We start from the raw sequence: 72,089 nt of genomic DNA on the forward strand, positions 1-72,089 counted from the left end.
GCATACCAAGTACATATTATCATATCTATGATCAATAAATAATAATGCCATGGATAAAAACTCTCAATCAAGCATATAGAGAATTCATAGAATTATTCTTAATAAATTAATCATTTTGCAACTTATCCAATAGTGAGTAAAGTATACTATAAAATGAAGTGATTTGATTATATTTCCAAAAGTATTCTCTATATCACAAAATTGATCAATACATGCAATTCATATTTTAATCAAATACTAAAGTAATTTCAATATGAGAGGATGCAATAATAACTTATATCATTATTTCTTTCATTTAACTCATTCTTCTTAATTACATTTTAAATTCAATTCCTTAGCACATGTCTAGAGCATCCATTGTTTAGATAACATCTTTTATTAGAACCTTGGATAGCTAGACATATTTGCTGAAGAATAATCATATTTTCAACTTAGGAACCCAAGCTCTTTTGGGTCCTTGTAGGTTAGCTATAATTGTTCCTTTTGTAACCCATATTTTCTTAATAGCTATTTTGTCCATGAATTTACAGATTTTAGGATTACAAGGGATGTATTTCTGTATCCTCTTGTTGAATTTAACAAACTTAGATCGAACATGAGTAGTAGAAAAACTTTCAGTTTTCTGTTTTTCTCTTTTAGGTTCATCAAATTTGTAATGTATAGATTTAGGAACAACAGAAGAGATTTTACTTAGTTTTTGTTTATCAGTATTATAAGAATCTGTTTTAGAATAATTAAAAACTGTTTTAACAAACATATTCTTAAAAGATTTTTGGGTGTACCAAGGTTGATATCCTAATGTAGCTTTATCAAATTCAGCTCTTTGATTATTTATCATTAGGTTCAATTTTTCAGAGCTGAGGCTAAATCTTTCAACAACAGGTTTTAATTTGTCAACTTCTTTAGTTAATCTTCTGTTATCTTCTGAAAGTAATTCATTGTTTTTCTTAAGTTTATCATGACTTTTAGTGAGAGATTGATCTCTTTGATTTAGTTCTTGATTTTCTTTCATTAAGATTTCAGTTTTACTAGTTAGTTTCAGTTTTTCATCTATTAGAATTTGATTTTCATTCTTCAAGTTCTTGTTCTTACAAATAAGTTTCTTATATTCTAAATACAAATCAGAAAAGGCATCATGGAGTTCATCAAATGTAAAATTGCTTTCAGTTTCAGCATGTACCTCTTGTGCCACCAAGCATGGATTTTCAATATGATACTGCTCTCCTTCTACACATGATGTTTCAGATTTGTTAGTGCATTCATATTTGTCTTCAAGCATATTCCATATTTCTTTAGCAGTCATGCAAGAAGATATGCAATTAAACTCATTCCTATCTAATGCACAATATAAAAGGTTCATGGCATCAGCATTCAATTGTGCTAAGTCCTTTTCATTAAAAGTTTGAGAGAGTGTGTGAAGATCATTTATTATGATTTTCCATAAATAATAGTTTTGTGATTGAATAAAGATGCGCATGCGTATTTTCCAATGTGTATAGTTTATGCCATTAAATAGTGGTGGTGTATCAATTGATTGTCCTTCTCCTAGAAAACTATCTATTTGAGTTGTCATGATCTTTGGCTCTAGTCGGTTAAGACTACAAATAATATTTGAGCACCTGCTCTGATACCACTTGTTGCCCAGTAGATACAACCCAAGAGGGGGGGTGAATTGGGTCTTTTAAAACTTTTAAGCTACTTCTAGCACTTTTTGATTAATTATGCTAAGTTGTATATATGCGCAGTGAAAGTTAAACTTAGCGACAGTTTGATGTATAGAATGTGACTTGATTGAGTATGCTTGCAACTAAAGAATTCGCGGATAATAGTTAAGCAAGCAATTTATCTAAGTGAGTAAGTGTGTGAGTTAGATAATGACAAAAAACATTACAAACACAGCAAACATATAGTGGTTCGGTGCACCCCAGCACCTACATCCACTCCCCAAGACTTCTTGGGAATTTCACTATAATCCTACAGATTACAGTCGGTTGTTTTACAAGCTCACAACCCAACTTGTTGTTTTACGAGCGCACAACGAACTCGGTCGGTTTTCCCAGGCTCACCGACTAGAACCAACCCCGATTGTTTTCCCGAGCTCACAATCAAACCTTTACACGTTGGTTTTACCCTCGGCTCACCAACAAACCTTAATCCCGTTGATTTTCCCTTTGGCTCACCAACAAACCTTACACCGTTGGTTTTTCCTTTGGCTCACCAACAAACCTTTAACCCCTCGATTCAATCCCTTGATTGAATCAAGTTACAAGATATTAAAATAAAGAATAAAAACAAATCAAAGCTTCTTAAGCAAGCAGATATGACAATATAAACAAATAGAATAAAGAGAAGCCCTCAAACGAGTTTTGAAGATGGAGGAGCTCGGCTTCTTCTTTACTTGATCCTCCTCTGATTTGGCATGAAGTAGAAGATCCCCGAGGCAGCACACGGATGGAGAGGAAGCTTTCGGATTCACTTGGATGCTCTTCTTCTCTCTATTTCGTTTTGGATGGCCCTTTTGTGCTTATGGGAGATTTCCTTTGTAATCTCTTTGAGATCTCTTTCCTAGATGATCTCTCCCACTTCCATAACTTCTCCCCTAGCTCTCTTCTTGTTTTTATAGCTTTAGATAACGTGGAAACAAGAATATAGCCGTTAGAGACAAAAATAGAGCCGTTGGACACAGTCTGCACTTCCTGACAATATTACCGTTGGGATCGGAGTCGACTCGCGCGATCAGGAGTCGACTCGCTTGTTGCAGGAGTCGGCTCGTGCTTTACTGGAGACGACTCGGCTACTGTTCCAAATTTGAATTAAAGTGCTTGCCTTGACTGGGAGTCGACTCGTCTTAACCTGGAGTCGACTCGCCAACTTCTGGAGCTGACTTGGCAATTTCGGAGTCGGCTCATCCACTGAAGTCCGTGGATCCAATTTTGAATTTGATCCACTCGAGTCGACTCGACTGTCCTGGGAGTCGACTCGAATCTCAGAGCCCGAACTCCCGATCCTCTGTCTTTTGGCTCATCCAGTCTTGGAGTCGACTCGAACTTCCTCGGAGTCGACTCGGCTCTCAGTTTCTGAAAGTTGGTCTTCTCCTTTTTGACGTGAAGCTATCGTGGAGTCGACTCGAGCTGTCTGGGAGTCGACTCGAATCTCAGAGGCAGTAACTTGATCTTCTGTCTGTTGATGGTCGTGCAGTCTCGGAGTCGACTCGTGTATTGCGGGAGTCGACTCGAATCTCAGAGTCCATGAAATGCTCTCTGACTTTTTCTTTATGTACCGCTGAGAGTCGACTCTTGCTTTCTTTGGAGTCGACCTGCCAACCATCGGAGTCGACTCGCGTTCCACTGGAGTCGACTCGAATTTCAGACCCGAAAACTGCTCTCTGACTTTTCTGCCTGTGACTCCTAGGAGTCGACTCATACTTCCCCGGAGTCGACTCGGTAAACATTGGAGTCGACTCGAATTCCTCAGGAGTCGACTCGAAGACTATTCTTTCGAATTTTTCCTTTGATTTTACTCCTCCAATTTGAACCTTTTGAACTTTAAACTTGGGCCAATGAATTGTAGCTTTCTTCTAACTTTTCTTGAGAGCTTTTGGAGGCCTTCTTGTGTTCTTCCAACTTGCTATGTTCCTTGCAAAATAAATATCTTTCTCCTTGCAACATAAACATTAGTATCTATACTTCAAGGTTTTGTGATCATCAAAATCAATCTATGAATCAATCTTTGGGTCATCATAAACCTTTGGATCATTCGGGTCGGGTCGGGTTTGTCACGCCCCGGACCCGGATCCGTGACACGGCCGTGCTATTGCCGACTATCGCCCACAGTAGCACGCAGCCTCATACAGGGGTAACAGGTAGCCAATAGGATTCAAACTTTCATATATTAAAATATTTGCAGTACAACCTCGAAGTTCGATACCAAAAATACAGAGACTTCTATGTTGTTCAAATGTACAAAAGTATATAAGCTTCTCCAAAAATAACGAAGCTCTGTAACAAAATAAAAATATATCTGATGGCGATCACTGGTGAGGATCTGAAAGAAAATGAAAAATAAACAGACGTGAGCTACACGGCTTAATAAGTAATCCTGCATAATCCTACCGGATCAACTAGTAGGCTAAACATGTTATTCAGGTTTTGAGAAGCTGACATGCATGTTTATCTAACAATTACCATGGCATAACATGTGCGCAAATTGAGCAAAGCAGTGTTGCAAGTCACAAAAATTTTCACAAAATATGCATATCTAACCGTGCCCCCGGCATGCCGTGGTCCATTCTCTCGGATGCTACTGCGAAGTCCATTCGGCCACTGGCGGGGCCAGCTAGTCATTCTCGGCCACTAGCAAGGCCAGCTAAGTCATTCTCGGCCACTAGCAAGGCCAGCTCAGTTGCATTCGATCAGTAGCATCTTTGAGTCCATTATAGTGCCTCTTGGCTAGCTAAGACTATACAAACTTACATGCATGATTAAAATATCAGCATAATCATGTTGCTTACATGGCTATAGCTTATGAGATCAGGCAAGTTACTTATGCATCGTAACATATCGTGTATGAAACATATATACTTAAAAAGAATGCTTAGGAAATATTAATAACATGACATGATCCATAACAGGATTAGAACAGGTTACTTACAATAAGTTGTTATCAATCCTTTGAGTCCGGACGACGAGTCTTTAATTCCTAGGACCATATTATAAGACTCACATTATCCTCTATTTATCATAAATTTTAGCCCAATTAAAGTAAATTTGAGTCTACCAGGCCTAATTGGGCCTCTGAGACAAAAGGTTAGGCCTGATTTGTGGTTAAGTCCACTTTTTTCTAGCCAATTTGGCCTTCTGCCAATTTAATTAGGGCCTGGTCTGGGCCTGATTTAGGGCTAATTGGGCCTGCTAGGGCCCACCTGTTATGAACATGGTTCGGACCCAGTTTAATTGGGTTCAAATTTGGCCCAATTTGCTTAATTTGGGTTCATTCAGGCTTGGTCGGGTTCAGACCCAACATCAATTAGGCTTAGTTGATCCGTTTAATTCAATTGGGCTTGGATCAACCCTACATTGGGCTCACCCAAACTGATTGAATCATTTGGGCCTAACGGGTTTCGGATCTGGACTAGGATCCGACCCGCTAGCCCGTTAAGTTCCCTCCTCTCTTTCTTTTTTTTTTCTTTCTCTTTTTTTTTCCTTCTTCCGGGAGCTTCCAGAGGCTTCGGCCTCTCTCTCCCGTTCACCCCTCTCCCTCTTCGTCTCCTCGCTTTCCTACGAAAACCTTCCCCAGCCTTCCCCCACTCCGGTCCCCATCCTCCCTTCTCGCCATCTTCTGGCTTCTCCCCTTCCTCTTGCCGGTGACCGGGGAGGCGGGGCTCCCCCGATCTACCGGCCGAGACGGGATTTCTCTCTTCGGGGCGGTGGCGGGAGGCCGGCCCCCTTTTCCTTCTCCGAAGTGATGCCGGAGAAGAGGAGAGGAGCCGGGAGGTGGGATCGAGGCCGGGTCTCCTCCGGGAGGTCCTCTCCGGCTCCGACCACGGCTAGGTAAGGCCGTGGTTCGAGGTAAGCACCGATCCTCTCCTTTTTTTTTTTTGTTCTTCTTCCTCTTCCATTTTCTTCTTCTCCCTTTTTCCCCTTTTTTCTTGTGGAAGTCACGCCACCACCTCTCGGCCGACGGAGAGGTGAGGCTCGGCGGAGGCTGGCGGCCTTGAGGCCGCGTCGGTCGCCGGCACGGCAGACCCGGCGGCCCTTGGCTGCCCCTCAGCCGTAGGGCAGCCATGGCCGGGGCCTGTCACCCGCAGGCCGAGTCCGGCTGGGCTCGGCCTGGGTGGCGTTGGGCTCGGCTTGGGCCGTTCTCAGGCCGGCCCGCGGCCTGTGGGTCCGGCCCGCAGCGGCCCTCCTCCTGTCTCTCCCATGCCGATTTCCTCCCCTCTGTGCCGGTCTCCTCCCCTCTGTTCCATCAATGAAGCAGAGCGGAGAATACCCCATAGAGGGGTGTCTCCACCCTTTCCTTGCCTAAAAAACCTACTTACAGGGCCCTTACCTTGTTGTGGCCGGTCGAACTGGTGCAGTAACACTTTGGTGTGCTCCCTCCTTCCTCTCCTAGGGTTGCGGGGTACCTTCTCCCTCCAGCTCCAGGGCCTAGCTCCCTGGTATAGAAATTTCAGGGGGTTAGAGGTTTATGAGGGTATAGTAAAAAAAAACCAGCAGGCTTTAGGGGTTTAAAAACTTGGCTTAGGATTTGACCCTGAAGGAGAGGTGGCATCCTCTCCTTCCTCAGTGCCCCAGGAGCTACCAGCTGCCCCTCCCCTTCAGGCCAGCTCAGGGCTCAGCTGCCGAGGGAGGAGGAGGTGGCGGGCTCTGGTTGTGCATGCTTGTGGGGGTCTCTCCGTTAGCCATCTGGTGGTCCTGTCCTTTCAGCCCTCGGGGAAGATGGCGTACTGCTCTTCTTGGGCCTGCAAGGCTTGCTAACCTGTTGCCCAGTGGATACAACCCAAGAGGGGGGGTGAATTGGGTCTTTTAAAACTTTTAGGCTACTTCTAACACTTTTCAATTAATTATGCTAAGTTGTATAGATGCACAGTGGAATTTAAACTTAGCAACAGTTTGATTTATTGAGTGAGACTTGATTAAGTAAATTGAATATGCTTGCAACTAAAGGATGCGCGGATAAGAGTTAAGCAAGCAATTTATCTAAGTAAGTAAGTGAGTAAGTTAGACAATGACAAAAAGCATCACAAACACAACAAACATATAGTGGTTCAGTGCACCCCAGCACCTACATCCACTCCCCAAGACCTCTTGGGAATTTCACTATAATCCTCCAGATTACAGTCCGGTAGTTTTGCGAGTGCACTACCCAACTCGTTGTTTTACACCAGGCTAACAACGAACCCTACAATCCGGTAGTTTTTCGAGTGAACTACCCAACTCGTTGTTTTACCCCGGGCTAACAACGAACCCTACAATCCCCCAATTTTAACTTAGGCTTGGGACGCCTATCCCTTGTTCCAAGTCCCTTGACTGAAACAAGCTCAATATTCAAATGTTTTACAAAAGATTTGAAAGCTCTTAAGAAGCAAATTTAACAATGAGAAACAATAAAATCGGAAGAACCCTTTTTGCCGTTGGAAGCGTGGATGATGGTGGTTCTTCTGATGTGGATCACGTTGGCTTGAATGCGAGCTTTGATTGCCAAGTGGGAGCGAGTAGATGAGCTCGAAATCAGATGGGAAAGCTTGAATGCACTTGATTTCTCCTCTTGAAAGCTCTAACTCCCTTGAACCTCTTTTTCTTTCTTCTCTCTTGAATGATCTTGTGTTGGGTTGGTAAGAAGTTGTTGAGAAGCACTTAAGAGGTCCCTTTTATAGCCCAAAAAGCAAATATAGCCGTTAGACACAAAGATATGACCGTTTGAAATTCAAATCTACCTGAAAAAGTTGTCAGTCGCGTCCCAGGCGCTCCGGGGACGTCTCCGCGCTTTTCGGGGATGTCTCCGCTTGTTTGCGCTTTTTGCATGGGGACGACTCCGCTGCTTCGGGGACGACTCCGCGCTCCGGGGACGTCTCCGCGCTTTACGGGGACGTCTCCGCTTGTTTGCGCTTTTTGCATGGGGACGACTCCGCTGCTTCGGGGACGACTCCGCCGTTATATCTCCGAAAAACAAGTCTTCTGGAATTCTCTGAGAGAGTCGACTCCGCTTTTTCAGGGGACGTCTCCGGACGTGCCAGTTCTTCCTGTTTGTGCCAGAGACGTCTCTGAGACCATCAGGAGACGTCTCGGCTGTCCCTGATCTGTTTCCTTCATCTCAAAAATTCTTCAATAAATCCATAAAAATTATGGGAACTTACCTAGACATTTCTTAACAATATTCTTAATAAAACACATGAAATTCTCAATTAAATTGTTAAGATAAATGGTATTATACTCTAGTGTTTTGTATTCATCAAAATCCATTAGGGGATCAACAATCTCCCCCTTTTTGATGATGACAAAACACTGAGTATATGCAAAATTCGAAATTTAAACATATACACAGTATTTGATCAAATATACAAGTCTAATGTTTTGATTAGAGCTAGATACAATGTGCATAATTCAAAATAGTCAATTTTCAGTTCTATCCTGATGCATAAAATTGATCTTAATAGCTCTTGAGCAATTTTAGCATATCAACTGAATTTGAATCAAGTTAAAATGAAATATTGATGCTAAAGATAATTGAAGGCTAAGTTCTTTTTGACTCCCCCTTTCTTTTTCAGAAGGGCAATTATCTTAAAGCCAATATTCTTCAATTTTATCTTTTCTAATTCAACTTTGGAGTATGAATTTCGTATTTTGCATTCCATATTGGTTCTACTCCCCCTTTTTGACAAAACTTGGAGTAAATGCAACACATAAAGCATTATGAGCATATAGTCAGATATTTCTCCCCTTTTTTGACAACATCAAAAAGATAGTGAAACATTAAGCATAAAGATAAGAATGCTCAAGGCAATAATGTTAGAAAAATATAAATGAGCATAGATCAGAGCCATTTCGGATAATTTCAGAGCAAATTATGATGAGAGCACATCTAATGTGATTCCAAGGATAGTTTTCAACTCAAGTGTAGATGGAATCTTTCTTAAGTTAATTCAAGAAGTACCACAAATGATATTCAAGGAAAGCACGAATGGAAATCTAACCTCTCTTCAATAATAAGTATGAAAGCTTGTTCATTTAAGATCTTTTGCCCAATATATTAAGTATTTTATCAACATGAGAGCAATTTAACTAATTTTCAGAGTATAAGAGCAGTATATTAAGTATGATTGCAAAGTTCTTTTATGGTGTAAAAATATTGTGGCATAAATGCCAAAAACATGAATTCATGCAGTTTATGATATATCTTAGAGCATACATAAAATTCAAAGTTTTGAAGGTTCTTATAAAGACTTTAATCCTTTAAAAAGGAAACACATTTTGGTACATATAATAATGAATTGGCATAAAAATTGAAGTTCTAGAGACAAGCCAATAAGAACTCATCAGTAAATTCCAAAAATTGGTTTTCTAAGAGATACTCAAGAAAATTCAACACATTATTCTCCCCCTTTTTCATTAAGTTAGAGGCTCTTAAGATCAACTGTTTGAATTGCAATTTGGTTCATGATTTATGCATAAGATATATTAACCAAATAATAAGCCTCAAGGTGTATCATAAAGATTTTCAGATTTAAATTTCAGATGATACATATTGAAGAGCATTAGGATCACTTTTCATTTAGTATGCTTTCTCTCTCCTTTAGTTATAGATTTATGCGATTAAGTTCCATAAGATCTCTCCTTCTGAGATTTTATTTCTCCCCCTCAATTGATCATTCCATTTGAGAGTTTAAAATTTGAAGATAATGTTCAATAAAATTGTCAATCTCAAAAAAAAAATATTTTCTATAAGTTTCAGCTTATTTTCATAAGACTCAATGTTTGAGATAAGACAACCTTTATAGAACTCATCACAAGGTATAAACTTATTATATAATTAAAGCAAGTCTTGCAATATAAGGAGGTTCATCAAAATCAATCCATAAAAATCAAGGTCTGAGATACTGAATATCTAAGGCTCCCCCTCAAAAGATGCATTCTTCTTTAATCATTCTTTTCTATGATATCGAGAATGTAGAGTAATCTAGTATTATTCAAAATTTGTAGCAATTACTCTTTCTAATCCTTCAAGAACAAGTTATGCTTTCTCTTAATCTTAGAGAAAACGTATAGAAATATTAATCAGAAAATGATTCATTTGAAGCTCAGTTTCTTTCAAAAGCATTTACATTTTCTTTCTTTTAGAATCGTTTGAGTGAGCTGAAATATTTCTAGCTTTAAGATCATTCACTCTATATATATTCTGATGGAAGTCTTTAAGAATGTAGGAGAGAAAAACATATAGATTACCATTGAGGTATATATATTTATAGAGCTCAAATTCTTAATCATAGTTTTTCAGCAATGTATACATGAAGCATAATAAATCTTTTAATATCAAAATAAAATCATATATTTAGAAATTTTTTTTTTTTTTTGCAATCAAGATCATCGAAAGACACGTCATTTGGACCAATATTAGTACACTTTAAAGATAAGAAATGATATGTTTCAGATGCGTATCGGGGCAAACAATCAAGGCATTAGAATTTCTCTATTTTTCTTAAACTGTAGTTTTTTATCTATAAATCATATTGAGTTTAAGCTTTTATACAAAATCAGATTCTGAATTTCATAAAGATTTTCAATAGAGACTTTCAAAATCATAATTTGAGATATGTATCTTCCACATTGTAGCTCATCTTAAATCATTACTATTGAAAACACATATTTCAAACATATAAGAGCATATTCAGAATATTTGTATTTATGTTGAGTTTTGGTATGAATTAGAACATTATATACCAAGGTTAGGCAAGTTGAAAGATAAAACAAAATCAATTCATTTTGCCTAATTAGAGATATACTTCTCTTCTCCTTTTTACAAATTTATTCAACTTTCAGATTTCAAAGATGATTGTGAACGACAAATTTAAAATTTCTTTTCAATAATACCATAAAATAACTTCATATAGTATTTCAAACATTCAATCAAATTATCCAAGCATGGAGCATTACAAAATATTGAGAACTCATAATTCAAGACATCATGCCACATGCAAAATATATTATGTGTTAAGTCATGCATTAAAATAATAAAAAAAAGAATGTCAAGGATCAAAATCAATTCTTTTCAAATAAACTCCTCCTATTTAAATATAATTTTGCACTGATTTCATCCTTGAAATGTGTTTTCAAGTGATTAAAGCTTGACTTGATTCTTCTTATATACTTTCATTTACTTTGTTATTCATTTTTACTTTCTTATGCTCTATACTCTATTTGCTCCCTATCCGGTAGAGTTGGAAGGGGCACGAGGTACTACCACTAACCTCCCTCTTGTGCCGTCCCTAATATGCCCTACACCGAATAGTTGGGTCAAATAGTGCCGGGTACTACCACTAGCCTCCCCATTGGCACCATCCCTATGATGAGCAATATAGAAAGGTTAAAATATTTACTTTAAACTCTCCCTCTATTTAAGTATAATTCATCACGGATTTTATCCTTCCAAAAGAATGCTCACACAAGTCTTACAAATGTGGTGAATATATTACGCTTGTTTTGCTTTTTCTTAAGATTGGAGTATTTGCCTTTACTTAGATTTTACTTTTCTTGAATAATATCCATTATCTCTCTTTTATCTCTCTTTCTTTTTGTTATTCTCAAGTAATTTTCTTGAAAGAGCAGAATAAAGAAATAATCAAATGTATCATATAGAGGTATATCATGCAAACACATTTTCATTATGCTCAAGAATTCATAGCTTCTCACAAGTCATTTTAAATCAAAATTCTAAGTATAAACTTGTGTAGTTCATGGTTATGACATAGGTAAAGATATATTTTAGTTTGGGCAAACCATGAAACAATTTCTAAAAGCACAAGTCAATCAATACATATATAGACATGATATCAAGAAATTAATAATTAAAGACTTTAATCATGCCATAGTAAGATTTAAGTTAATGACTTTGCTCAGCTAATTTATGAGAGAGGTATCTAAAATTACCGAATCATTCTGCATTCTTCAAGTCAAATACCTACTAGATTTCTTATGTGTAACCTTTTGGCTAAAGAAAGTTCTCTCTCTTGTTTGCATGTGAATGTTTATTGTACCTTTTATGGAGGTGTCCTTCAAGTTGAAATCTCCCATTTTCTTGCTCAAGGATCCTGCAAACTCCTTTTCTTTCTTGAAAGAAAGTCATTAGTTTCTTCAAGATACAAAACATTCATCTACCATATTTTTAACTAGATGACTCAATACAAGATATGACACTAGTTGAATGTTGAGTCACTTTACTCAAGAGATTGCCTAAGTATAAGCAAGCACATATCACTTGAACTAAAGAGATAGTTTCATTAACCAAGATGGTTCAAGGACAAGCATGTGAGGCAATATGAAGATTTATCAAGGTCAAACCAATTTCTTATTTTCAAAATCAATTTAGTTTAGATTTTATTTGCTTAAGATAATTATCAATAAGACACGCTAGCTAAGTTTTAATCAACTTATCTTAAACAGTTGTTTCTATCAAAATTCAGATTATGATTTATTTGTTATCAATAAATTATGATTCATTAGAGTTAGATTGAAATCTTGCTCATAATGAGCATACAATCTGGTCTACTAGCTGTATGATAAAATAAGTATTCTATCATGCTTCAATACAGCTTTAAAAACAATAGATCTACCTTGCTCATTATTTTCAAATTCTACAAGATGAGGTCATAGAATACCTTCTTCATGCCAATCTTCTATAAGAGTTTTCTTGTGGACTAACTTTGGTCAATGAAGATCCTCTTTCTTGTTTCTCTTAATTTGGAGTTTGAGAGAAGATGTTAATTCATTCATCATACATTTTTCAAACTCACCTTGCATGAGCTTAGTAAAATCTTCATATAAATCCTCGTTTGTAGAACCAAAAAGTAATATCATCAATGTATACTTTGAGCAAATAAGATATCACAAATTCTTCTTTTTGATGCATAGATTTATCACTATTACTTTCTATCAAAAAGTTACTCAAACTTTTATATCATGCTTTTGATGCTTGTTCCAAATCATATATTGCTTTATCATATTTGTAATGAGTGTTTTCAAATATGGTGGTTATTTAACATATATCTTCTTTAATAAAATAAGCACCTAGGAGTGCATTCTACACATTCATTTGATAGAATATAAAGCTCATAAAGCAAGCAAATGATAATGGTGATCTTTACTTCTAATCATGCAAGAATTTCATCAAGATCTATTTCATCTTTTCTTAATTTAGTCTTTTAGTAATCATCAATTTTACTTCATTAAGTGTATTTCTGAAAAACTCAATTTGGTTCTAATTATTAACAAGTTTTCAGATTGTTATATGTAAAAGATTAACCATATACATATATAATTTAATTTTAGTATCTTGATAATAAATCATTAGTCTCATAAAGAATAAAATGAGTTGATATTTCTACAATTCGAATCTTTTCATTGAATGTTCTATATGCATTGCTTGATGAATGATATCCAAAGATAGAAATATATTTATCAGATTTGGCATTATTTTCAAAAGAACATATCAAGCATAACGTGTATGACTGAAAAATATGAAAGATATGCAATGGTTCATTTTCCATTTTTCAGAAGATCAAAAGGAGTTTTCATAAAAAAATAGATCTAATAGAAATCATATGTATGACAAGCAGTGATGATAGCTTTTAAAAATTATTTAAGTAGATGACTATCATACACAATTGTCTTTTTCATTTCTTCAAGAATTCTATTAACCCTATTTTACTTAAGGTGTCCTTGGTGCTGAAATAATTAATTTCTGTATAAACTTTATCAGGATTTTGGTTTTCAACACTGTGCCATGATACCTTCACAGTTTGGAAACCTTTATCATTTGAAACACTTTTACAAGATTTAGCAAATATAGAAAATATTTCAATTTTATTTGCCAAGAACAAATCTAATGTAAGCTTTTGAAAACTTAGTGATGGAAACAACATCTTTAGATTTAGAAATTGATTCTTGTTTGTTTCCTTAGTTAACATGCATAGCAAACTCTGACCTTTCAGAAGATAATCTAAGTAAGGCAATGGCAAGGTCTTTTGAGATTAAGTACATACTAGCATGAGTTGATTTTATATGCCAAAGATGGTTTCTTTAATCTTGGTATTCATAGTGCATATATTCAAAAGCATACCAAGTACACATTATCATATCTATGATCAATAAACAATAATGCCATGGATAAAAACTCTCAATCAAGCATATAGAGAATTCATAGAGTTATTCTTAATAAATTGATTAATCATTTAGCAACTTATCTAATAGTGAATAAAGCATACTATAAAATGAAGTGATTTGATTATATTTCCAAAAGTATTTTTTATATCACAAAATTGATCAATACTTGCAATTCAGATTTTAATCAAATACTAAAGCAAAATAATGATGAGATGCAAGGATTACTGATTTCATTATTATTATTTTTTTATTTAAAATTACTTTTCATAAGTATATTTTAAGTTTCATTTTTGACGTGTGTCTAGAGCACCCATTTGTATGAAAGTTCTATTTGTTCCATGGGTATCTTGGTACACCTATGTCTACATCCTCATAATTTCATTTTGGGTACCCAAGCTTGCTTGGGTCCTTGAAAGTTAGGACATATGGTTCCTTTTGGAACCCAAATCTGTTTAATAGTAATAACTTTACCATTTGATTTAATTGTGTTAGAACGATGGAAAAAGTTGTTATGCCCATTCTTTTCATGTTTGAAATAAGTTATCTTATTTAATGGTTTGCTTGATGCATTGATAACCTTTTTTCTCTAGAGATTTATTGTTAAGTAAAGGAGTCAAGCCAAGTTTTGATTTATCATAAGCAACATATTGGCTTTCAAACATCAATTTTAATCGTTCTGAACTTACAGTGAATTTGTTAATAAGAGATTTTGATTGGTTAATTTCTTCACTTAAGTTTTGATTTTTTTTAATTAAATTCTGATTTTTTTGAATCAATTGTTCTGAATTTAACCTTAAGCTTTCATTTTCAGAATTCAGTTTGTCATATATTTTAGCAATAGAATTTCTTTCTTTTGAGATTTCCAGATTTAGCTTTTTAAGATTTTTATTTTTGATAGCTAATTTTCTACATTCATCATACAAATCATGAAGAGCATTTAATAGTTCATCATAAGAATATTCTTCATAAAATTTATTTGGTGTAAAATTAGATTCAGATTCTACTTTATCTTCTAATGCCATAAAACATAAGTTAGTTACCTCTTGTAGTTCATTGTTGCTTCTAGCTTTCAATTTTTTGCTTGACTCTTCCTTGGTCAAGGCTTTCTTGCTTTTTATCTCTTTCTTCCTTTCTTCTTGCTTCCTCTTCTTCTTTGTCTTTAGGAAGCTTTTGAATCTTTCGGTGTTCGGAAATGGATCCTTGTTTCCATCACCGTACTCTTTATTTTTTGAACTAATCTGCCTCTGAGTCGACTCGGGCCTTGTTGGAGTCGACTCGGCTATTGTGGAGGATTCTGCAATCTCATTGTTAGTACGCAATTGAAGCACATGTGAGCTAATTTGAGATTTGTCATAAATAATTGTTAAAGTATCCCAGATTTTTTTAGCAGATAAGCATGCAGAAATCTTATGAAATATGGATTCATGGATAGCACAATATAGAAAGTTCATAACATTAGCATTCAATTGTGCTAAGTCTTTTTCATTGACATTTTGAGAAAGTGTGTGAGGTCCATTTATAATAATATTCCACATTTTATAGTTTTGTGATTGAACAAAAATTTTCATTCTAGCTTTCCATTGAATATAGTAAGTTCCATCAAACAGTGGAGGTCTGTTTATGGAAAGTCCCTCGGCAAATAATATGTTATGTGGGGTTGTCATAATCTTTAGCTCTAGTCGGTTAAGACTATAATCAATAGAAGAGCACCTGCTCTGATACCACTTGTTGCCCAGTGGATACAACCCAAGAGGGGGGGTGAATTGGGTCTTTTAAAACTTTTAGGCTACTTCTAACACTTTTCAATTAATTATGCTAAGTTGTATAGATGCACAGTGGAATTTAAACTTAGCAACAGTTTGATTTATTGAGTGAGACTTGATTAAGTAAATTGAATATGCTTGCAACTAAAGGATGCGCGGATAAGAGTTAAGCAAGCAATTTATCTAAGTAAGTAAGTGAGCAAGTTAGACAATGACAAAAAGCATCACAAACACAACAAACATATAGTGGTTCAGTGCACCCCAGCACCTACATCCACTCCCCAAGACCTCTTGGGAATTTCACTATAATCCTCCAGATTACAGTCCGGTAGTTTTGCGAGTGCACTACCCAACTCGTTGTTTTACACCGGGCTAACAACGAACCCTACAATCCGGTAGTTTTTCGAGTGAACTACCCAACTCGTTGTTTTACCCCGGGCTAACAACGAACCCTACAATCCCCCAATTTTAACTTAGGCTTGGGACGCCTATCCCTTGTTCCAAGTCCCTTGACTGAAACAAGCTCAATATTCAAACGTTTTACAAAAGATTTGAAAGCTCTTAAGAAGCAAATATAACAATGAGAAACAATAAAATCGGAAGAACCCTTTTTGCCGTTGGAAGCGTGGATGATGGTGGTTCTTCTGATGTGGATCACGTTGGCTTGAATGCGAGCTTTGATTGCCAAGTGGGAGTGAGTAGATGAGCTCGAAATCAGATGGGAAAGCTTGAATGCACTTGATTTCTCCTCTTGAAAGCTCTAACTCTCTTGAACCTCTTTTTCTTTCTTCTCTCTTGAATGATCTTGTGTTGGGTTGGTAAGAAGTTGTTGAGAAGCACTTAAGAGGTCCCTTTTATAGCCCAAAAAGCAAATATAGCCGTTAGACACAAAGATATGACCGTTTGAAATTCAAATCTACCTGAAAAAGTTGTCAGTCGCGTCCCAGGCGCTCCGAGAACGTCTCCGCGCTTTTCGGGGATGTCTCCGCTTGTTTGCGCTTTTTGTATGGGGACGACTCCGCTGCTTCGGGGACGACTCCGCGCTCCGGGGACGTCTCCGCGCTTTACGGGGACGTCTCCGCTTGTTTGCGCTTTTTGCATGGGGACGACTCCGCTGCTTCGGGGACGACTCCGCCGTTATATCTCCGAAAAACAAGTCTTCTGGAATTCTCTGAGAGAGTCGACTCCGCTTTTTCAGGGGACGTCTCCGGACGTGCCAGTTCTTCCTGTTTGTGCCAGAGACGTCTCTGAGACCATCAGGAGACGTCTCGGCTGTCCCTGATCTGTTTTCTTCATCTCAAAAATTCTTCAATAAATCCATAAAAATTATGGGAACTTGTCTAGACATTTCTTAACAATATTCTTAATAAAACACATAAAATTCTCAATTAAATTATTAAGATAAATGGTATTATACTCTAGTGTTTTGTATTCATCAAAATCCATTAGGGGATCAACAATCTCCCCCTTTTTGATGATGACAAAACACTGAGTATATGCAAAATTCGAAATTTAAACATATATACAGTATTTGATCAGATATACAAGTCTAATGTTTTGATTAGAGTTAGATACAATGTGCATAATTCAAAATAGTCAATTTTCAGTTCTATCCTTATGCATAAAATTGATCTTAATAGCTCTTGAGCAATTTTAGCATATCAACTGAATTTGAATCAAGTTAAAATGAAATATTGATGCTAAAGATAGGCTAAGTTCTTTTTGACTCCCCCTTTCTTTTCCAGAAGGGCAATTATCTTAAAGCCAATATTCTTCAATTTTATCTTTTCTAATTCAACTTTGGAGTATGAATTTCGTATTTTGCATTCCATATTGGTTCTACTCCCCCTTTTTGACAAAACTTGGAGTAAATGCAACACATAAAGCATTATGAGCATATAGTCAGATATTTCTCCCTCTTTTTGACAACATCAAAAAGATAGTGAAACATTAAGCATAAAGATAAGAATGCTCAAGGCAATAATGTTAGAAAAATATAAATGAGCATAGATCAGAGCCATTTCGGATAATTTCAGAGCAAATTATGATGAGAGCACATCTAATGTGATTCCAAGGATAGTTTTCAACTCAAGTGTAGATGGAATCTTTCTTAAGTTAATTCAAGAAGTACCACAAATGATATTCAAGGAAAGCACGAATGGAAATCTAACCTCTCTTCAATAATAAGTATGAAAGCTTGTTCATTTAAGATCTTTTGCCCAATATATTAAGTATTTTATCAACATGAGAGCAATTTAACTAATTTTCAGAGTATAAGAGCAGTATATTAAGTATGATTGCAAAGTTCTTTTATGGTGTAAAAATATTGTGGCATAAATGCCAAAAACATGAATTCATGCAGTTTATGATATATCTTAGAGCATACATAAAATTCAAAGTTTTGAAGGTTCTTATAAAGACTTTAATCCTTTAAAAAGGAAACACATTTTGGTACATATAATAATGAATTGGCATAAAAATTGAAGTTCTAGAGACAAGCCAATAAGAACTCATCAGTAAATTCCAAAAATTGGTTTTCTAAGAGATACTCAAGAAAATTCAACACATTATTCTCCCCCTTTTTCATTAAGTTAGAGGCTCTTAAGATCAACTGTTTGAATTGCAATTTGGTTCATGATTTATGCATAAGATATATTAACCAAATAATAAGCCTCAAGGTGTATCATAAAGATTTTCAGATTTAAATTTCAGATGATACATATTGGAGAGCATTAGGATCACTTTTCATTTAGTATGCTTTCTCTCTCCTTTAGTTATAGATTTATGCGATTAAGTTCCATAAGATCTCTCCTTCTGAGATTTTATTTCTCCCCCTCAATTGATCATTCCATTTGAGAGTTTAAAATTTGAAGATAATGTTCAATAAAATTGTCAATCTCAAAAAAAAAATATTTTCTATAAGTTTTAGCTTATTTTCATAAGACTCAATGTTTGAGATAAGACAACCTTTATAGAACTCATCACAAGGTATAAACTTATTATATAATTAAAGCAAGTCTTGCAATATAAGGAGGTTCATCAAAATCAATCCATAAAAATCAAGGTCTGAGATACTGAATATCTAAGGCTCCCCCTCAAAAGATGCATTCTTCTTTAATCATTCTTTTCTATGATATCGAGAATGTAGAGTAATCTAGTATTATTCAAAATTTGTAGCAATTACTCTTTCTAGTCCTTCAAGAACAAGTTATGCTTTCTCTTAATCTTAGAGAAAACGTATAGAAATATTAATCAGAAAATGATTCATTTGAAGCTCAGTTTCTTTCAAAAGCATTTACATTTTCTTTCTTTTAGAATCGTTTGAGTGAGCTGAAATATTTCTAGCTTTAAGATCATTCACTCTATATATATTCTGATGGAAGTCTTTAAGAATGTAGGAGAGAAAAACATATAGATTACCATTGAGGTATATATATTTATAGAGCTCAAATTCTTAATCATAGTTTTTCAGCAATGTATACATGAAGCATAATAAATCTTTTAATATCAAAATAAAATCATATATTTAGAAATTTTTTTTTTTTTTTTGCAATCAAGATCATCGAAAGACACGTCATTTGGACCAATATTAGTACACTTTAAAGATAAGAAATGATATGTTTCAGATGCGTATCGGGGCAAACAATCAAGGCATTAGAATTTCTCTATTTTTCTTAAACTGTAGTTTTTTATCTATAAATCATATTGAGTTTAAGCTTTTATACAAAATCAGATTCTGAATTTCATAAAGATTTTCAATAGAGACTTTCAAAATCATAATTTGAGATATGTATCTTCCACATTGTAGCTCATCTTAAATCATTACTATTGAAAACACATATTTCAAACATATAAGAGCATATTCAGAATATTTGTATTTATGTTGAGTTTTGGTATGAATTAGAACATTATATACCAAGGTTAGGCAAGTTGAAAGATAAAACAAAATCAATTCATTTTGTCTAATTAGAGATATACTTCTTTTCTCCTTTTTACAAATTTATTCAACTTTCAGATTTCAAAGATGATTGTGAACGACAAATTTAAAATTTCTTTTCAATAATACCATAAAATAACTTCATATAGTATTTCAAACATTCAATCAAATTATCCAAGCATGGAGCATTACAAAATATTGAGAACTCATAATTCAAGACATCATGCCACATGCAAAATATATTATGTGTTAAGTCATGCATTAAAATAATAAGAAAAAGAATGTCAAGGATCAAAATCAATTTTTTTCAAATAAACTCTCCCTATTCAAATAAACTCTCCCTATGTCAGGATCAAGCGCTACCATTACACCAAAACCCGCAGGTGTTAGTGAAGATGCAACTTTATTTCCTTAAACTAGCGCAGGGGCCCATAGCGCCACGAGTCGACTCCGACCAAGCCTCGCCCAACTCCGGACTCCGACAGGGCCTCGCCAGTGGGTTCAGGGACCCCCTAGTGGTATAACCCACCCTACTCCTCCAGCGCATTCACGTTGGCAGGCGGCGGGACTGACTCGGCCCTCCAGGCCTCTGCCAACGTTGACTCGGCCCCTCAGGCCTCCGCCAACAATCTCCCCCCCCCAACGTGATGCCTGGGTTTCGAACTCGAGACCTATGGCTCTGATACCAATTGTCAGGATCAAGCGCTACCATTACACCAAAACCCGCAGGTGTTAGTGAAGGCGCAACTTTATTTCCTTAAACTAGCGCAGGGGCCCATAGCGCCACGAGTCGACTCCGACCAAGCCTCGCCCAACTCCGGACTCCGACAGGGCCTCGCCAGTGGGTTCAGGGACCCCCTAGTGGTATAACCCACCCTACTCCTCCAGCGCATTCACGTTGGCAGGCGGCGGGACTGACTCGGCCCTCCAGGCCTCTGCCAACGTTGACTCGGCCCCTCAGGCCTCCGCCAACATAACCCTTCCCTGGCCCAATACTATTTAACTGGGCCCTACAGTATTGGGCCCGGTCTGTATTGGGCCCGGACATTACAGGGTTCATATATAACCCAGTCCCAACTCAAAAAAATCGAGTCCAGACCGGATTTGGGTCGAGTCTGGATCGAGTCTGGGTTAGATCCCTGTATTTGTCTTTTTCTATGCTTAGTTTCTTTTGCAATGAATGAAAATTACAGAAAGTAGGTTATGCAAGACCATACAAGTGAAAATGCTTAAGCATCAAGATTGATGCCATTACAAACTAACCTAATAATGATAGTTTTAATGTTGTTAGCTATAAGAAAAAATTTCTGTTCATGTATGCAATACTTTTTTTTTTGAGTAGAAAAGAATTGCATCTATGCTAACCCTTTTTACTCAGTAGTGATATCCTCTGAATTTGTTAGAATGCATCTACTACTCTTTTTTCCAAACATACTACTAGAAAAGCATGCATGGGCCAAGATTAGGAATTGTGGAGTGATTGATTAAAACCCTATTTGATTTTGATGAGCTCAAAGCATTTGAGTATATCTTTTATTTACTAATGAATTCAATTGAGTGTTTCAGTGAAAATCTTGTCTAAGTGTTTCTAGATTTGGTTCAAGATATTTTGATAAGTTAAGAAGTCAGTTTGAACCAAAGTCTGAGACTCGAGTCGACTCCAGAATAGTACGAGTCGACTCCAAGCGTAGCAGAATCACTGGCACGGGCTCGAGTCGACTCCGGATCATTACGAGTCGACTCCGACTGAGAACAGACAGACGAACAGAAAGACTCAACTCAAAACCTGTCAGCGAGTCGACTCCTGAAGTGCGCGAGTCGACTCCGATGCTTACAGAGTCGACTCTGAAGTAGTATGAGTCGACTCCAAGGAGTTACAGACAGAAAAGTCAGAGAGCGATTTTCGACCCTGAGATTCGAGTCGACTCCTGTGGAATGCGAGTCGACTCCGATGGTTGGCAGGTCGACTCCAAAGAAAGCGAGAGTCGACTCTCAGTGGTACACAAGGCAAAAATCAGAGAGCAGTTTTTTGGACTCTGTGATCCGAGTCGACTCCCGCAATGCGCGAGTCGACTCCGAGACAGCGCGACCCCAAAAAGACAGAAGACCGAATTATTGTCTCTGAGAGCCGAGTCGACTCCCAGACAGCTCGAGTGGACTCCAAGGCAGCGCTACATCAAAAAGGCAAAAGGCTGTGTTTCGGAAACTGAGAGCCGAGTCGACTCCGGAACAGTTCGAGTCGACTCTAAGACTGGATGAGCCAAAAAACAGAAGATCGGGAGTTCGGGCTCTGAGCGCCGAGTCGACTCCCAGGATTGTTGAGTCGACTCGAGTGGGCCAAGTTGAAAATTAGCTCCATGGACTTCATGGGATGAGCCGACTCTGAAAATGGCAAGTCAGCTCCAGAAGTTGGCGAGTCGACTCCGGGTTAAGTCGAGTCGACTCCCAGTCGCGGAGGTCACTTTAATTCAAATCTGGAATAGTTGCCGAGCCGACTCCAGAAAAGCATGAGTCGACTCCCTCTACAGCCGAGTCGACTCCGACCCCAACGGACATATTGTCAGGATGTGCAGAGTGTGCAGAACGGGCAGAAAAAGGTGTCTAACGGCTAGTTTCCGTGGGGGATGGCTTAAATAGCCACAGAGGACTGTAGCAAGGTAGAGAAGCACTATTCCACTCAAAGAAATCAAGCATCCTATCTCTGCCAACTGGTTTTCAACAGAAAAGAAGGAAGAGCGCCATTAACTCCATCCAGCTACCTCTTCCCAGCATTTAAAGAAGTCTCCTCCTGCCTTCAAGTCGACCAGACATTCAAGAGGAGACTCACAGTTCAAGAAGCCTTACTCTACTCCAACTCAAACGTGTTTGAGGGCTCTTAACTTCTCTCTAGTTTATATCGCTGTATATCTGCTTTTTAGAAGCTCTGTTTTTCGGTTTGTGTCTGTTCTTTCCATCTTATCTTTGCTTGATTCAATCAGGGGATTGAATCAAGAGTGTGTAGAGGTTGGTTGGTGAGCCGAGGGTAAAACCAACGTGTAAGGGTTCGATTGTGATCCCGGAAAAACAATCGGGGTGGTTCTAGTCGGTGAGCCTGGAAAAACCGACCGAGTTCGTTGTGAGCTCGTAAAACAACAAGTTGGGTTGTGAGCTTGTAAAACAACCGGCTGTAATCCGAGGGGTTATAGTGAATTCCCAAGTGAGACTTGGGGAGTGGACGTAGGAGCTAGGGTAAGCTCCAAACCACTATAAACATTGTGTTTGTTGTTGCCCAGATAGACAACCCAAGAGGGGGGGGGGTGAATTGGGTTTTTAAATTAACTTAGCTAATTAAAACTTTGTGGATGATTAACGAAATACTATAGCCAGTTATTTAATTAAAGCTAAGTGCTGTGAGTAATGTGTGGGGAAGAAGATGAGAGACAATGCACTACAAACACAAAGTTTTATAGTGGTTCAGAGCTAACCCTTGCTCCTACGTCCACTCCCCAAGTCTCACTTGGGAATTTCACTATAACCCCCTTGGATTACAGCCGGTTGTTTTGCAAGCTCACAACCGAACTTGTTGTTTTACGAGCTCACAACGAACTCGGTCGGTTTTCCCAGGCTCACCGACTAGAACCAACCCCGATTATTTTCCCGGGCTCACAATCAAACCCTTACACTCGTTGGTTTTAAACCGGCTCACCAACCAACCTTAATCCCCTTGATTCAATCCCCCGATTGAATCAAGTAAATACACGAGATAGAAGAAAACAGAAAATAGCTTCTCAAAAAGCAGATTTAAAACAATATAATCGTAAAGGAGTTAGAAGCCCTCAAATGCTTTTAAGATGGTGAAGAGGTGTGGCTTCTGGAACTCCGGTCTCCTCTTGAAAGAGTGATCGACTTGAAAGCAGGAGGAGGAAGCTTTGAATGCTGGGAAGATGTTGGTGGAGCAGTAAATGCAGATCTTCCCTTTTTCTCGTTGAAGAGCACTTAGAGAGCTTGAAGACTTGAATGCTAGGAGTGGAATGTGTGTTCTCTACCTTGCTACAGTCTTCTGTGGCTATTTAAGCCAACCCCCACGGAAACTAGCCGTTACTCTGCTTTTTCTGGCCGTTCTGCACACTCTGCGCAGCCTGACAATGTGACCGTTGGTGGGTTGGAGTCGACTCGCGCGATCAGGAGTCGACTCGGCTGTAGCAGGAGTCGACTCGAGCTTTTCCGGAGTCGACTCGAGCTTTTCCGGAGTCGACTCGGCAACTGTTCCCCAGTTTGAATTAAAGTTGCCGTCTTGACTGGGAGTCGACTCGTCTTGACCCGGAGTCGACTCGCCAACTTCTGGCGCTGACCTGGCAATTTTGGAGTCGGCTCATCCTCTGTAGTCCGTGGATCCAAATTGAATTTTGTCCACTCGAGTCGACTCGACTGTCCTGGGAGTCGACTCGAATCTCAGAGCCCGAACTTCCGATTCTCTGTCTTTTGGCTCATCCAGTCTTGGAGTCGACTCGAACTTCCTTGGAGTCGACTCGGCTCTCAGTTTCCGAAAGTTGGTCTTCTGCCTTTTTGACGTGAAGCTTGTCTTGGAGTCGACTCGAGCTGTCTGGGAGTCGACTCGAATCTCAGAGGCAGTAACATGGTCTTCTGTCTGTCGATGGTCGCACAGTCTCGGAGTCGACTCGCGTACTGCGGGAGTCGACTCGAATCTCAGAGTCCGTAAAACGCTCTCTGACTTTTTCTTTGTGTACCGCTGGGAGTCGACTCGCGTTCCACTGGAGTCGACTCGAATCTCAGAGTCCATAAAACGCTCTCTGACTTTTTTTGTGTGTACCGCTAGGAGTCGACTCGCATTCCACTGGAGTCGACTCGAATCTCAGACCTGAAAAACTGCTCTTCTGTCCTTCTGTCTGTTTTCAGTCGGAGTCGACTCGTACTGATCAGGAGTCGACTCGAGCTCGTGCCAGTGACCTTGATACGCTTGGAGTCGACTCGTGAAACTCGGGAGTCGACTCGTATCTCAGACATTGGTTCATGCGGACTTCTTAACTTATCCAAAATGCTATGAACCAAGTCTAGAGACACTTGGACAGGATTTTCACTGAAACACTCAATTGAATTCATTAGTAATCACAAGATATACTCAAATGCTTTGAGCTCATCAAAATCAAACGGAGTTTTAATCGATCACTCCACAATCTCCCCCTTTTTGATGATGACAAAACTTTGAGTATATGTAAAATGAGTTGCTCAGTAAATAATGAAATAAACTCCATAAATGAATTCAAATGTCTTGATAATTTAATTTATCCAAGTTTGAAAGGAGTGAAACATTAAATTTCGGAGTTAAAGTTCCCCCTTTCATTTGGAATTATATAAGCCTTCATATTCTGCAATCAATTGTTTGGCTTATATGACATTAATGATTTAGCTTGATTAAAATTCAGATTCTCCCCCTCAACATATGCATTCAACTATGTTTTGATTTTCTGAATTTCTTTTAATGCTTTGAAATTTTTGAACTAAAATTTTTGTTTTTAGAGGGAAAATCTGTCAATTTGTTCTTGAGTAGGATTCAGCTAATCTCCGAATATCCCTTGAATAGATTCTGGAGATTACTCCATTAGGAGCCCCAAAAGAGAGATAATGAGCCTCGAGGTACCGAATCCACTTAGAACAAATTTATGTGTGTTTTTAAGAGTTTATCGTTTTATTTATTTCTATTGATTTTTTTTACATATTTTTTAATATTTCTCCCCTTTTACATATTTTATACTTACACATTTCTCCCCCTTTTTGTCATCATACCAAAAAGGAGGTAATCACACACAATCAATGGCACAAATGGCACAGTCAATCATCAAATGGCACAGAAATGAAGATAAGATGTCTACTCATTGTATTGATATGAAGGTGAATACATTTGAGCATACAATAGGTAAAGCAAGAACAATACAAAAGAAGACAAAACACAACTCAAAATCATCTATGACCTCCTGGAGGATGTGCCTCCCCCTCTCGAGGATACATCTCCTCCTCTGGAGGATGTAGCTCCCCCTCTCGAGGATGTGACTCCTCCTCTCAATCGGCTCTGCTCCATGAGGAGGGCGACTGCCTCTGTAACATGGCCCAGCTGCATGATAATAGACGTGGTGGCTCTGCTATGTGTAGTGGAGAGCTCAGTCACCGACGTCTGAAGCCCAGTCACCGAGGTCTGAAGTGCGTCCAGCTTGTCGATGAGCACATTCGACAAGCGCTCGGCCCCCTCGGTGGTGGTGTGCATGTCACGGCGGATGTCATCCCGCATCCTCCTCGTGGTGCTCGTGACCTCGCTCATGCTGTGGAACTGGGCCTGCACCAGGGTCCTAATGTTGTAGATCTCCTGCCGCACCTCAGCCGTCATGTCTGTCACGGCTGTCAAGGATGGGACCAGTGCTGAGGATGGAGTGGGTGCAGGAGTGGGGAGCTGGCACGGAACCTCGGAGCTCCCGGAGCAGCTCGTCCCTCAAATCTCGGACGATCTCCTGCCGCAGCTCCCGGAGCTGCTCTGGATCAATACGGACCTCCATAGATGGTGGAGCTGAGGAGGAAGGTCCGGCAGAGGTGGTAGGAGCAGGAGGAGTGGATGGAAGGTCTGGATGGTCTGGAAACTCTGGGTAGTCAGAATCTGGCTCAGGACTGGGTGATGGTCTGGTGGTCTGAGCGGTGAGAGTGGACTTCCTAACCCAGATCCCTTCTCTCTTCCGAAATCCCATCCTGTGCATGGTCCCCGTACCCAAGCGATCAGTCCATCGCAAGGCACGAGAGGGTTCCTTCTCAGGAATGGAAATTTCGTACTGCCTAAAGAGAAGAGTGAATAACATTCCGTATGGGAGGGAGAGCCTAGGTCTATCCAGGGACTCACACATATACCTATAAATGAGCTTGGGGAAGTTGACCGGGGTGTCCTGAAGAATGTAAGACATAATAGCTAGGTCCCTCTCATTCATAAATCAAATCTCCCTGTCTTAGGAAAGATGGACCTGGACAAAATGCTCAAAAGGATTCTCACTTCAATAGGAAGTGAGCTAGCAGATACCTCATCCAGGGGAGACTGAGGTGGATGCCCTAAGACGATCGTAAGGGCCTCAAATCTATCCTCAGGATGTGCAGGAGCCACCCCTACTAATGGAAGGTGGAGGATATGGGCAATGAGGTCCTCTGTGACACGCAATGGGACACCTAATACCGTGCCCTCAATACCACCATCTCCCCGATGGACGGTACTGTAGAACTCTTGAACTAGGCCAGGATAGGTGGGAAGGTCCAAGGTGAGGAAGTACTCTAGACCCTGGGCTCTAAGCCTATCGCCTATGGTGAATCCTTCCCGGGAGAGATAGTCGAAAGTGACATACCTCCCAGAGGTGACGGCCTTCCCGGCCAACGGCCTAACATGAACCACCCTAGGCGGGGAACGATCCGGAGGAGGTTGCCTCGCGGGATCGTGCCGCGCCTTGGAGCGCCGCTCGGGACCGGCCACGGGACGGGACCTCTTTCTAACAACTCCCTTGCGAGGCATCTTGACCTAAACGAGATGAAAACCTAGAGAACGAAGAAGGATCGATAGAGGAAGCTCGGGACTGACCTGAAAAGACTAGGAACGGACGGAAACTCAATGTCCGGGCGAAGAATCGACGGGAAAAAAGGCTTGGAGACGATCGAAGATGACCTAGGAGTCGGCTCTAGGGCTTTGTGAACAGTGGCGGCTTGAGAAAAAGTGTTTGCGAAACGACAAACCTAGGGTTAAAAAGTCGGATCCCGACTGCGAGTCGACTCCCCTGAGTCGCGAGTCGACTCGACCTCAAGTCGACTCCAGAAAATGCGCGAGTCGACTCTCCTTATGCGCCTGTAGGACTTCGAGTCGACTCCCGACAATGTGCGAGTCGACTCCCCCTCAGCTGCCAACTTTGCGAGTCGACTCTCCCAAAATGCGCGAGTCGACTCCCCCTTAGGAGCCGGCTCTGAAACTTACTCGAGTCGTCTCTAACCTTGGCACGCACTTAAAAATCATGCTATAACCGTGCCAAATGAGGGAAAATCACCTAGTTGGGATCTGATTTGATGATCATTGAATAGAAACTCTATTTTAACCTCATTTTAACCATCAAAATCAATTAATCTAGTGGAAACTCCCACTAGGATGGGTCAATCACTCCTAATCCCCTCCTAAGTACACTGAACCTCTCTTCACTTAGGGTTTTGTGAAAATATCTGCTAATTGATTATCAGTACAAACAAATTGGAGAGTCACATCACCATTCAATACATGATCTCTTTATGAAGTGATGTCTTATCTCAATGTGTTTAGTTCTTGAGTGTTGAATTGGATTTTTTAGTTAGGTTATGGCACTTGTATTATCACAATTAATGGGGATTTTATCTTGTTTAATGCCATAATCTTCTAATTGTTGTTTAATCCACAAGATTTGAGCACAACAACTCCCGGGCTGCAACATATTCAGCTTCTGCAGTGGATAATGCAACCGAGTTTTGTTTCTTGCTAAACCATGAGATTAGGTTTTCTCCTAGAAATGACAAGACCCGCTGGTACTTTTTCTATCAAGCTTACATCCAGCGAAGTCTGAATCTGTGTACCCTATTAAGTTTAGGCTAGATTCTTTAGAGTACCACAGCCCTATGTTCTTAGTTCCCTATTAAGTATTTAAAGATTCTCTTAACTGCAGCTAGGTGTGATTCTTTAGGATTAGCCTGATATCTAGTACACATGCACACACTAAACATATATCAGGCCTACTTGCAGTAAGATACAGTAAAGAACCTATCATACCTCTATAAAGTTTTGATCTACAGATTTACCTGATTCATCTTGGTCTAACTTACATGATGAGCTCATGGGGGTGCTAATTGACTTGTTTCCCTCCATATCGAACTTCTTGAGCATCTCCTTTGATATATTTGGCTTGATTGATGAAGATGCTCCTTCAGATTGTTTGATTTGAAGCCCGAGGAAGTAGTTCAGCTCTCCCATCATGCTCATCTCAAACTCACTCTGCATCAAAATCAGCAAATTCCTCGCAGAGGCGATTGTTAGTAGCACCGAAAATGATATCATCAACATAAATCTGTACTAATAACATATCCTTATTTTTTTTTTTCAGAAATAATGTTGTATCTACATTTCCTCTAGAGAATTCATGTTCTAATAGAAATTTACTAAGTCTCTCATACCATGCTCTAGGTGCTTGTTTTAGACCATAAAGTGCTTTGTTCAGTTTATACACATGATTGGGGTATTGATGATTTTCAAAACCAGGAGGTTGTTCCACATATACCTCCTCATTAATAAACCCATTTAGAAAAGCACTTTTTACATCCATTTGATATAGCTTGAAGTCCTTAGAGCATGCATATGCTAATAATAGTCTAATAGCCTCAAGTCTAGCTACGGGAGCAAAGGTTTCATCAAAGTCTATACCTTCTTCTTGATTATAACCCTTTGCTACTAGTCTAGCCTTATTCCTTATAACAATTCCATTTTCATCTAGCTTATTTTTATATATCCATTTTGTACCTATAATTGGATATTCAGAAGGTCTCTCTACTAGATCCCACACTTTGTTTTTAGTAAATTGGTTTAGTTCTTCTTGCATTGCATTTATCCAATTTACATCATTTTCGGCTTCTTCTATATGTTTGGGCTCAAAGTGTGAAACAAAAGCTAGAATGGTTATTCAAATTTCTAAGGATGCTCTAGTCCTAACGGTTGGATGGATCATCTAGAATTAGTTCCTTAGGATGCCCTGAGCATACCTCCAAGCTTTAGTTAGCCCATGATCCACTATAGGCTCTTGGTTTGATGATTCTCCTTCAATCAACTTTTGATTATCATCTTGTAATCCCATCTCATCTATCTTTTCTTCAAGTATTTCAATATCATCATCAAAATTAACCTTCTTACTAGATGAGATGTCACTAGAGTCATCAAAAAACATGTATAGATTCTTCTATAACTAGGGTTCTTTTATTAAAGATTCTATAGGCTTTACTAGTTGTAGAATAACCTAGGAATATTCCTTCATCAGATTTAGGATCAAATTTCCTAGATTATCTTTCCCATTATTATGTACAAAACACCTACATCCAAAACATGAAAATAGTTAACCTTTGGTTTTCTGTTTTTCCACAGTTCATAAGGTGTTTTCTTTATAATGGGTCTTAATAGAACTCTATTTAATAATGGCAAGAAGTATTAATGGCTTCTCCCCAAAAGTACTTAGGGAGGTTACTTTCACATAACATCGTTCTAGCCATTTCCTCTAGGTTCTATTTTTCCTTTCCACAACTCCATTTTGTTGTGGTGTCCTAGGTGCTGAGAAATTATGGGTTATCCCCTTTTTACTACAAAATTCATCAAATAATTGATTTTCGAATTCGGTACCATGGTCACTTCTAATAGCTATGACTGAGACTCTCTAGCATTTGTTACTTCCTTATGGAACTTCTTAAACATAGAAAATGCTTGATCCTTATGCGCTAGAAACATGACCCATGTGTACCTAGAGTAATCATCTACTATAACTAGACCATATTTATTTCCACCTAGGCTTGTTGTTCTAGTTGGACCAAATAGGTCCATGTGTAGTAATTCTAGAGGCCTAGAAGTAGAGACACATTTTATGGATTTAAAAGAGTTCCTAGATTGTTTGCCAAATTGACATGCTTCACATATTTTGTTCTTTTCAAATTTTAATTTTGGCAAACCTATCACGGAGTCTCTTTTAACTAGTTTAGTTATTGTGTCCATGCTTGCATGACCTAACTTACGGTGCCATAACCAACTAGCATCATTTCTTTAGTTTCATTAACAACTAAACATTGGTTATGTTTTGCAAGATCTTCTAGGTCTACAACATATACATTTCCACGTCTAATCCCTTTAAAAACTAAACTATTATCATTAGGATTTGTTATAATACATAGTGATGGTTTAAACATAACATCATATCCTTTATCACATAATTGACTAATGCTTAACAAGTTATGCTTAAGACCATCAACATATCTAACATTATCTATAAAAGTAGAAGGGGTGATTTGAACTTTACCAATACCAATGATGTGACCTTGGTTGTTGTCTCCAAAAGTCACAGCACCTCCCTTCTTAGCTTCAAGGGTGAAAAATTGATCTTTATCACCCGTCATGTGCCTTGAGCAGCCACTATCCAAATACCAGCAGTTTTTGTTGACCTTGGCTGCAAGACACTCCTACACAAGCAAATCATGTCATCTTAGGTACCCAAGTTTTCTTGGGTCCTTCATGGTTAGTCAAGTTGGTTCCTTTTGGAACCCATACCCTTTTAATTTTTCTTTTAGTTTTACTTTTCCTAAAATTACATGCATTTGCTTTATGTCCTACTATTCCACAACAAAAGCAGTTATTTTCTTAGTTTTAGTTTTCCAGCTTTAACAAAGAAGTTACTAAGAAGTTTTTGTTATTTCTTGGTTTATACCTAAACCCGCTTTATTAAATACGGCTCGTTGATTATTAAGTATCATGTTTAACTTTTCAGAACTATATGTAATTTTTCAACTAAGGGTTTGTATTTGTTAAGTTCTTTAGTTAATGTTGATTTTCGGTTTTAGATCATTTAGTTCTTTAGTTAGATCCTTGTTTAAGACTTGTTTATGGTTTTTGAGTTCTGAAAATTCCTTAGTTAGTTTTCATATCTTTCGTTAAGGTGTTAGTCTTTTAATTAGAGTTGGTTGCTTGTCTTAAGTTCTAGATTTTCTTTGGTGAGATTATCTTTATCCTTAATTAATGAATCATGCTTATGAATATAATTTGGTTAGTTACTTTTAGTTCTCTGTTTTTAACATTTATATTCTTATATCAATCATTAATTCATTAAACGCATCATAAAGTTCATCAAATGTAAAATCAAAATGCGTATCGGAAGTTACCTCATTTTCGTTGGCCATGAAACAGAAATTGGCCTTCTCTTCTTGTTCTTCATCCGATGATGAAGATGATGCGTCGGAGTCCGATAGGGTGGTGACAAGGCCTTCTTCTTCTTGTACTTACTCCCTTCTTCAGTAAGGGCACTCAGCTCTTGTGTCCCGGCTTCTTGCACTCGTAACACCCAATCCCCTCATTTTCCCTTTCCTTACCTTTGTCCTTGCGGTAGGAATTTGAGGGGCCTCTCCTTTGATGATAGGACTTCTTGTGGTTGATGAATTTCTTGAACTTGCGCACAAGAAGTGCCTCACCACCATCTTCCTCATCTTCTTCTCTTCACTGCTGCTGCTGCAAGACAAGTCCTTGTTAGAAGAAGTAGATTTTAAAGCTATTACCTTTTTCTTATGGGAGGACTCTTCCTCGTTGTGTTGTTTCATGGTAAGCTCATGCGTCATAGGGATCCAAGGAGCTCTTCAAGTGAAGCTTGTTCAAGTCTTTAGCTTCTTGGATTGCCGTCACTTTAGCTTCCCACGACCTTGGTAGACACCGAAGGATTTTCCTGACAAGTTCACTGTTAGTATAGTTCTTGCCAAGGCTTTTTAGGCCATTGACAATATCAGTAAACCTAGTGAACATGCTGTGATTGTTTCATTTGAATCCATTTTAAATAGTTCATATTTATGAACCAAGATGTTTATTTTGGATTCCTTGACTTGATTCGTGCCCTCATGGGTCACTTCAAGTCTGTCCCAAATTTCTTTTGCAGAATTACAAGTTGAAACCCTATTGAATTCATTACGGTCTAAGGCACAATAAAACACATTCATTGCTTTAGAGTTTAATTGTGCCTTCCTCATGTCATGTTCATCCCAATCCGTTTCTAGTTTGGGTACCTTAACACCCTCTACATATGTGGATGGGATGTATGGGCCATTCACTACAATGGTCCACATCTCATAGTCTTGGGCTTGGATGAATATTCTCATCCTAGCCTTCCAGTATGAGTAGTCGGATCCATTGAAGAAAGGGGGTCTTTGGGTGGACTGACCCTCAATGTGAGAAGATCCAAATGGGGTTGTCATTTTGATCTTTTAACTCTTGAGTGGAAGAGTTTTTGGCTCTGATACCACTTGTTGCCCAGATAGACAACCCAAGAGGGGGGGTGAATTGGGTTTTTAAATTAACTTAGCTAATTAAAACTTTGTGGATGATTAAAAACTATAGCAAGTTATTTAATTAAAGCTAAGTGCTGTGAGTAATGTGTGGGAAGAAGAAGAGAGACAATGCACTACAAACACAAAGTTTTATAGTGGTTCGGAGCTAACCCTTGCTCCTACGTCCACTCCCCAAGTCTCACTTGGGAATTTCACTATAACCCCCTTGGATTACAGCCGGTTGTTTTGCAAGCTCACAACCAAACTTGTTGTTTTACGAGCTCACAACGAACTCGGTCGGTTTTCCCAGGCTCACCGACTAGAACCAACCCCGATTGTTTTCCGGGCTCACAATCAAACCCTTACACACGTTGGTTTTAACTTGGCTCACCAACCAACCTTAATCCCCTTGATTCAATCCCCGATTGAATCAAGTAAATACACGAGATAGAAGAAAACAGAAAATAGCTTCTCAAAAAGCAGATTTAAAACAATATAATCGTAAAGGAGTTAGAAGCCCTCAAACGCTTTTAAGATGGTGAAGAGGTGTGGCTTCTGGAACTCCGGTCTCCTCTTGAAAGAGTGTCGACTTGAATGCAGGAGGAGGAAGCTTTGAATGCTGGGAAGATGTTGTGGAGCAGTAAATGCAGATCTTCCCTTTTTCGTTGAAGAGCACTTGAGAGCTTGAAAACTTGAATGCTAGGAGTGGAATGTTGTTCTCTACCTTGCTACAGTCTTCTCTGTGGCTATTTAAGCCAACCCCCACGGAAACTAGCCGTTACTCTGCTTTTTCTGGCCGTTCTGCACACTCTGCGCAGCCTGACAATATGACCGTTGGTGGGTTGGAGTCGACTCGCGCGATCAGGAGTCGACTCGGCTGTAGCAGGAGTCGACTCAGCTTTTCCGGAGTCGACTCGGCAACTGTTCCAAATTTGAATTAAAGTTGCCGTCTTGACTGGGAGTCGACTCGTCTTGACCCGGAGTCGACTCGCCAACTTCTGGAGCTGACCTGGCAATTTTGGAGTCGGCTCATCCACTGAAGTCCGTGGATCCAAATTTGAATTTTGTCCACTCGAGTCGACTCGACTGTCCTGGGAGTCGACTCGAATCTCAGAGCCCGAACTCCCGATTCTCTGTCTTTTGGCTCATCCAGTCTTGGAGTCGACTCGAACTTCCTTGGAGTCGACTCGGCTCTCAGTTTCCGAAAGTTGGTCTTCTGCCTTTTGACGTGAAGCTTGTCTTGGAGTCGACTCGAGCTGTCTGGGAGTCGACTCGAATCTCAGAGGCAGTAACATGGTCTTCTGTCTGTCGATGGTCGCACAGTCTCGGAGTCGACTCGCGTACTGCGGGAGTCGACTCGAATCTCAGAGTCCATAAAACGCTCTCTGACTTTTTCTTTGTGTACCGCTGGGAGTCGACTCGCGTTCCACTGGAGTCGACTCGAATCTCAGAGTCCATAAAACGCTCTCTGACTTTTTCTGTGTGTACCGCTGGGAGTCGACTCGCATTCCACTGGAGTCGACTCGAATCTCAGACCTGAAAAACTGCTCTTCTGTCCTTCTGTCTGTTTTCAGTCGGAGTCGACTCGTACTGATCAGGAGTCGACTCGAGCTCGTGCCAGTGACCTTGATACGCTTGGAGTCGACTCGTGAAACTCGGGAGTCGACTCGTATCTCAGACATTGGTTCATGCAGACTTCTTAACTTATCCAAAATGCTATGAACCAAGTCTAGAGACACTTGGACAATTTTTCACTGAAACACTCAATTGAATTCATTAGTAATCACAAGATATACTCAAATGCTTTGAGCTCATCAAAATCAAACGGGGTTTTAATCGATCACTCCACATTTGTTGATTGTGTGTGTCTCTTTCTCTCACTCTCATTTCACTCACAGCACATAGCAACTAATTATTCATCTTGCAAAAGTATTAATTAGTCATTCACAAACGTTTTAATTGCAAAATTATTTTTAAAACCCAATTCACCCCCCTCTTGGGTTGTCTATCTGGGCAATAAGTGGTATCAGAGCCTAAACTCTTCTACCCTAAGAGTAAAAGATCGAAATGACAACCCCATTTGGATCTTCCCACATTGAGGGTCAGTCCACCCAAAGACCCCCATTCTTTAATGGATCCGACTACTCATATTGGAAGGCTAGGATGAGAATATTTATCCAAGCCCAAGACTATGAGATGTGGACCATTATATTTGAATGGACTATACATCCCTTCCATCTATGTAGAGGGTGTCACTGTACCTAAACTTGAAAAGGATTGGGATGACCATGACTTTAGGAAGGCACAACTCAATGCCAAAGCAATGAATGTGCTTTACTGTGCATTAGATAGGAATGAATTCAATAGGGTCTCTACTTGCAATTCTGCAAAAGAGATTTGGGATAGACTTGAAGTGACCCATGAGGGCACGAATCAAGTCAAAGAATCCAAAATAATATATTGGTTCATAAGTATGAACTATTTAAGATAGATTCTAATGAAACAATCACATGCATGTTCACTAATTTACTGACATTGTCAATGGCCTAAAAGCCTTGGCAAAAACTATACTAACAGTGATCTTGTCAGGAAGATTCTTCGCTGCCTACCAAGGTTATGGGAAGCCAAAGTGACGGCAATCCAAGAAGCAAAGGATTTGAACAAGCTTCCTCTTGAGGAGCTTCTTGGATCCCTAATGACGCACGAGCTAACAATGAAGCAACACAGCAAAGAAGAATCCACCCATAAGAAAAAGGTAATAGCTCTTAAATCTACATCATCTAACAAAGACTTGTCTTGCAGTAGCAGCAGTGAAGAAGAAGATCATGAGGGAGAGGATGATGAGGCTCTTCTCGTACGTAAGTTCAGAAGATTCATCAACCAAAAGAAATCCTCTCATCAAAGGAGAGGCCCCTCAAATTTCTATCGCAAGGATAAAGGTAAGGAAAGGAAAAATGAGGGATTGGATGTTATGAGTGCAAGAAGCCGGGACACATCAGAGCTGAGTGTCCTTTACTGAAGAAGGGGAGCAAGTACAAGAAGAAGAAAGCCCTTGTCACCACCCTATCGGACTCCGACGCATCATCATCATCATCGGATGAGGAATAAGAAGAAAAGGCCAATTTTCTGCTTCATGGCCAATGAAATGAGGTAACATCCGCACCACATTTAGATTTTACTTTCGATGAATTATATGATGCTTTTTAATGAATTAATGGATGAATACAAAACAATAAACGTTAAAAACAAAGAACTAAAAGTAACTAACCAAACTCATCTCCGTAAGTATGATTCATTAGTTAAGGATAAAAATGTTCTTATCAAAGAAAATGCAGAACTTAAAACAAGCAACCAAATCTTGATACAAAAGAATAATACCTTAACTAAAGAAAATGAAAGGCTGAACAAAGAAACATTAGAACCCAAAACAATAAACATATAAATGAGAGTCTCACAAAAGAACTAAATGATCTAAAAGCAGAAAAACAAACACTAACTAAAGAACTTGAAAAATACAAACCCTTGGTTGAAAAATTTACATATAGTTCTGAAAAATTGAATATGATACTTAATAGTCAACGAGCGGTATTCAATAGAGCGGGTTTAGGGTATAAACCTAAACATAAGCAAAAACTTCTTAGTAACTTCTTTGTTAAAGCAGGGGAAAGTAAAACTAAGAAAATAACCTGCTTTTGTTGTGGAACTTTAGGACATAAAGCAAATGTGTGTAATTATAGGAAAGGGAAAACTAAAAGAAAAATTAAAAGAATTTGGGTTCCAAAAGGAACCAACCCTACTAACCATGAAGGACCCAAGAAAACTTGGGTACCTAAAACTATATGATTTGCTTGTGTAGGAGTGTCTTGCAGCTAAGGTCGACAAAAATTGTTGGTACTTGGATAGTGGCTGCTCAAGACAATGACGGGTGACAAGGATCAATTCTTCACCCTTGAAGCTAAGAAGGGAGGTGTTGTGACTTTTGGAGACAATAACCAAGGTCACATCATTGGTATAGGTAAAGTACGAATTATCCTTCAACTTTTATTGATAATGTTCGATATGTTGATGGTCTTAAGCATAATTATTAAGCATTAGTCAATTATGTGATAGAGGTTATAATGTTATGTTTAAACCATCACTATGCATCATAACAAACCCAAATGACAATAGTTTAGTTTTTAAAGGAATAAGACGTGGAAATGTGTATGTTGTAGACCTTGAGGATCTTGCCAAACACAACCATGTTTAGTTGTTAATGAAACTAAGGATAATGATGCTAGTTGGTTATGGCACCGTAAGCTAGGTCATGCAAGCATGGACACCATATCTAAACTAGTTAAAAGAGATTCTGTGATAGGTTTGCCAAAATTAAAGTTTGAAAAGAATAAAATATGTGAAGCATGTCAATTTGGCAAACAATCAAACGAACTCCTTTAAATCTATAAATTGTGTCTCTACCTCTAGACCTCTAGAACTGCTACACATGGACCTATTCGGACCAACTAGAACCACAAGTCTAGGTGGAAATAAATATGGTCTAGTTATCGTAGATGATTATTCTAGATATACTTGGGTCATGTTCTTAGGCCATAAGGATCAAGCATTTTCAATTTTCAAGAAATTTCATAAAGAAGTAACAAATGCTAGAGATACTTCAGTAATAGCTATTAGAAGTGACCATGGTACCGAATTTGAAAATCATTTATTTGATGAGTTTTGTAGTAAAAAGGGGATAACACACAATTTTTCTGCACCTAGGACACCACAACAAAATGGAGTTGTGGAGAGGAAAAATAGAACTCTAGAGGAATGGCTAGACTATGTTGTGTGAAAGTAACCTCCCTAAGTACTTTTGGGGAGAAGTCGTCAATACTTCTTGTCATATATTAAATAGAGTTTTATTGAGACCTATTATAAAGAAAATACCTTATGAACTTTGAAAAACAGAAAACCAAAGGTAAATTATTTTCATGTCTTTGGATGTAGGTGTTTTGTTCATAATAATGGGAAAGATAATCTAGAAAAATTTGACTCTAAATCTGATGAGGGTATATTTTTGGGGTACTCACAACTAGTAAAGCCTATAGAATCTTTAATAAAAGAACCCTAGTTTATAGAAGAATCCATACATGTTGTTTTTGATGATTCTAGTGATATCTCTCTAGCAAGAGAGTTAATTTTGATGATGATGCTGAAATTCTTGAAGAAAAGATAGATGAGATGACATTACAGATGATAATCAAAAATTAATTGGAAATGCATCATCAAGCCAAGAGGCTATTATGATCATGGGCTGACTAAGGCTTGGAGTTTGCTCACGGGCATCCTAAGGAATTAATTCTAGATGATCCATCTCAACCAGTTAGGACTAGGGCATCTTAGGAACTTAAATAATCATCTAGCCTTTGTCTCACATTTTGAGCCCAAACACATAGAAGAAGCCGAAAAAGATGTAAATTGGATAAATGCAATGCAAGAAGAATTAAACCAATTTACTAGAAACAAGGTATGGAATCTAGTTGAAAGACCCTGAATATTCAATTATCGGTACCAAATGGATTTATAAAAATAAAACTTGATGAAAATGGAATTGTAATAAGGAATAAGGCTAGACTAGTAGCAAAGGGTTATAACAAGAAGAAGGTATAGATTTTGATGAAACCTTTGCTCCTGTAGCTAGACTTGAAGCAATTAGACTTTTACTAGCATTGCATGCTCTAGGAGGACTTCAAATTATTTCAAATGGATGTAAAAAGTGCATTTTAAATGGGTATATTATGAGGAGGTATATGTAGAACAACCTCCTGGTTTTGAAAATCATCAATACCCTAATCATGTATATAAATTGAGCAAAGTACTTTATGGTTGTTGAACAACACACTAGAGCATGGTATGAAAGACTTAGCAAATTTCTACTAGATAATGAATTCTCTAGGGGAAATGTAGAATACAACACTATTTTTGAAAAAGGAAAACAAAGATATGTTATTAGTGCAGATTTACGTTGATGTTGATATTATTTTCGGCTGCTAACTAACCCTCGTCTCTGCGAAGAATTTGCTGACTTGATGCCAGAGTGAGTTTGAAAATGAGCATGATGGGAGAGCTTGAACTATTTCCTCGGGCTTCAAATCAAATAATCTGAAGAAGGCATCTTCATTCAATCAAGGTAAATACATCAAGAGATGCTTAAGAAGTTTGATATGGAGGGGAACAAGTCAATCAGCACCCCCATTGAGCTCATCATGCAAATTAGAAAGTTGAATCAGGTAAATCTGTAGATCAGAAACTATATAGAGGTATGATAGGATCTTTTATTGTATTTACTGCAAGTAGACATGATATCATGTTTAGTGTTTGCATGTGTCTAGATATCAGTCTAATCCTAAGGAATCTCATCTAATTGCAGTCAAGAGAATCTTTAAATACTATATAGGAACAAAGAATATAGGGTTATGGTATTCTAAAGAATCTAGCCTGAACTTAATAGGATACACAGATTCAGACTTTGCTAGATGTAAACTTGATAGAAAAGCACCAGCGGGTCATGTCAATTTTCCTAGGAGAAAAACTTAATTTCATGGTTTAGCAAGAAACAAAAACTCGGTTGCATTATCTACTGCTGAAGCTGAATATGTTGCAGCCGGAAGTTGTTGTGCTCAAATCATGTGGATCAAACAACAATTAGAAGATTATGGCATTAAACAAGATAAAATTCCCATTAATGTGATAATACAAGTGCCATTAATCTAACTAAAATCCAATTCAGCATTCAAGACTAAACATATTGAGATAAGACATCACTTCATAAGAGATCATTGTACTGAATGGTGATGTGACACTTAATTTGTTTTGCATTGATGATCAATTAGCTGATATTTTTACAAAACCCTAAGTGAAGAGAGAATTTAGTGTGCTTAGGAGGGGATTAGGAGTGATTGATCCATCCTAGTGGTATTTTCTACTAGTTCATTGATTTTGATGAATAGATTGTGGTTAATATAGAGTTTTTTTTCAATAATCATCAAATCAGATCATAACTTAGTGATTTTCCCTCATTCGGCAGAACATAGCATGATTTTAGGTGCGTGCCAGAGTTCGAGACGACTCGAGTAAGTTTCAGAGTCGGGCTCGTAAGGGGGAGTCGACTCGCACATTTATGGGAGTCGACTCGAGATCGATGGCGCAGAGGGAGAGTCGACTCGCATACAGTCGGGAGTCGACTCGAGGTCAATAGGCGCATAAGGAGAGTCGACTCGCGCTATTTTGAGTCGACTCGAGGGTCGAGTCGACTCGCGCGCTCAGTGGAAGTCGACTCGCAGTCGGGATCCGATTTTTTAACCCTAACTTCATCGTTTACTCAACACTTCTATTCACCGCCGCCACTGTTCACAAGCCCTAGAGCCGACTCCTAGAGCGTCTCCGGCCGACCTTAAGGTTTTTCCCGTCCATCTTTCTCGCTTCTTTAGGTTCCTTCCTCTTCCCTAGGTCAAAATGCCTCGTAAAGCCGTTGTCCGGAAGAGACCCCAACCCGCGACCGGTGCCGAGCGACGTTCCAAGGCTCGGAACGATCCCGCGAGGCCACAACCTCCGGCTCGTTCCCCGCCGAGGGAGGTTCCCTCGAGGCCGTGCGCCGGTGATAAGTGCTAAATAATGCATAAATTAATATCTTATTCATAGCACTTATCATTATTTTAATTCACATATTTTGTAAATTTAACTAAAAATTGTGTTACCTTCATCATTGCATTTTAATAAATTATTAAAGGTAATTCGAGTTTTACTTAGTTATTTACTGATTGAGTCTAATGGATGCAGGTCAAGTCGAATTGATTTAGGATGATCTCTGAACCCAAATCGCATGCACCCCGCAAATCAAGACCCTCTGACTCGTTCCAACTCTTTTTCCACATGATCCAATTCCTCAAATCCCTTCAGTTATTTGTCTCTCAGATCTCAAAGCATATCATCTATCATCGCACGGATCCCAAAGCTCATCCCATCTCCAATTCACACATCATCCCTCACGCCCGAGTTCATCTTCCACATTATTTTCCTTGTTCCGGATTAGAGCCGCAACCGTTCACAGTTCTAAATCTAGCATCACTCTCAAAGATCCTCTGTTCCCAACTGAAACCAACCTCCCGTGTGCATCCAAAGAACAGGGCGTTCTACGTATTCCACGTAGAAAGTTTCCCATTCTCCTGGCTCAACCGAATCCCCAAGTCCCCTTCTCAGCGCGTGGAACAAAGACTAGATCATCTTCCTCCGTTCAGAACCGAGTATCAAGATCCCATCTCCTCCGTGATCCGACTTCGTCCTGTATCCCATGAACAAAACCAAACTTCCACGTTACCTCCCAGCTTAACAAAACGGAGTTCAAGCCTTCACTTTTCTTGCGCTAGATCCCAGCATCCAAATAAAATCCCAGCTCATATCATCTTATCACACCTCATCTCCCCTCCTCTTCGCCCGTGGGATAGACTCAAATTCCAACTGATTGATCCCACCGTTCCCAAGCCTCCTCTGCTTCCTTCCCGCAACCAATGCTCCACATCACAGCCGTAACCACCTTCCGAAACGCCCAGATCTCATCCCGTTCGTGAGCATGGATCCGATTCCATCCTCCCAGCTGCTCGTCCATGCGATCTTCCAACGTCTTCCGGATCAACATCCCAAAACAGAGTTCGTTCCCAGCCGTTCCATCTTCCCCAACTTCCAAATCCGAACCAGTTCATCTCCCCTGTTTCCGGATCACCTTCTCCCAGCTCACGCGTTTGTTCCCAGCAACCCGAGCTTCACGGATCAACCTCATCCGCAAGAGCTTCAACAGCATTCATTCCTCTGCTTCAGAATCAAATCCCAGCTCCACGGTTCCACCAAACCAACCATCTCCTTCGGATTCCTTCCACGTCCGTTCCAGCTCCCTGTTCCCAGGATCTTCCTTCTCCCGTTCTCTCCTCCCACAAAATCCCAACCAACACCACAAACCCGTTCGCAAATCAACTTCATCCCATCGCGAGCTTCATCTCAACTGCCAACCGAACCCCCTGCTTCCTCGGTTCAGCTTCTTCCCAGCCGAAGGAAGTCAAACCAGCTTCCTCTTCTTCCGGATCACATCTCCCCATTCCGTGGATCACGCCCCAGCTCATCTTCCCCATATCCGCGATTCATTCTTCCGATTCTTCCGGCATCTCCACATAGCCGTGAGACTCATTCCATCGTCCACGTCCTCGCCATCCGAGCTCCAAGGATCAAGCCGACTTCAGCCAACGAAATTCAGCTCCAACTTCTCCCGCGTCCGGATCTCTCGCAGCAACAAATTTCAGCTTCATCCATACCCTCTCACCGTTCGGATCAACCACAAAGGAGAGAATCAGGAGGGTGGGGTGCTGGTGAAGCTATAAAAGGAGGAGAGCTTTCTTCCTTCGGCCATCGAATCTCTGGGAGGCAGGTCCCACGGAAGCATTAAAAATAAGAGAAAGGGAAGGGAGAGAGAAGAGTTCAGGTATTTCGGGAATATTTCAAAGAAAGAAATCATGAAAGAAGAGATGGGAGCCTGCTACTTGTGCTGCTTGCTGCCCCGGTCTCCAACTCCATCCATGCGGGCTAATCTCTTCTCCAGGGCCGGATGTAGCCCTAACAAAGGGCCAAGGGTTTTTATATATTTTTAATTTCTATTCTTGGAGTTGTATAAACCTTATTCTGCTTCTAATGAATATTTTATTTCATCTCATATTTAATTTCTGTGATTTTAAATATGAAGTTTATACAACTGCTCTTCATGATCATTGAAATAAAAGTAAGATAGTTCATGCTTAAGGAAGATGCGATGTGCTACCACCCTAGATTAAGGTAGATATTTCATGCTAAACTAAAGATGGATTATGCCTAAATTACTTCTGTGAAATTTTATTTGAATGCTTATTAGGCTTGTAGCCAATTTGCATGTTAATCCAAGAACGAAATAAAATATAAATAACCCTGTTCCGATGTTAGTGGTGAATTCCTTGCCCTAGGTTCCCTCAAATTGATATCATTTTAATTGCATTTCTTTTATTGAATTGTTTAGTTTAATATCTTCACAAATTCATCATTTTAAATATTTTTATTTTTAAGAAAAATAACTATACCCAATCCCTGTGGATCGATACCCGTAATCACTATCCTACCAGATACGTACTATTGCGTGGTCTTAAAGTTGACTATCAGCCGAAAGGCGGTCTCCACCGGGAGATACGTCGATTTCGACTATCTCTCCCGGGAGGGATTTACTATAGGAGAGAGACTGTGGGCCCAGGGCTTAGAGTATTTTGTTCCCTAGATCTCCCACATACCCCTGGCCTAGTTAGGGAGTTCTACGGTACTGTACATAGGGACGATGGGGGTATCGAGGGTAATGGTAGCCGGTGTCCCATTGTTCATTTCGGAGGATATCATTGCTCAGGTCCTCCATCTTCCACTAGTAGGGGTGGCTTCCACACACCCCGAGGATAGGACTGAGGCCTTACGGCCATTCTAGGACGTCCACCTCAGTCCCCCTTAGATGAGGTGTCCGCTAGCTCACTTTCAGTTGAGATGCGGCTCCTCTTGAGTATCATCTCTAGGTCCCTCTTCCCGAAGACTGGCCGCTTCGATTTTGTATCTGAGAGAGACCTAGCTCTTATGTTCCACATCCTCCAGGACACCCCAATCAACTTTCCCAAGATGATGTATAGATATCTATGTGAGCCACTAGATAGACCTAGGCTCACCCTCCCCTATGGCATGATGTTCACTCTTCTGTTTAGGGAGGCGAGATTCCCATTCCTGAGGGGGAACCCTCTCGCGCATTGCGATGGACAGATCACATGCGTCCGGGAACCTACACAGGATGGGGTTTCGGCAAGGTCGAGGGAACCTGGGTTAGGAAATCATCCACCTCCACACATACCACCAGACATTCCCCCAGTCCTGACCCAGACTCAGACTATCCTACCTTTCCCTCCACTTCTGCTCCCACCATCTCAGCCGGACCCTCCTCCTCAGCTCCACCTACTCAGCCCATGGAGGTCCGGATCGCTCCTGAGCAGCTCCGGGAGTTGCGGCAGGAGATAGTTAGAGATCTCCGGGACGACCTACTTAGGGAGCTCCGGGGTTCAGTGCCTGCTCCTTCTCCTGCACCTTCTTCAACGTTGGTCCCTTCCCTGTCCGCCGTGGCTGAGATGACGACCCATGTGCGGGAAGAGATCGACAATGTAAGATTCCTGATCCAAGCCCAGTTCCACAGCATGAGCGAAGTCACGAGCACCACTCAGAAGATGCGCGATAACGTCCGACAGGATATGGGCACCACTACCCAGGGGGCAGAGCGCTTGGCGAAATGTACTGATCGCCAAGTTGGACACACTGCAGGAGACCCTGACCGAGCTCTCCACCACACACAGCAGGGCCACTTCGGCCATTATCTCCCAGCTTGGGAATGTCACAGATGGGGTCACTCTCCTCATGGAGCAGAACAGATTGAGAGGAGGAGCCACATCCTCGAGAGGAGGAGCCACATCCTCGAGGAGACCCTAGCTGCTTTTGTTTTATTTTGACATGTATCTTTTGCTTTACTTATTGTATTCACAAATGTATTTATATATACATCAATACAATGAGTAGACATATTCATTTCAATTCTGTGCCAATTGATCTCTGCTTGCTTGTGTGTTCTATTCACTTCCTTTTTGATACGATGACAAAAAGGGGAAGAAATATGTAATAGATATGTAAAGGAATAAATAAAATCAATAAAAAAAAAACTTTTAAAACACACAATAATTTGTTCTTAGTGGATTTGATACCTCGAGGCTCATTATCGCTCTGTTGGGGCTCCTAATGGAGTAATCTCCAGAATCTATTCAAGGGATATTCGGAGATTAGTTGAATCCTACTCAAGAACAAATTGACAGATTTTCCCTCTAAAAACCAAATACTTAAGTTCAAAAACTTCAATGCATTAAAAGGAAATTCAAAGAATCAAAACAAAGTAGAATGCATATGTTGAGGGGGAGAATCTGAATTTTTAAAGCTAAATCATTAAATATATATAAGCCAAACAATTGATTGCATGATATGAAGGCTTATATAATTCCAAATGAAAGGGGGAGCTTTAACTCCAAAATTTATTGTTTCACACCTTTCAAGCTTGGATAAATTAAATAACCAGATACTTGAATTCATTTATAGATCTTATTTTCTTGTTTATTATGCAATTCACTTTACATATACTTAATATTTTGTCATCATCAAAAAGGGGGAGATTGTGGAGTGATTGATTAAAACCCTATTTGATTTTGATGAGCTCAAAGCATTTGAGTATATCTTTTGTTTACTAATGAATTCAATTGAGTGTTTCAGTGAAAATCTTGTCTAAGTGTTTCTAGATTTGGTTCAAGATATTTTGATAAGTTAAGAAGTCAGTTTGAACCAAAGTCTGAGACTCGAGTCGACTCCAGAATAGTACGAGTCGACTCCAAGCGTATCAGAATCACTGGCACGGGCTCGAGTCGACTCCGGATCATTACGAGTCGACTCCGACTGAGAACAGACAGACGAACAGAAAGACTCAACTCAAAACCTGTCAGCGAGTCGACTCCTGAAGTGCGCGAGTCGACTCCGATGCTTACAGAGTCGACTCTGGAGTAGTATGAGTCGACTCCAAGGAGTTACAGACAGAAAAGTCAGAGAGCGATTTTCGATCCTGAGATTCGAGTCGACTCCTGTGGAACGCGAGTCGACTCCGATGGTTGGCAGGTCGACTCCAAAGAAAGCGAGAGTCGACTCTCAGTGGTACACAAGGCAAAAAGTCAGAGAGCAGTTTTCGGACTCTGAGATCGAGTCGACTCCCGCAATGCGCGAGTTGACTCCGAGACAGCGCGGACCCCAAAAAGACAGAAGACCGAATTATTGTCTCTGAGAGCCGAGTCGACTCCCAGACAGCTCGAGTCGACTCCAAGGCAGCGCTACATCAAAAAGGCAGGAAGGCTGTGTTTCGGAAACTGAGAGCCGAGTCGACTCCGGAACAGTTCGAGTCGACTCCAAGACTGGACGAGCAAAAGACAGAAGATCGGGAGTTCGGGCTCTGAGCGCCGAGTCGACTCCCAGGATTGTCGAGTCGACTCGAGTGGGCCAAGTTGAAAATTAGCTCCATGGACTTCATGGGATGAGCCGACTCTGAAAATGGCAAGTCAGCTCCAGAAGTTGGCGAGTCGACTCCGGATTAAGTCGAGTCGACTCCCAGTCGCGGAGGTCACTTTAATTCAAATCGGAACAGTTGCCGAGCCGACTCCAGAAAAGCATGAGTCGACTCCCTCTACAGCCGAGTCGACTCCATATCGCGCGAGTCGACTCCGACCCCAACGGACATATTGTCAGGATGTGCAGAGTGTGCAGAACGGGCAGAAAAAGGTGTCTAACGGCTAGTTTCCGTGGAGATGGCTTAAATAGCCACAGAGGACTGTAGCAAGGTAGAGAAGCACTATTCCACTCAAAGAAATCAAGCATCCTATCTCTGCCAACTGGTTTTCAACAGAAAAGAAGGAAGAGCGCCATTAACTCCATCCAGCTACCTCTTCCCAGCATTTAAAGAAGTCTCCTCCTGCCTTCAAGTCGACCAGACATTCAAGAGGAGACTCACAGTTCAAGAAGCCCTACTCTACTCCAACTCAAACGTGTTTGAGGGCTCTTAACTTCTCTCTAGTTTATATCGCTGTATATCTGCTTTTTAGAAGCTCTGTTTTTCGGTTTGTGTCTGTTCTTTCAATTTTATCTTTGCTTGATTCAATCAGGGGATTGAATCAAGAGTGTGTAGAGGTTGGTTGGTGAGCCGAGGGTAAAACCAACGTGTAAGGGTTCGATTGTGATCCCGGGAAAACAATCGGGGGTGGTTCTAGTCGGTGAGCCTGGGAAAACCGACCGAGTTCGTTGTGAGCTCGTAAACAACAAGTTGGGTTGTGAGCTTGTAAAACAACCGGCTGTAATCCGAGGGGTTATAGTGAATTCCCAAGTGAGACTTGGGGAGTGGACGTAGGAGCTAGGGTAAGCTCCGAACCACTATAAACATTGTGTTTGTGATTGCTTGTGTCTCTTTCTCTCACTCTCATTTCACTCACAGCACATAGCAACTAATTATTCATCTTGCAAAAGTATTAATTAGTCATTCACAAACGTTTTAATTGCAAAATTATTTTTAAAACCCAATTCACCCCCCCTCTTGGGTTGTCTATCTGGGCAACAGGAATAGTTTTGATAATGACACATGGTAAAGTTCAACGGCTGCAAAGGACTCATCATGAACTAATCTTCTCCCATATAACAACTCTATTTTCCTTTATTAGTTTAAACTTCCTTCTTAGGAAAGTACTGTTCTTGTTTAATATAACCAACTTAAGCCTTAATATAAAATTCATGTCATTCGACAGTATACAAAATAATCTCTTTCATTTCTCTCGTCTCAAACACAAGAAGAGATTAGAGAAATATAGAGTTAGAGACTCTAAAGTATCCCTGCGAGCCTTAGAGGTATACTAGGTTCAGATTGGGTCGGGTCGGGTTATGGGATAGGAAACCTAAAATTGCTTCAAAAATTAAATAAGCTGGGTTGGATCAGAATTTATTTAACTCAGACTAGATGTACAAATTAAAAAAAAATTTAATTTTATAACTTGATCGGGTTCTATGGATCTTTTAAATTAGGGTAGATCGGATCTAATTGGATCGAGCTGGGTCGGATCACGGGCTGATCTGACCCATTTGCAGCCTGCGAGGGCGGGCATGGCCAAGCATTTATAGGCAGTGGGCTGAACCCGTTCCTCATCTCGTAGGCGGGAAAGAAAGGGAAAGCCCTCGCTCCCTTCCTGGTGTTTGGACTCTATTTTGAAGGCCCCTCCCTTTTTTTCCCGAGCTCCTCCCCCAGCTCCCCCGCCGTCGCCTCTCCGCCATGGGTATAAGAGTTAGTGCTTTCGATCCATCCATCCCTCCTTCGAACCCCAATGCCTCTCCCTCTCCCTCTAATGGTCTCCGTCCGTTCTTCTATCTCTCTGTGTGCTAGGGTTTGACGAAGCTTCTCGCGGACAACGCTCCGAAGGCCATGAAGGAACAAAAGTTCGAGAGCTATTTCGGTCGGAAGATCGCCATCGACGCCAGCATGAGCATCTACCAGTTCCTCGTCCGTCGATAAACCCTCCTCCCTCTCTCTGTTAGAGCAGCTATCCAGTTTGCAGAATCAATTCTTTCTTCCCCTTATTCTTTCCACTTGTTTCTTTAATTTTTTTCTAGGGTCAAAATTTCGTTGAGTTTGACGCTAGAAAAGAGTTATCCCTTTGTTAGATGAGTTTTAGGGTTTTAGGTTTCTAAAAAGTGTCGATTTTTATGCTTTGTCGGTAGATTGTTGTGGGAAGGACGGGGATGGAAACGCTCACCAACGAGGCCGGTGAAGTCACAAGGTTTTTTTTTTTTAATTTTATTTTTCTGATAATATTTGAAAGTGGTAGAGTAATCTCTACTGAGTGTCTCAATCCCTGGGGTCTTGTCTGACACATGATGTATTGGTACCCGTAGTCACTTGCAAGGAATGTTCAACCGGACAATAAGATTGCTGGAGGCTGGAATGAAGCCAGTGTAACTTCCTGCCCTTTTTCTTGAAGACCATTGCCTTTTTCACAATGCCAGCCGTTAATTTGTGTTATTCATAATGGCATTTTCTTGCTGAAGCTTGTAAACTCTTATACCAGATATGTTTTTGATGGTCAGCCACCAGATCTGAAGAAACAGGAGCTTGCAAAGAGGTATAGTTTAAGAAGTTTGCTTTAGATAGCTTTGATATTTTAAGCTACATTTGGAAGGTGCGTGGCATAAAGTTTGGTAAGCTATTGCATTCTTCAGGTTCTCGAGAAGGGAGGATGCCACCAAGGATTTGAGTACAGCAATAGAGGTAAGTGACTATGGTTCACTGCATAGCAATTTAGAATGCTGTGTTCTGTCCCTTTGATACTTTCTTGATTCTTTGTCAAGTTGTTCCCGTAGCCTTTTTATCCCTTTACAGGCTGGTGATAAGGAGAGTATTGAAAAGTTCAGCAAAAGGACTGTGAAGGTAGTTTTAAGTGCGCTGCATTTGCATCCCACATTTTATTTTCAAAGAATATAGATCATGAATACTATTGCCTTATTCTTGAGTGACCCAAAGATTCAAAATTCTGGAATTTCTACAACTTAACTAGAAATTACTTTTGACTTTTGAACATTGACACGTACACAGCAACTTCAGAATATTTACCACAGTAGCATGATGTTGTCTTGTTGAATGATAGAAAATACTGTAAAGACAAAGCAGCAGGGAATCTTTATTTTCTTGACTGTATTCAATGTAACTTAAAAACTACTCTGTCCTCTGAGGCAATGAACCATCAGAATTTATTTCCTAGTTGCAGGAGATGAGAATATCCCAGACTCTGGTGCTATTATGGAACTGAGACCTAGGTACCAATTTTAATTGTTTCCTGCTCAACTGTATCCAGCCTTACTAAAATTGTGACAACGGAGGGTCTTTACAAAGTTTAGGCTGCTACTTATAAGTTTGATCATGATCTATGTGTGGGTTAGAGCTGCCGATTCTACCAAGTGTTGGTATAAGAAAGGAGTACCAAGTTTGAGTACTTTCAACTCATGAGATCTCAAACAGCATTCAATAGTTTGGATAGTTTTGTATATTAAATTGCCACCATCATTGATACTTGCTTCATAATCAATGTGTGGCTGAATATTCGGATTCTTAAAAATGCATGCACTTGGCTCAATCCACAGTAATATGTCATTTTGTCCTGAGACTTTTTTTTGTCTATTATAGTGTTGATATTTGTGGTCCATGTCGGTGAATCTCCTATGTGGAACTATAATACATGTATTTACTTGAAAGAAAAATGTTCTCTTGGTGCTCAGAACTCATAACAGATGATTGATACATATGGGACACTTGTTTAAAAAATCAAATGATAAGGTTATGGGTTTTGCTGAAATTGTTTGTTTCTGGCAGGTTACAAAGCAGCACAATGAAGACTGTAAACGACTTCTAAGATGATGGGTGTCCCTGTAATTGAGGTGATATAAATAACTTGATCAATTTTGTTTATTTTTATTGAACTCATTCATGTATTTTCAGTCAATGAGCTACTGTGACATATTTAGATGACTTAAAGTTGGCATGACCAGGCAGAAAATGAACTTGTTTTCCATATAAGAATAATCTAAACTAAACTACAACACTTGGAAACATAACATCCACCATGCCAGGATGACAATGCTTACCTGTTGGCATGTGACATGAGCTACTTATGACAAAAAATATTATGCTGTTTTATGCATGTTGAACGTTTACCCTTATTCTAGAAATTTGCTTGGCTTGTTTACTAAATTCTACAGGCACTTCTGAAGCAGAAGCGGAGTGTGCAGAACTTGTAAAAGTGATAAGGCATGAAAATAATGCGCTGGCTAGTGGCTGCTATTTCAATCTTTATATTAATATTCTATATAGGTTTCTAATTTCATGATTATTTTAACGTTTAGGTATATGCTGTGGCCTCAGAGGATATGGATTCGCTAACTTTTGGGGCCCCTAGGTTTCTTCGCCACTTAATGGATCCGAGCTCCAAAAAATCCCTGTCATGGAATATGAAGTCTCAAAGGTGCCTTACATTGTAGACAGTGTGATGCTTGTTACTTTATCTTGAACTTTCTGATCTCATGTTTAAGTTTCAGGTACTAGAGGAACTAGAACTCACCATGGACCAATTCATCGACTTGTGCATTCTTAGGGATGTGACTACTGTGATAGTATTAAAGGTATCTTGTCTTTGAAAAAATAAGTTTTTATTTACAAGTACTAACCGAGGTGACCCTTGGTGCAATGATAAAGTTGCTCCATTGTGACTTGGGGTCACGGGTTCAAAACATAAAAATAGCCTCTTTGTATGCAAGAGGTAAGGCTGTGTACATCTAATCCTCTTTAAGACCTGCAGTGGTGTGAGCCTCATGCAATATGGCTCTTTTTTTATTTATCAATACTAACTACAACTTGCACGACATGATGTGTAGTTCAAAATTTTAATACGCTGTTCCATTCCTTTGCAGCTGGACACTTCTTTGGTTTTTTAAATAAAAAAGAATTTTTAGTAACTATAAATTTACAACCGATTGCCAATCTGGTGCAACCCACTAACATATTCGCCTATATCCCTATTTTAGGCTGAGTATAAGGAAAAGTATAACCAACCGAAACACCATGTGGTTGGGGGAATGGGTCATGTTCTAATAATTTTAATATACATATTAATGGATACATAGAGATAAAGGAACAAATGTTGGGATTATAATGAGAAGTTAATGGTGTTTGCTGCTCAAACTTCAGCTGCTGTTAATGTCCTACTGAATATCAGACCATACCCTCCTTCGTTGTCCTTGTAACTCTATTAGCGTTCAATCATATCCTTGTCAATCACCATTATCTTACTTCAACAACATACATCATGTCACATTTTCTTGAATAGCAATAGTAAGATTACTAATGACAGGTGCAGCTACGCGCTAAGCGTTGATTCTTGGTGTATGTATATGCCTATTTACATACTGAGTCTGCATGCACATCCATTGTATTAATCACACTCTTAATCTCTTTCTCTTAATCAATGTTTTAGAAAATATTATTCAATTCCATCTGAAGCTTTTTCCTTGCAAAGAAAGTGCTCGTGGAAGGTGGTTGTTTCTTTGGACTGTGAACAACCTTAGTTCTATTGCTGTAAACTTATTATCATCATCGTGCATTAATTTTTTGAATTTATCTTTTGCTTTCACTTAGCATGCCACAGAAACTGGGCAATAATGCTGTCAATGCATGCCTTTGAAATAGGTATTGGGGGCCAAACAGCTTTGGAAGCTTATCCGTCAGCATGGTTGTATAGAAAATATGTTGGAGAACATAAACAAAGAAAGGTACATCTGACAACATGGTTTATGATTACATTTTCTCTTTATGTCTGGAGACATTTTTGCCTAGTTCTTTTCCTTTTCTTTTTTTGATAAAAATTTGTGCCTATTTCTTTTATTTGGTATATGTAGAACTGTAGAGCTGAAATCTGATGGGCTACCAAGCTAGATAAACATGAGTTTCTTCAACAGGCAATTGCTGTTATGAGTTATGTTGTTATCAATGATTACACAAATTTATGTGCTACGTATCTTAATTATTTGTCTAGTGTAATATAACTCCAATACAAGACAGTTGTTATCAAGTGACTAAGCTGCAAAAGCATTATGTACGCATATTATATGCTGATTATTGTTAATGGGTTGTAAAAATTTGTGATCTATCCAAATTTTGTTCGATACCTTAATCAAATTACTTATAATGAAATTGTCAAACTATGCTCTTGAATTGATTGTTCATGTTTAAAAGATTAGTCCTTTGGTGCTCAGTTCTAATCTTTTTCCCTGTATATAATGTTTTCATCCAACCCCACTTTTTATTATTGGCCTCTTTAAGGCCTTCATACACTAAACGCTTCTCACATGGATTGTATTTCTTCATTTTGTCATGTAGCTTTTTGATACTTTATCATGCACTAATGTTTCTGTATAATATAATATCATATAACATTCTCTTTATGTATTGCTTCTTTTCTTGACACCATAACTACATTGCTTCTTCACAGCTTCTGCTAATGTTGATAACTACTAGTTGATTTTAATGCCAACGACAATTTTACAAAAAGAATTTAGTTTTATGTACAAAGAAAACTAAGTTTCATGAGGACTACTAGAAGGGTGCAATTGGTTTTTCCACTATGAGAGCAACACCAAAGCTAACATTGTCACCTCCACCTTTAGTATTTCATGTTTCCATACCTTCTTATATTAGTGGTGTAATTCAAAAATATAAATGGGTGGCTTTCCTCCTCTGATGATGGCAGTAGGAAGCAAAATTCTAATGACTTTGTGACATATGTACATGTAATTTTTTATTGGCAGTACATCAATTTGAGCAAAATGCCATATTACTATGTGCTTTTATATATGATTTAGGAACTTTAATTGATGTTAGGAGGTGATTCACCTTAAAGTTTTTGTGGACATACCCTCCTAAATATTAGAATTTATGTGAATATCTACCAAAAATGATATTTACAAGTATACTCTTATAAAACACTTGTTTTGCATGTATCTTCTTTTTTTTTGTACATATGTACCCACGTCATCTAACATCACTAAGAAATTAGCGATTTTAAATTGGAATGCCTGAAATTCCCGTAACGGGTAGACATGAAAAAAAAACATATGCAAGGATACATATGCAAATAGTTAATTTGCAAGGGTATTCATGCAATTCACATATTTAGGAGGATAATATGTAAAAAAAAATCTTAGATATTTGCACGAATGCCCTCCTAAATATTAGAATTTGCATGAATACCCTCCTAAAATTGATATTTGTATGCATACCTTCACAAAACATTATTTTGCATGAATACCCTTGACATAATGGGTGTCGCTGCCCCAACCCATTGCACTTTAGCTCTTTTCATGTGATCGCTTTCTTCCGCTCAAGATCACCCTAATCCCTTTGTCTTCTCGAAGAAATTTTCTAATCTCTTTCGATTCCCTTTTTTCTAGTCCCTTGTCCAGAATCAAAACCATTCCATTGAATCCCTTCTCGCCATCGGCAGCCCTTCTCCCTCTTTTTCCTTCATCGGAGTTCTTGCCATCATAATCTAAGCCCCTCTTATTGCTGCCGGAGTTCTCTATTCATTGTATCCTTTTTTATATGAAGATGGTCTGGTCCTGCCTTTAGCTTTATGGATTATTTAAAGAAAAGTGTTGTGAGAGATTTGCAATATTTATCTTTTAGTGTGCGAGATTTGCAATATCTTTTAGACCTGGAAAGCTTTTCGTGTGCAGGCAAATGGTTGATTTACAATTGCTGTGACAAGATGGGTCCCAAACACTAGGTGTTTTCTTTTTCCGAAGAATCGAAGCTCTAAAGAAAAGTGGCTTAAGGTATGCAACGTAAGGAGTGGTCTTCTACAATACAGAAAGGTTGTTAGTGAGTCTGAAAGGTTTTGAAGTCCTTTAATAGCTTTGTTGGGGATGATTGATATTGTTCTTCCTCCCATAAGCATAGCAGTAGCAAGGAAGCTTGCCACAAACATACGCCTTTGGATAACTAATGCTTGCTCCTCTTGTTTACAGCTTAAGACTATTAATATGTGCCTTTAAGAGATTCTAATCCTTTTCTATATTTTGATCCATGTCCTTCCATCTGTATCTATAATAATAAATATTACAAGTTAGTTTTCGATTAAATAAGATATAATGGTAGTTATAAATGAAGAAGAATAAAGTAGAACAATCTCATGATTAGTTAAAGAACTTCTATAACTCTTTTTGTTATTTAATCACCGAATCTGTCTTTTTCTGAGCTATGTTTTCACAAAAAATATTAAGGAGTAGGTGTTGGACTAATCCGAGTGTTCAAACAAGTTGAAATATCCGAGCTATGTATATACCCTTATGAATATGTGCAATTGCATGAATATATTTGCAAAATTGCTATTTGCATATATACACTTATCAATGTTTCTTTTTATATTTACCTATTAAGAGTATTTCAGTCATTTTAATTTTAAACTACTAATTCTTAACGGCGTTCGATGATGTGGGTACATATTCAAGAAAGGTAAAAAAGGGTGTACATGCAAAACAAGTGTTTTGTGATGGTATAAATGCAAATATCAATTTTGGAAGGGGATTAATACAAATTCTAATATTTAGGAGGATATATATGCAAAAATCTAATATTTAACTGCCTAGATTGATGATATCTCGTTACATAAAAACTTGATACTGCCATGTGGTTTTTCTTGTTTTGATGACAACTAGTGGAACCAAAATTTGATGAAGCTCTGGCCCTTGTATATGGAAAAGCTTTTTGTTGGTTACCATCTTTGTAGGTGATTTAAAAATAAGATGTTTGGTTCAAGCTGGGAAGCGATGACCTTAGAAAAATCAGGCATCTGGTCGTTTAGATTAAAGATTTATCTGCCTGGGTTGATGATATTTCATTATGCTCACACTTGGTAAAGCTCTATGACATTGCAGATTGACTTGTATGGTTGAGGTTGAGAAGGATGAAATGTTTGGTGAAACATATCTACTTTGAAATATCTCTTCTTTCAAAATCGTTGTGGAAAAAAGGCATTTTGTACAATTCTCATATTCTGTCTAGTGTGTCATCTGTCACCACCTCCTTTTTGGAAGAAAAACATCTACATAAGCAAAAATAGTTTATCATTTATAGACAGGTTAGGCGACCAAATTACCATTTAATCTTTGCATTATATGTGAATGAAGACAAGGGTTGTATTGGGCACTTCACACACCTTTGCAAATGCTCAAAATGCCTTACGGTTTATCAACCAGCCCCTATATAGATACTAAAACATATCTCATGTTTATCGACAACCCGTATCTATAACAATGGGCATGGCGAGTAGATATAGTCAGCGTATGCCGAACTGGCCCCCGTACCGGCCGGTACGGGCCGGTACAAGCCCGGTCCCGGCCAGCTAACCGCCGTACGGCGGAGCCGTGGAAATCGGTACAGGCGGGTTCCTGCTGGAGACGAAGGGAAGGACGAGGAGAAAAGAGGGAGTGGGGGGAAGAGAGGGAGGGAGTCCACCTGTTCGGCGCCGCCATCCGGAGAGCCGCGGAGGGGCGTCGGAGGCCGGTGGGGGGCGGCGGAGCCGGGCGGGGGACCGGGGGACGCCGCGGGGGCGCTGCGGAGGCCGCGGCCGCGGCCGCGTTACTGTTTCGAAAGAAACAGGGGGGACGCAGCCGGTTTTTTAATTTAGGGATTTTAAGTGAAGTCGGCAACCGATGTGCCGACTTCACTTAAAATCCCCAAATTAAAAAACGCGGCCGCGTCCCCTGTTTCTTTCGAAACAGTGGACGCGGCCGCGGCCGCGGCCTCCGCAGCGCCCCTGCGGGCTCCGCGCCCCCCACCGGCCTCCGACGCCCCTCCGCGGCTCTCCGATGGCGGCCGAAGGTGGGCTTTCTCCCTCTCTTCCCCGCGCTCTCTCTGGTGCTCTTCTTCTTCCCCGGTTCCGGCGGGAAGAGCTTCCCGGTTTGTACCGCCCGGAGCACGGTACGAACCGGCCCGTACCGCGTCCGGTAGGGCAACCGGTACGCCCTACCGGATCCGGTACGGCCTACCGGATCCGGTACGGTGGACCTTGGATATAGTAGCTTAAAGTGTTTTTGTAGTCATTCCTTAGCAGCTAATGAATTTGGAAGGCTTGGTTTTATGTGTCCATATTGCTTGTTCAAATTGCTTGTGGCACATACCTCAATCAAATGAGTATGGGGTCAAGTCTCTCTCTTAAGCTCACTTGTTTTGAATAGAATGAAGTTCGATATGCTGCTCTTCTGTCATATGCAGAAAATGTACGAGTGCACATGTGAACCTGTCGATAGCTTGTGCAAGATGAATTTTATATTTGCTGACTTTGTTGTTTGAGTTTCTGAAATGCAAGACTTCCAGCTGCTGTGTAGTACATTATGGAAAGGCTCCCTCTCTCTTTTATATTGTTAGAATTTTGTTTGATGCATTTTTAACACAGGTATCAAATACCTGAGGACTGGCCATATCAAGAAGCTCCGACACTTGTTTAAAGAACCTATTGTGTCTAAAGAATTTTCAGAGCTCAAATGGACTGCTCCAGATGAGGAGGTAACTAGTGGTATTCAAGTTAATTCAGTCTATTAATTTAACTTCAAACAAATAACAATAACTTCAAACCAATAACAAGATGTTTTCTTTTCCTCATTATTTAGGGTCTTGTGGACTTTTTGGTGAAAGAAAATGGTTTCAACCATGATCGAGTAATAAAGGTATTCATTCATGCCTTATAACAGCTTTCCTCTACCTTATATCTCTCAAAATCCTTGATATCGATGAATTGTTTTTGTCTATTCAATAGGCAATAGAAAGATTAAAGCAGCAAAGAATAAATCCTCCCAGGGGCGGTAATCACTAACCATTAGTTGTGTTATCTTTTCCTCTCTTTTTTTTTCCTGATAGATTTATGACACTATTTGGAATTTTGTAGACTGGAATCCTTTTTTAAGCCAGTTGTGAGTGCATCTGTGCCTCTTAAACGGAAGGTATGTTGTACAAGCATATTGTTTCTTTCCTTCTATTTTTTTCTTACCCTTTTGCAGTAACAACAAAAATGTTTTAGCAACTTCTTTATATTTAAGGAATGTGCTTTGTTATGTTTAATTGTGACTTGAACATATTTGAGCCATCTGGATGGTTAGACTTCATCAGAATTGTTTGTCTTTGACCATTGATATTGAATACTATTCCATTGAACAAGTAAATAATAACATAGTACCATAGGTTTGTTTTGTGACTCCGTCTCTGATGCAACATTTTCAAAATGTTAAGGTACTCTGTGGATATTCGAATTGTGATGTTACTTTTTTCTTTTTGTTGGTACTATGACATAGTTTTACAAACAGTAAAGAATTTACTTTTATTTTCCACTAACTAGAAACTGTGATCACATTAAAATATAAAAAATCATAGTGTCAAAGCTTGCTAAAATTTGCAGGCATCATTAGCTATCTTTCTTGAGTTTTTATTGGCATATTCTGTACTGATATATGTTGATGAAATTTTTTTCCACATCTTTCATTATTTCATTTTGTCGAAAAGCATTAATTTCAACATGTACATATAGAAAGAAAAAGAAAAGCTACAATTCAACTCAGATGGCTGCATGATTTTCAAATTTGCATTCACATCTCTGTTTTTCAGTTTAATTTTATTGTAAAAGTTGAATCCATTGCATCACAATTCTTCTACTTGATTTCTAGTTTACCATTTAACATCTGCAGTCTTGTTACTCACATGTTACACCTCTGCGTGCACATGCAGCACATCCAAATAAGTCATCATTATGTGCATCTTTGATCCTAGACAAACCTACCAGGCTTAAGTAGCTTTCTGAGAATGTATGCATGTAAGCAGTTCGTAAGCTAACTTCAATCTCCATACCTTCTAATTATATATAATATGTCCATTAATATGTCTCTTTGGATGCTGAAAATTAGCTTAAATTTCAAAAAACATGATTATTGGGGGAATCTGTCTTATTAGCTGCATATAAAAGCTTATATTTCAACAATGTTATGATTCCGATTAGTTCAAAATCTATATGTATTGTTGTATGTACAGTGCCAAAATGTAGTGATTCTTAGTTTTTATAGTAGTCTAGCATAAATTTTCTTCTTTCTCATCTCTTTTTTCCTGCAAGCTGGACAGACATAGGCATGATCCATTACTGAACCAGCGCTTCCAGCGATGGTTTTGTTTGAGGTTTATATTTGATTAGTCTTTCCAGGCCTTCCGGCCCACTATATGGCCGTCATTTGAGAGTAAAACATCAATTTAGGGGGACTTGTGTGTTACCTCATCCAGTGTACACAAAGTGATAGCTGTTGGCTGGTTGATCTATGAATGTTTCCCTAGGCAATGAGGTTGTCTAATTCTTTGACACTGAAGTTTGGTTCATAAGATACTACTCAATCTCATTACTGTGGATTGCTTCAGGATCAGGTTTTTTGAATAACCACCACTTTTTGTTTACTTGCCCCTTTTTCAACATTCTGCGTATCTTTTTATCTGCATCTTCCTGCTTGTGTTTTCTTCCAAAACTGATTGCATGTCATGAGAACCTAAGGCTAGAATGGCCATCCACTTTATTTTTTTTCCATTTACCTAAATGCAGTATCTGTTCCTCTTGTGTCCTCGCTCTCTTGTGAATAATGTTCATTAACTTGCAATAATTCTTTTCTACTGTAGATAACTTTAATGAAAGATGCATAGAAGCTATCATTAAGGGCGGTTAAGTTTATAACAATTTTCAGTCTTAAGTCAAACAATGTTACTTTTTCAGAGAGCAATTACTGGTTCTTACTAGCCTGAATGTGGCCTTAGCAAAGAGCTTAATCAACTTCTCAGAATGCATCTTATATGAAGTTAAAGTTTCTTTATTTTGGGGAACATAGGAATGGAAGGATAAATGAACATACAAGCTAGACCTGATCCTCTCCTTGCTCTCTGGATTCCTGGGTAACAGGAAAACAGATGCATGCTTGGCTCTCCAAATCAGCACTGGAGTCTTAGATGTCACGCTTCAAGTCTATCTGAGCTCAAATATCCAATATTTGGCAGTTTAAAACAACTAATTTCAGGGCTGCAATTCTGATGTCATTAGGTGATATCTATGGGCATCTGTTTTAGCAAATGATGCCGACACAATTCAATTGATCCTTGGAAGAAACTGATGAATGGTTTATTTAATATGTTAAGATTAAAATTTGTAAACTACATCCTTGCATGGGAAGTTCCTATCATGTCTTCTGCATTACAAAAAAAATATGTAGATAGTTGGATTATGTAACTACAACCTTTGTCATTTAAGGGGGCCTCATTGGTTGGTCTATTGAGAGGGTGGAGAGTCGCTCTGTAACAATTGTATTCAAACTAAAGAGGTGTGAACTTTGAAGGGGAAAGGAAACATAATTTGATTTCTCAATGGTCGAGCAAGAAGTTCCTTTTCATGTGAAGGAAAATAAAAATGTTGCATCCTCTCGAGCTTGTTAGTACATATAGATCTTCTCAAACAAGCAGGTGATTGTTATTCTTGGGCTCATGCGCTGGCATAATACTTTATTCGTTACGGAAGGATTATTGCATATGCAAGTGAATATGACCTGTCATCATTTTATTTTTTATTTTTTATTATCTCTTTTTATTTTGTTGTAGGTGTGCATGCATGCGTGCGTGCATGTTACATGATTCATGAAATTCTGTAATATGGAGAGTAAAGAAATTAGTTGGCAGGGTTATGTTTGTGAAGTATTGATAAACTTCACCTTGTTTTCTGCATCCATGTGATTTGATTCACCTTTTGACCAAATCATATTGTGCCTTTCTAAGGATGATATGATAGCTCTCTGTATCGTCCTTCAGTTGCCTGAAGGAGCTATAGTACAAGCTCTTGCTAAATTTAGCTGCTTTTAATTACCGATATACTGAAATTGGATTTTGCGTTACATTTTGCTAATCCCTTATAGCGTTTGCTTTTCTAATTTTGTTCATAACAGGAAGCACCAGACAAGAAAGTGAAGGAAGCTACAGGCAAGAAGTCTAAGACTGGAGGTAGGAAGAAGAAATAGTTTGAAGTGCAATCATGTGAGGAGAATAGCAAGTTCCACTTCGGGCAGATTAAAAAAACAGTGTATTTGCCTCACTATGTCCTTGCGCACCACAAAATAATTGAGTTCTCTTCATGGTGTGATGTGACCAAATGTAGAGTTTTGGATGGTCTTGCTGTTCTTGATTAGAAACTGAGACTAGTTTCGAGGTATCTGTGTAATGATAAAATCATAGGGGATCCGGCATTGGCTCATATTTCTTTGCTAACCTTGTCATTTTAAGAGTTACGAGTTGCACCTGTCTTTTGAGTTCTTTGGTTGTCATAGTTTCTGCCTCTAATAAATTATCATGTATGTTGATGAGTTTTGGAAAGGAAAGAGTTTGCCGCTAATAAACTTGTCTTCCGATTCTACCTTGTTTCCAAAGATCCCGGCAGTATTGAGTTATTTACTTTCTCAGTCTAAACCGTGCTCGTGCATCAGACTTTGGCACGGGATGTGAGATCGCATGAGTTCGGTTTGTAGATTTGCATAGATAAATTGTTATATGATCTCTGGAATTACCATAGTTTGTTACTTTGAATGGTTGTCAGAAGTGAAAAAGTTGTCCTGGCTGGAGAAGGCGCCCAACAATTGTCAACACTCGCAGGGCTCCACCGGGGTGCGGCCATGCACGGTGCCATCCATCAAGAGGCATGTAACCTGGGTGGTCGATGGTTAAGGATTCCATATATCTATGAGATAAGCCCTGATCGCTCTTCAATTCATTCTTCTCAGCGGGTTCTCCACGCAAGCCCGTGGAGACAGGTTCTGCGAGTGTAGCTTGCAAACTCATAGCTTTGAAGGCCCCAGAGGTTTTCTTGAGCTAACGAATATCTCTGAGCAGAGGGTTGAATTAAGGAGCATTGTTAGGAGACCCAGTGATCCAACAGATAGCAGTCATGGAGTTAGAACCAAATGGTAAAAGATTTTATATGATCTTTACTGATGACTATTCAAGACATGCAAAACTATATTTATTAAAAACAAAAGGTGAGAAGCGGATGAAATGTTTCTTAGATACAAAGCGGAAGTAGGAAATCAATTGGATAAGAAGATTAAAAGACTAAAAATCGATAGAGGTGGAGAATATAAATCAAATCGTTTTAATGAATTTTGTGAACAAAATGGAACATGATGAAATAATTCCAACCATGCTCACCAGAATCAAACATTGTTGCCCAAAGAAAAAGGGGAACTCTGAACGTTGCATAGAATCAAATAGTATTTTCTGTGAAACCAAGAAGTACTTGCATATTACATAAACCTTCTAATGCTTTTAATGAAAGTGAAATTGGTGAATTGGAAGTGAGAGAAGTAAATAACTAGGAAGGAGGCTAAGTTTGGTGATGATTTCTATGTTTACCATATGAATAATGAACGTTTAACTTATCAAGAAGCTATGACTTCTATTGATGCATCATTTTACAAAAGGCTACTAATAATGAAATTGAAGCTATTATGTCCAATTACATTTGGGAATTGGTTGCTTTGCTTTCTAAAAAAAGATAATTGGGTGTTAATGGATCTTTAAAAGAAGTTAAAACCAAATGGCTTTATTGATAAATACAAGGCATGCTTGGCTGCTGAAGATTATAAACAAAAAATATTATTATTTTGACATTTATTCACCGTTTTCTAGGAATTATATTTATTAAGGTTTTATTTTCCATTGTAATCTATTTATAAACTAGTTGTGTACCAAATAGATGTTAAAACTGTATTTTTTAATGATGAACTAGTAGAAGAAATTTACATAGAGCAACCTAAGGGTTCTGTGGTCCTCAGACAAGAGCATAAAGTGAGTTAAAATAGTTAAATCCGTGTATGTTAAAACAAGCTCCTAATACTGGCATGAAAAATTTGATAATATTACACTTTTTAATAGATATGTGATAAACAATATTGATAAATGCACAAATAGTAATTTTGTTGATAATATTTGTATTATTATCAACTTTATGTTGATAACTTGTTGATCTTTGATATCAACATCGGTATTGCAATTAATATAAAGAAATTTCTTGCATTAAAACTTTGACATGGAAGATACAAGTGAAGCTAATATAATTCTTTGTATAAGTGAGGAGAAATGATTGCATCATTTTGTCACAATCACATGATGTTGAGAAAATGCTTAGAAAGTTTGATCACTTTCACTGTAAACTAGTATCTTCTCTTTATGACGCTAAGGTGCATTTCATTAAAAATCTTGGGTAATAGTGTATCACAAAATTAAGTATTCACAGATCATTGGTAATTTGATGTTTCTAATGAACTCTACTCGTTATGATATTGTATATGTTATGAGTAGGCTCACTAGATATGCACATAATCCTAGTAGTGGTCATCGGATTCCATTATGGTAGAATAGTTAAAATATCTTAGAGGGACTATGCATTATATGCATTAACATCACTGTAGATTTCCGGCTTGATTGGTGCCTTTTTCGTCCCATTTTGTGTGAGCCATGAAACTCGAGATCTCTGAAGAGCTTGGTTGGTCGAGGTAGAGAGCGATCTGCCAAGCTTGACTGAATGAGGTCTGAATGCATGCACAGACGTTCCACCTACGTTGGGTTAGTTAGAAATAGAGTAGCTTGAGTTAAGGTTGCCTTGACCTTTAAGGATTATTGCCATCGTCATGCCAATATTGAAAGAGGATGAAAATGGATGGAGGTATAACATCGAAGTAGCCCTATAAAGTACAATTCCACGTTATACAATAACTGTCTATTCTGATGGTTATTTGCTATATTTGATCTTCATCCTTAGAAGTTTTGATAACTACTGCCAACCATCTTTCCATATGCACAAGCACGTCCATTGGGTCGAAACTTAATAGAATGTATACTTTGACTATAATATACTTACTATTATCTATTTCGCTTTTAGACCAAATTTACCAATTCTCTGACCTTCTATTCATTATTTTGCGCAGCATCAAGACCCATACTATCCATAATCTCTTTGACCACCGCAACACCGGATATTAGGCTAAACCAACCCTTACATCATCATATTGCCCCCCTTCCAAGATATGGGACATGCACTACATGAAAAATTTCAGAAGCCCTCTTTGATATGGTTGCTTTCCAGCCCTTGTGATGCTTGCGGCTGGTATCATGAGGCCACTATATTTTTTTTATTCAGTCCTAGGTAAATGATGAAGAACTAATATCGGTAAGGATTTGCCCAACTTCACCAATGATCCTTTGAATTTCTCTATAACCAATACTCTCTGGTTTTGGCTAGGTATTAATTGTAGAAACTAATGAATGGAAAGAACTCGAAAAAACAGAGGAGAATAGAAGAAGAACTTCCGACTTTTTTTTATTGTTGAATTGAATTCCATTACATGATACCAGTTACATATATAATAACTTTCTAACTGTTACAACTGAATAACAGAATCACTAACTAACTAATAGTGAAGAACTGAATTAACAGAAATCAGGAAATGAGTCTATCTTCAGTTGAAGTTCAGTTCAGTAGAGTCTTGAACTTAGCTGATCCTTGAGGCTTGAGTTACAACACTAATTGAACATCTTCTTGATTGTTTAGTTTGATGCAACTTTGCTGGCGTGACTTCTGCAATATCTTAGGTAGTAGGTTTCAAGGTATCCATGGCATAGTTTTCGGTTTTTGCCTTCTGATGAGTTGAAGTCCCCCAATTCTAGTTTCTCATGTACTACTTTCAAATGCTAACTGTTTAGCCAATTCGTCCATCAAGGATGGACACAACTATGTTCACCATAAAATTCACTAGAATGCGCTGTGGCTTCGTGAATCGACTTTCAACTATGGAACAAATCTTTCAAATTGTCCCACTATAAGAGTCGAAAATGCTGCATACCACCCTTAGTATAGTGATTGCTTTCTCTGCAACTACTTCTTTAGCTTCCTTTAACAATGGCATGATGTCATTTATATAGTTGTCTTGTCGGAAATAGCAAGATGATGACTATGCATCATCCTACAGGAGACAATGTGACAATAATTACATACTGTCCTACTGGGTGTGCTAGAAAGCTTGTTGCTGCCATTTCCTTTCCATTCCGTATGAGCTAGAGAACTTGCGATCCCTAGGAAGCTTGGCTGGTCAAGGTAGAGGATGGCATGCCAAGCTTGACTAGGCGAGGTCTCGATGCATGTGCAGGCATGCCACTATATCGGGTTAGCTGGAAAGATGTAGCTCGAATGGAGGATAAAGATTAGCATGGATCCAAATACCTTGATCTTCAAATACTTTCATTATTGTTACACCATCATTCGAAGGAAATGGCAATAGATGGGGGTTTAGTGTTGGGCTATGGTAAAAGGGTATAGTGCTGGGTTAGAGTAGAAGGATGCAGTACTACACTATGGTAGGGATGTAGTGTTGGGCTATGATAAAAAGTTAAGTTATGCCTACTCATATGATAAATGATTAAGGTAAAGATAAAGATAAATTGGTTGGATTGATTTTTGCAGGATTTTTATATAGTACAATTTCTATTTATTTATACTAATACATAATAACTGCCCACAAGTACAATAATTATCGACTCAGACAATTGTTTCCCACATCTAATCTTATGCCTAACAGCTAGGATAACTTCTGTCAACTATATTCCACTATGCACAAGCATGACCACCATGCAACTATTAGGCCGATAGTCTTGCTTCTTTAATCTTTAACTTATCTTGATATAGCTTGTATTGGCCATCTTCCTTCATTCGGTTTATTATATAGTCTTATATTCTTGAGAATCTGGGACTAGCATATTTGCCTTGGTCTTTTATCAGATTGACTCAAGATTTAATCGTTCGGCTTAGTTTTTCCACCTCAGGGATGAATTCTATCTGTTCAGCCCAAGTGTCCACCCATATGTGATTTTGCAACTAAAATTTATCTAGTCTTAGCCAGAGTTGTACGATTCTAATCCGCTCTTGATTCTATCAAACTTTATCTACATGGCGCTTGCCTCTATCTTCTACCTATATAGTTGAGATGTGGTATAAATATGGTTATACTCGAAGGATATACCGATGCTAATTGAGTTTCACATTCTGATGAATTGAAGCCAACAAGTGGCTACGTGTTTACTTTAGTGTATGGTGCAATCTCTAGGAAATCATCCAAGTAGACTATTATTGTGAGGCCTATTATGGAATTTGAATTCATTGCCTTAGAGAAGGTTGCATCTGAAACCGAGTAGCTAAGATACTTGTTGGTGGACATTCCTCTGTGGAAAGGACTGGAGACATCTATCTTTACATTGTGATTGCTAGGCTGCCATAACTTGGAGCTAAAAGCAAAATTTACAGTAAAAAAACAGATTCACTAGATTGAGATATAAGATTGTAAGGCAGCTAATTGATAATGGTGTTATGTTTATGGACTTTGGGAGACCAAAGGAAAATCTGGCTGATCCTCTGACCAAGCTATCAGCTAGAGAACTAGTGAATAAACATTAAGGGAATGGGAATAATGCTTGTTACAGAGATGATCGTGATGGATTCCGGACCTTTATTATTGAATATCGCATGAAGAAGGTTCAATTGGAAGAACGAAATTATAGGATGTCTCAGGAAGCACTATCCACCATCATAAGAGATGACTGGTGAAGAATGCCTCTCTATGGTGCATGACAGTGCTACTGCAATGAGTGTAAGGTTGAGTTTGATGCTCTTACTGGTCCATAGTCCCTTAATTTGGGATAGAGTGGGAACAATAGTACACTCGTGATGGATGTCACCTATATGGGACGTAGGTAGGTCTCTAGAGCATTCATGAACATCCAGATTGGTGCATGGTTGTAATTGTGGCAACTCGCTGGAATTTGCTCTAGTTAAGAAAAGCTATGTAGGTTAACCAAAAAAGAAAAAAGAAAAGCTATGTAGATAACATGTTTGGCAGTGAAGGAATTTGGTTAAGCAAGCTTAGCTCCATCGAGTTTCTATGATCTTAAGCTTGTTTAACCAAGATATGATTCAAATCTACAAGGTGCCACTACTATATATGACTTTCTCGTATCCCTTACCATATTAAATAGGTCTTTTGAAGCATGTGGGGGACTGTTGTCTATGGTTGTTTTAGGTGTTTCAAAATACCTCAATATTCCTTGTTATTACCCATCTGAAACTAGCTGTTGTATGATTGTGCCTGTTGGGAACTTTAGCGTTGAATATCTGAATGGTCGCTATCGTTGGACTGAACGATCACTACAGGTTGCCGATGTACCTCTCTCCACTGACCCAACCTCCCTCCAGGCTCGGTGTCTAATTTCCGCTTCAATTTTGGGTATGTTTTCCGCCCCCTTTCTAGTTTTCAGCTTAATCAGCGTCTGACTACCGTCTGAGGTTATAAGTTTCCGTTGAATCTATAGTGATCTCTTTGTTGTGCTGCTCCTGTTCTTCAGATGCCTGGAAATTTGGTTTCTTTTTTTTTCCTGTTGAAACGAAAAAAAAACAACTCTTTTAGGGGTGTCATTATCGATGTGTTTCTTTTCTTCTGCCCATATTTTATACCTTTCAGAGAAGATACGTAGTTTTTGATTGCAGTAGTTGGTGATGGGGAGTTTGAATTTGTTAGAAGAACTCCGTTGGAATCAGTGATGTTAGAAACATTTTGCATTTTTTGCAAAAGAAAACTTTGCAGAGAAATACACGGTATTAGCAATGTCACTTCTTATCTTTTTCTTTTTTCCTTTTAATGCATCTAATGGATTTAGTAAAATGAGTAGAATCCATCTCCGGTTGCAGTTTTACTGCATTTTGTTCTCCTGAATCCTTTGTGCGAAAAGAGTACTGAAGGATGATTCTTTTGAAAATTCAAGATCCTTTCTCCACAGCAGAAAAAAATAAGAAAAAATCTTGCAAAATAATGAACAGGGTGAAAGAAACACAAATCTCACCACTAGCAACTATGGGTGGCAAAACAACCTAACCCGTGTTCGTCCCGCCAAACCAACCCGTGTTCGACCCACCATAAATAGATTCGGATTTGGCCTAAACAAATTCGGATTGTAAACAAGTTGATCCATTTAACCTATTTATTAATTAGATCGGATACGTATTTTAGATATTTAATTTGTTTAACCCGTTTAGAGCCAGCCCAAGCCCGAAGAAACCTTCCTCCTACTGCCTATTCAGAACTCTAAACATGCTCGCCACGGGTTATGGCTTATGGAAGCAACGAATAAGACGTCTGTGACTTATCGTACCAAATTGCTTATCAATTTAACATGAGTAAGGTCCTGTTTGGGGAAGCTGTTAGTAGTAGAGCTTTTGAAAGTAGAGCTATTGGAAGTAGAGCGTTTATAAAAAGCTGTTTGCTGTCTTGGTAACTACATTTCTAAAGTGCTGTGGCACTTTAACATGTGTTGGTAAACAAACTAACAAAGTACTTTTGTATGACAAAATGACCATAAAGGATATTACCAGTATTATATAACAGCATAATAAAATATAATATATATTAATACATAAATATATGATATAGTATAATATTAATGTAATGTAATATAATATTATTATAATATAGTACTATAACATTATGTATTATAGAATAATAATTTAGTATAATATTAAATTATTTAACATAACATATCAATGTATTATGATATAATGTAATATATATTATATTTATAGTATAATACAATAATAAATATATAAAATATTATAATTATTAGTGTAAATTAATTTTTCATCCTTCTAATGACCATTTATCTCTCTAACAAATTTTCTAGCTAGGTGATAAAATTGGTTAAATATTTACTAATATTTTTATTTATTTATTTATTTAGATCAGATTATTTGCCACTCACTCATTATTTTTATTTATTTATTTATTTATTTATTATTTTATTTCATTGAAATATAGAGGGGTCACCGGCCATGGGTGGTAGCCGGCATGGTGGCTGCCACCGTGAGCAGCCACGAGCTCCCAAAACAAAAAAAAGAAAAAAAAAGAAGAGGCAAAGGAACATAGGCGGTGACGTTGAGAGGAAGAAGAAGATAGAGAGGGAGAGAGAAATGATGGGTGAGAGAGAAAGAGGTGGGATGAGGGTTTTAGGAAAAAAAGTGTGATTTAAATGGAGATATTTTGGTCCAAAAAACAGCTTTCCGACAAAGCTGAAATAGCATTTTCGGAAAGCTCCAAATTGGAGCTTCTCCCCAAAAGCTGTTTTCAGCTTCCCGCAAAAGTTGAAACAGCTTTCCAAAAATTTTACCAAACACTATTTTTTATCTGAAAGTACTTTTAGAGGGCCAGAAAGTGCTTTTGGCCCTCCAAAAGCTCTCCCAAACAGGGCCTAAATATTTTTTAAAAATTAAAACGGAGTAGCTCAGAATGTCTGAGGACATCCTGAACTCAACATTGATTGCTATCAAGTCTCATCACCTGACACGTCTTCCCGCGACTCCCTATCTACAAGGGTTTTGATTAATGACACCCATTTGCATTTTTTGAAAAGGTAAAGCTTGAGGCGACATAAGTCCCATAGCCTCTATGAGACTGTGACCGTCCTCCTGCCGTCCATAGCCTCTGTGAGACTATGACTGTCCTCCTACCGTCCATAGCCGAATAGCCCATAGGACCATAGGCATAGCGCATCTTCTCCATCCACCATTCCGTCGTAGTAACTAGGGTCCAGCTATCCATGGGTCTAGTCATCTAGAGGATGGAGGAGTGAGGACCAGAGCGAGAGTGGCGTTCTTCCATCCTCTTCTTTTTTGGACTTTAGTTCTTCCTTCTGGCCTCCTGTTCCTTAGTTCTTCCGAATTCCATCCTTCGCCCGTTCGCCGCGACGCCGTCCTTAGGCTTGGGTTCTCACTTCTCACTCCTCCCCATTGGCAGACTCGGTACCCAGCCCAAGAGAGTGACGAGGAGCGAGGCATTGAGGATGATAGTGATATTTTGATGATTAACACAACCATTGAAGGAATATCTAATTAAATATTACAAGGTAATATGATACATCATTACTAAGTCCATCACTCTCGGTACATTAGTAGAATGAGATCAAGATGTATTTCAATGATTAATATTGAGATAAAATTTGCGATAGAAAAGGAATAGTGAATTCTAAATTCTAATTCGGCAAAGTTTCAAGTAAACATACTCTCAAGGAGATGATAGTAATCTTCATTGTTAAGAGTATATAGCACCACCATGACATATATTCAAAATTGCTTGAAGAATATTTCATTGATTATATGGATGAATCTAACCCTAAGTTGCAACAAAGTGTGGAATGAGTCGACCCCGGCACATCAAGGAACCATCTGGCACACTTCTGCAAAAATGGCACGGATGAACAGTACTTGGGTCAACTCAAGTAAAGGCTGAGTCGACCCCATCTTCAAGCCTCAAGAAAATAGTTCTCTGGAATCTTTGAGTGGGTCGACCCAAATGGAATTTGAGTCGACCCAACCTTGAGTCGACCCCAACTGAACATGAGTCGACCCAAAGGCTATGTCATTCAAAAATCGGTTCTCTGGAATCCCTGAGAGGGTCGACCCAAGTAAAATTGAGTCGACCCAACTGATCCTTGAGTCGACCCAAAAAGAGTTGAGTCGACCCAAGTGAAGGAAGGCTGAAATACAAGGTTCTGTGTTTCCTGAGAGGGTCGACCCCAATGTTGCATGAGTCGACCCAAGTGAAAGTTGGGTCGACCCCAGTGAAAGTTGAGTCGACCCCAAGTCTGATGAACAGTGGTTTGAGTCGACCCTAGGAAAGTTTGGGTCGACCCAAGCACGGGCAGAAGCATAACGGCTAGTTCTGCAGAAGTACTTTTTGTCCTCCCAACAACAAGTAACGACTAGTTTTTGAAATCTGACCAATGGAGGGTGTCCAATGGATGAGGAAAACTATTTAAAGAAAAACTATTCATCAGAGAAAACTTCCTTTTGCAAAATATCAAAGCTTACACAAGAAAGACAAGAGCCCTAACTTTCTTCATCCAAATGCTTCACTTAGGAGTCAAAAGAAAGTGGTTGAGCAGATTCCAAGAGACATTAAGAGCTCCATCCACCCTTGAAGAGTGAAGCATTCGTGACAAAGAAGAGAGAAGTCTCATCAAGCGATAACTATATTCTAAACTCTTCCTTGTAGCTTACAATTGTTATATGTGCTCATTTAGGAGTTTCAACTTTCTTCTCCTTTTAATCACATTGTAAAGGTTTGTTGGTGAGCCTGTAAAACCAACGGTAAACCAACGGTATAGGTTTGTTGGTGAGCCCGTAAAACCACTTGTAAAGGTTCGTTGGTGAGCCCGTAAAACCAACATAGGTTCTTGGTGATCCCGGAAAATCAAAGTGTAAAAAGTTTTTGGATTGTGAGCCCGGAAAACAATCCAACTGTAATCCGCGAGATTATAGTGAATTCCCAAGGGGTCGCTTGGGGAGTGAACGTAGGTGCTTAGGAGAGCACCGAACCACTATACTTCTTGTGTGTTTGCATTGTGTATTATTTCTAAATTTCACTCATTCATCGATTGACTAAATTAAGATAGTAAAAATTTAGAGAAACCAATTCACCCCCCCTCTCTTGGCTTGTCACCTTGGGCAACAAGTGGTATCAGAGCAAGGTGCTCACATAGTATTTGTTGATCTCACAATCAAGAGACAAAGATCATGACAACCTAAGTAGGATGTTCTATGAGTGAGGGGCAATCCACAAATCGACCTCCTCTGTTTAATGGCACCAATTACACTTACTGAAAAGTTAGAATGAGGATTTTCATTCAAGCTCTAGACTATGAATTGTGATATATCATAACTAGAGGACCACACACACCCACAATTAGTATAGAGGGCTCTATCATTCCCAAACCAGAAATGGATTGGAATGAGAATGATAGAAGACTAGCACAACTAAATGCTAAGGCAATTAATGTACTTTACTGTTCACTAGATGTAAGTGAATTCAATATAATATCTACATGCATCTCCGCAAAAGAAATTTGGGATAAACTGGAGGTCACACTTGAAGGAACTAATCAAGTTAAGGAGTCAAAAATAAATATATTAGTACATAAGTATGAGTTATTTAAAATGAAATCCACTGAGTCCATAACTGAAATGTTTACTCGATTCACGAAAATCATAAATGGGCTAAAGAGTTTAGGAAAGTCTTACACTAACTCTGATTTAGTGCGAAAAATTCTCAGGTCTCTACCAAGAGTTTGGGAGGCCAAAGTAACAACAATTCAAGAAGCAAAGGACCTCAATACATTGCAATTGAAAGAACTTCTAGGATTACTCATGACCCATGAGTTGACCATGAGGCAAAATTCAGAAGATGAGGTCAAGAAAAGAAAGACCATTGCCTTGAAGTCTACTACTCCAAAATAGAAAATTGAATCAGAAGAATCTGATGATGAGGAGGAATATGATGAAGAAAGAATGGCTATGCTTGGAAGAAAATTCAGAAAGTTCATGAGAGGAAGGAAGAAATTTCATAAAAGGAAGCCCTTCTTCAAAGGTAGCTCAAGCAAAGAAAAAGGTAAGGACAAAGAAAAGAAAAAGGAAACGCCAATTTGCTATGAGTATAACAAGCCCGGGCATTTCAAGATAGATTGTTCGGAATTGAAGTGGATGGCAAGAAAACTCAAGAAGAAGAACTTCATGGCTGAATGGAGTGAAAGTGAGGAGTCAAGTTCGGAAGAGAAAGATCAACAAGAGACGGCCCAAATCTGTCATATGGCCAATGACGATGAGGTAGATTCTGAACTTGAATGTGATTTTACTGTTGAAGAATTACATGATGCATTTTTAGAACTCATGGAAGAACACAAAAAATTAATCAGTAAAAATAAAGTTCTAAAAGGTGAAAATCAATCTCTTATCAAAAATAAGCTGAAACTATCTAATGACTATGAAACATTAAGTAGGAGATTCACAAATGAAACCAAGAATTTAATTGCTGAAAATATCAAGCTAAAAGAAGATGCAGAAAAATACAAATCCTTAGTGGACAAGTTTACACATAGTTCAACTAAATTAAATATGATTCTTGATAGTCAAAAGGCAGAATATGATAAGACTGGTTTGGGATATAAAACAAATAGGAAACAAAAATACTTAAAGAACATATTTGTGAAAGCCA

The 72,089-nt window shown here is 38.9% G+C and overlaps 1 pseudogene; it reads left to right on the plus strand.

Moving 5' to 3' along the window:
* The first annotated feature begins 47,528 nt into the window (after nucleotides 1-47,528).
* Nucleotides 47,529-60,349, plus strand: LOC120105871 (annotated as a pseudogene).
* Nucleotides 60,350-72,089: the final 11,740 nt, after the last annotated feature.

The sequence above is a fragment of the Phoenix dactylifera genome, unplaced genomic scaffold (genome assembly GCF_009389715.1).
Source record: "Phoenix dactylifera cultivar Barhee BC4 unplaced genomic scaffold, palm_55x_up_171113_PBpolish2nd_filt_p 000386F, whole genome shotgun sequence".
In the NCBI taxonomy this organism is placed as follows: Eukaryota; Viridiplantae; Streptophyta; class Magnoliopsida; order Arecales; family Arecaceae; genus Phoenix; species Phoenix dactylifera.